Here is a 72,089-nt window from a genome sequence, read left to right on the forward strand (position 1 = left end):
TTGCACTTCAAGTAACCTACTTTAACAACAATCTAAACCAATCAAAACACACTATAACAACCTATCAATCAAAACAAAATGTATAAGAGTATATTAAAGAAGAAAACTACCTATGATGGCAACTCAAATCACTTATCAGGTAGACATACAAGAGAATGGAAAGAGTTTACCATGGTGGGGTGTCTCCCACCTAGCACTTTTATTTATTGTCCTTAAGTTGGACTTATGGGGAGCTTCTTATCAAGGAGGCTTGTGCTTGAAGCTATCTTTGAACATCCATCAATGCTTGAATCTCCAATAAGCTCCATTCTTCAAAGTTAATATCTTCAAGCTTTGATGGATTTCTTCACAAACCATGAGCTCCCAAATTTGATTTTCCTTGTGCGATCTGGGATCCCACACTTTGTTTTGACACCCGTCCTTGAGTTGGTCATCAATATTCCATCCGGGTGGCATGACCTTAGAATTCTTATAGAAGGTTCCAAACAACTTCCTAGACCCATGCAATTTGGTTCTCCACCAATCATTACTATACAACTTTGAGCATGCAACCATCATGAACTTAGAACGATGTTTCCAACCACTACACAACTCTCTTCTACTTTTAACTCCACAAAGAGCTCTAAGTTGACCATCATTTTCAATCAAACCATATTCAAGTGAGAAAGTGAAGCTTAGGGATAAGAATTTTACCCACTTGAATGTTGTGTTGGATGGTGACTTGGGGAGGGAAACCTCCCCACACTTAGACAACGCGAGGTCTACTTCTTTAGGCTCTTCTTTAGTTACTTCCACCTCTTCGCAAGCTTCTTCAATTTCAACCTTTTTCCTTTTATCACTTGGCTTGGTGTTGTCTTCAAGAACTTCAATTTCTTGCCCAATGAGAGGTGATTCAATTTTGGATAGGAATTCATTGATAAATGAATTCATCTCTTGATCAACCTCTTCATATTCTTCAATTTCGATATACACCAATTCAACTTTTTTCTCCTTGGTAGCTTTCTTCCGATTCGCTCTCTTTCTCATTGCTCACCAAGGGTATGGGAGGTTGTGCACATTCTTCTATAATTTCAACTTCATGTCCAATAGGAGAGGATTCCATTGTAGAGAGAAATTCATCCATGATTGAATCCATCTCTTGATAAACCCCTTCCAAGTCTCCAACTATGATATGCCTTGGAGGTTGCGCACCCTCATCAACATCAATATCAAGCTTCTTGGAAGAGTGCTCCTTGATGCTACATTCCCATGGACTTTCAACATCTCCTAAATCTTCAACCACTTCTTCTTTTTCTTCAATAACCATAGGCTTCTCCAATTTTTCTAACACAAAGTGGCATCCCTCATCACCCACCGGGGTTTCCAATCTCTCCTTCATGCTATGGTCTTCAATTGATTCTTCACATGTGGCCATGGAAGCACCTTGAGTGTTCAAGCATTGGTAGGCTAAAGTATGCACTACCTTGGTCAAGTTAGTTACAAACTCTAAAGTGTTCCTTTGCATATCCGCTTGTCCTTGAAGTAGCAAGGTGAGAGAATCATCTATTGGGTCTTGGGGTGGATGAGAGGGTTCATCATTTTGGAGAGAGGGTTCATAGTAGGAAGGTGGTTCTTCTTGGTAAGGGTATGGAGATGGTGTGCATTGAGATGGTTCTTCATAGTAGTCATGATAAGGTTGTGGTGGTTCCAAAGGTTCTTGCTCATAATGGTCATGAGAATATGGTATGGGTGATTGGTCATATGATGGATATGGATCATAGGAAAGTGTTTGGTATGGAGAGGCTTGTGATAATGCTTGAGGTTCATGTTGAGGATAAGAGTTATAGGCATATGATGGTGGTAGTTGATTATCACAAAAGGTTTCACCATAGCCATTGAATTGACATACATTAGGATGGAAATTATACCTATACGCATCCGGAGGTTGTTGCCAATAGGAATGATTAATTCCTTGAGGCTCCTTCCATCTTGAAGTGTTCCATCCATAATGAGTGTCATCATTGAAGTTCACATTTCCTACAACACAATTAGAACCAAGCTCATCGCCAAAGTGAGAATTCATGATAGCAAGAGGAAATAAGAAACTAAAGCTAATAAGAAATAATCAAACAAAATCCTAAAACTAGCAAAAACTAACAAGCAATTCAAAAATCAAGCTATTCACAATATTCACATATATACAATAACCAATAACACAACACCATTCCAACTCCCCGGCAACAGCGCCATTTTGATGAACAGACTTTTGTGTGGTTTAGAATTCACAAATGAAATCTCGTTGCAAAATAGTTTCTAAACCAACAATAGTCTATTCATACAAAAATTTATTTGTCACAAGTACAAACCCCTAAAATCTATAAACTGAAATATGGAACCTCGGGTCGTTCTCCCTAGGAATTACAATGAAGTATCTTGTTATTGGTTATGAGGTATTTTGGGGTTTTTTGATAAGAAACATGAAAAGTAAATGGAAATGAAATTCAAATAACAAAAAGGCCTTGGCAAGGTTTGATGGTCAAGGATCTCTATCCTAATCACTAACCACAACATGAGAATTGGCAAGGATCAACCCCATTAAGTCAACCTCTAACTAATAAAGGAAAGTCAAATGAGCTATGTCAATCCAAGTCCATAAGTCCTAGTTCTACACCAAATCAATTAGTGAGATCTAGAGTTAATGGCTCCCAATCGTCAATCACTTGGACATTAGTAACTCAAGAGTTCCTAAGTTACCTTCCCAAGCCAAGAGCACTAAAATTCTACTCTAAAATCCAACTAAGCATTTTATCAAATACTTAGAAGGCATAAAAGGAAAGCATAGTAAAATTGCAAGGAATGTAAATCTACACTAAAATCCAACCAAGCATTTCACCAAACACTTGGAAGGCATAAAAGGAAAACATAGTAAAATAGCAAGGAAAGTAAATCTACACTACTCAATTGCAAGGAATTAAACAACAACAAATCAAATCAACAATAAAGGAACATGAATCATAAATTGCATTAAAGGAAAATGGAAGAACAAAAGTGCATCAACATAAAAGTAAATAATTACAAGAATTAAATGCTAAAGTAGAGAGAAGAGATGTAGAAGAAGAAGAATTGCAAAAGAAAAAATAAATCAAAGCATGAAATTAACCTAGATCTAAGAATTCCTAATCTAAATCTAACCTACTCCTAATTCTAGAGAGAAGTGAAAGCTTCTCTCTCTAGAAACTAACTAAAGCATGATAAAACTAAAATAAAACTAAACTAATGACTAGATGTCTCATTCCCCTTCAAACCTTGGGTCAAATAGCATAAGAAATAAGTTGGATTGGGCCCACAAGGCTTTAGAATTCGCTGGCCACTAATTGCTTTAAGTGGATCATATGGCAGCAACAACGTGTGCGTGTACAGTGCGTATTCGCGTCAGCATACGTGTAGCATCTGTGGCAAATCTTATAGAGTTTCGAAGCCCCGGATGTTAGCTTTCCAACGCAACTAGAACCGCATCATTTGGACCTCTGTAGCTCAAGTTATGGTCGATTAAGTGCGAAGAGGTCGGCTTGACAGCTTTTGCGATTCCTTCATTTCTTCATGAGTTCTCCATTTTTACATGCTTTTCCTTCATTCCCTTGATCCAATCTTTGCCTCCTAAATCTGAAATCACTTATCAAATATATCAAGGCATCTAATGGAATCAAGGTGAATTAAATTTAGATATTTTGAGTCCTAAAAAGCATGTTTTCACTCTTAAGCACAATTAAAGGAGAAGTTATAAAACCATGCTATTCAATTGGATAAATAGGAGAAAGGTTGACAAAACCCTCTAAATTCAACACAAGATAAACCCTAAATATGGGGTTTATCAGTTGCGACCTGCATTTGAAAAACACAACAAATATATAGTATGAGAACGGGAGGTTCTCAGTATCGTAACAGTGCCCAGTGATATAGGATATAAGACCCCGGGACACCGAAGGCAATCCTAAGCTCCATATCCATCACAATGTTTCATCTTAAAGCATACTAAAAACCATAAAGCATATATACATAAATCTTATCTTGACTTAAAACCTTAATAGCATATAGAAGGAAATCTATCTTAGGGGATTGCTAACTAAACTATTCACCGCTGTCCCACAGCCTTCGCCATCCTACTCTCCGTGCGATCCCATCGCCACTGCCTACCTAACCTCCTCAAAGTCCATACAAACACAGATAATACAAGCAAGTAAAACACAGGTAATCTTCAAATATATAACAGGTAATTCAAGAAGCAAGTAAGCATATTATACATTTAGGCAAACTCAAGTAATCAAAGCAAACAAGCACATAAGAAGTGCATATGATGAATGTCTATCCTATTGGCTCGTGATATCACTTGTTGGTCCATAAATGCCAACCCAACACATCCTCCTGGATGTAGCCTTTTCTACCACGCCAGGAATATAGTGCCCTGCACACTCATGCAGCAGCTCTTCTGCTATGCCAGGGATATAGTACCCAGCACACTCATGCAGCAGCTCTTCTGCTACGCCAGGGATATAGTGCCTTGCACACTCATGTAGTATGGAGTCTACTACGCTGGGGATATAGGTCCCACACACTTCCTGCAGCAGAGAAAGAACCAACCACAACAAATCATGCAGCAGAATAATCTGCCACGTCGGAGATATAGGCCCCGCACACTCTCAACATTCAACAAGTCATGCGACAGAAACATCTGCCACGCCAGAGATATAGGCTCCACACACTCTCATATAATCCAATCATTTCCTCATCGTCAAATCATCACCAGACATTACCATTTCTCATCTCAAATCACTTTCAGTTATCAATTCTCAATACTCATCAATATCATCATTTCTCTACGAGTCCTCGACTCATCTCAACCATCCTCAATTCATGATTTCCATTCCGAACTCATAGTTCCTCAGTTCTCATCTCATATACCAATCCTTCTTAAATCTCCACCCAACCCATTCTCAGCACACCAGAAACCTAGGCCTCCGTTCTCTAATTTATCATTAAATCATCTACTAGAACCCTTAGGTTATATCCCATGTTCTAATACTCAAAACTAGGCCCAAAAGTCCTAGAATGGTGTTATAGAAACTTACAACCTTGTTGGGAAGGAAGAATAGTTGAAAAACAAACAAAATTTGAGAAACAGGGGGTGTGCGGCCGCACAGGGGTGTGTGCGTGCGCACGCCCAGGAAGTTTTAAGATATGTGCGTACGCACAGGGGTGTGTGTATGCACAGGTGACAAAATTTTCAGAATCTGTTCACCCGCACGACCTGTGCCAGTGCCCCCAACAGACTGACCTTCCCGACGTGCGCGTCCGCACAGGTTGAAGTTTTTCCTTGGATATGTGCGCGCACAAGCTGTGCTAGCGCTGCGAACAGAACGCACTTCCCTGCCTGTGCGTGCACACAGGTGTGTGCGTCCGCACAGGTCAAAATTTTCGCAGGGTATGCGTCCGCACAAGGATGTGCGCCCGCACATATCAGAAATCATGAAATTCTGCAACATTGCAGAATTTCAGATTTTTAACACCAACTTTGAATGATCATAGCTTTCTCTACAAAATTCTAATTTTCACAAACTTTATATCGATTTAAAGGGTTTTAAAAGATCTTTAATTCTAAATAAATTTCAATCAGTTTCGAAAACCGAGGCAAAAGTTATGATCGAACAAAGTTTACCAAAAACTCAATTTTACCAAACTTCACCATTTATACAATTTCTTACCATACACATTCTAAATCATACCAAACCACTTAAAGTCACTCCAAAATCCATTTTTCACCAAAAATAACCCTCTTGGGTCACAAACCACAATTTATACCAATCTCTCATCATACCTCATCATTATCAACATCAATATCATCATATCACAATTATCAATAGCTTTCCACCAACACACTCACCATTCATCATTATATCAACATCAATTTTCTATCATCAAACTCATTCATGCTTCTAAGCCATAAACAACAATAGTCATTCACCCCAATTTATCATACATCGTAATCTCAATATCTTTATTTCTCAACATAACCATATTAATTCAACATACAACATCAACTAACCATCATCAACATCCACATAAATTCAATCCTATCCTATGGGTCACTAGCCTAAATGTCCATAAATATTATATACTACATAGAGAAAACCGAAACCATACCTTGACCGATTTCCAAAATGTCCTTTACCCACAACGAGCACTACAAAGATCACCAACAAGCTTTCCAACACAATCCAAGCTTCCAATCAATCACCAACAAGCTCCAAACTCACATCAAACAAGCTATATACACACCAAACATCACTAATCAAACTAGGGCTCAACATAAACATAATCTAATGAAGGTTTCAAGAGTTCTTACCTTGCCCAACAGTTTTGAAAGCCAAAACCACTAACAATCAAGTGCTAGAGTGTACCTAAAACACCCAAGACACAAGATTTCACTCAAAACCAAACCCTAAAACTCGAAATTCTCAAAGGCACGAAAACTGGGCAAGGAAACTCGAGAAAATTACCACAATTATTAGATAGAAAGGACGGGCTCAGCAAGAGTTTCGCGTAGCCACTGACGGCACACGAATTAGAGCACCGTAGCTCAAGATATCGCAGATTGAATGGAGAAGTGAATAGTGCTCTTCTCTCTTCTCCTCTCTTCTTTGCAGCTGGTGTGTGTGAGTTTATGGGTGAAGGGTTCATTAATGAACCCTTATATATGTTGGACATGTGCCCAACTTGGGCCCGGTCCAACTCGTTAGCGTTTTTAGCCCGTTTGGCCCAACTTCGAGTCAAACCTTTATAATTAACGCCCGGTTTTCCATTTCTAATGTTTTTCTAAGGTTTTCAACTGTTTTCACTTTTTCTCGCGCAGCACCGGGCAGGCTTGAACCAGTTCAACTGGTTCAATTGCCAGTTCATGATTTTTCACAGTTTTTCATAGAAAATACATTTTCTGACTCAGAAAGATCCACTGAGTCCAAAAATCTCCTTTAAATCCTCAAATTCTCTCTCTAACTTTTCGGAATCTAATTTGGGGCAATATAATCACTTGATTAACCAGTTGATTAATTGCGGTTCTTACATAACTCACCGAAACAAGAAGAATTGATTTCAAGATTGAATGGTATCTTTTATTTCAAAACTTAGAAAGTTCTCTGTCCTAACTACAATTTATGTTTCTAAAGAACAAAATTATTAAAGGCTCTTTAGAAATTAACATATCTTTTCTTTTCTTTTCTATATTGTTAATGGGGTCGATTAAAAGTTTACATCAACTTCTTTCAAAATCAATTGGTTAAACCTTTTTCTTTACAGAACACTTTAAAACTACGCAACTATACAACAAAATGCCATGTTAGACACCTATAAAATAAAATTGACAACAATAAAAAGATAAAAGTAACCACGACAATAATAAACATCCTTTTTTCACTATTTATCAACAATAATGCCTATTCTATCTATTTCTACCTTTTCTGTATACCAAAACTTAAAATCAGAGATGTCTAATTCATTGGCCTTTATTCTCACATACTTCATTCCTTGCAACCACATAATGTTAATTTCTCTTTATTCTGCTTAAATAAAATTTCAAGCAAGAGTGTTTGTATTTTATGTCCCAAATTGCAACTTACAACTAAATTATTATCTTCCATTCACAAAAACGCAGAAACCTTTTCTCATTTTACTCTACACGCGAAATAATGATGCAAAGGAAGATTATTTATTGTGCACGATTTTGCAAGTTGTGTCTCACCATACAAATTATCCATACGATTTTTTCTTCCTTTAGAGACTATGCTACATTATACAACTTCATCTTAGTTTTCAATTTATTAAATAAAAACGTACTTGACATTTAACCTTGTTTGTTAAATTTTTATATCTTCTCAAATTATTTTGTTATTTTAATATTTTCAAATTGTTTGTTAGATACCATTATTTTTATTAGCCTTGCTATACATACAATTTTTTTGGCAAACAAATCTAAATAAGTTAACCCTAACCCAATAAAACCGACTTACATAACGCGTGTTAGAATATAATTAGGATCAATTAGGGTCAGTTAGTATTATTTAGTATATCTGAATATTTATTATAGGACATTACGTCTTTATTATTACGATTCTCTTAGTACCTATAAATACCCTTTTATATTGTATCATTCCAGACAACTTGAATAGACAACTTGAATACTCACAAATATTTTTTCCTATTGCTCCCTCTCCCCTTTCTAACATGGTATCAGAGCCATGGTATCCTCCTTGAAGATGATAGGTTATTTTCCTTGCGGTAAAATTACCGTAGTTTTTGCACTTTTTTTTATGCCATTTTTCCTTAGCTTTTGTCACTCCTTTGATACTTTTTCACCTCACCGACTAGCTTATTCTCGTTGTCTTCTGTTTTTCTGAGTTGAACGATCAAACACCATTCTCATTCGCTGCTTACCTATTCTCATGAAGAAATCATATAGTTTTCACTCTCTTTCGGCAGTTTTATCTGCGTTCTCTCGTGGCAGTTCCATCTGCATTCTCTCGTGGAAGTTCCATCTGCGTTCTCTCGTGGCAGTTCCGTTTGTGTTCTCTCGTGGCAGTTTCATCTGTGTTTTCCGTCTGCGTTTCGTCTGTATTTCCTTGTGGCAGTTCCGTCTGCATTTCTTTCCAGTAGTTCTGTCTGTACTTCCTTCAGAGAGCAGCAGTTGCGTCTCCGATTCCTTTAGACAAGCGGCAGTTGCGTCTGTGCTTCCTTCAAAGAAGCAGCAGTTCCGTCTACGCTTCCTTCAGACTAGCGGCAGTTCCATCTGTGCTTCCTTCAGACAAGCAGCAGTTCCATCTGCGCTTTCTTCCGGCAGTTCCGTTTGCACCCGTTTTATTAGTTTATGCAGTTTTTTTTCTCTTTATTTCGTTGTTTTAAATAAATTTCAAACTCATGTTGTTACTTGAGTTTGAGGGGGGATGCTAGAATATAATTAGGATCAGTTAGGATCAATTAGTATTATTTAGTATATTTGAATATTTATTATAGGAGATTACGTCTTTATTATTACGATTCTCTTAGTACCTATAAATACCCTTTTATATTGTATCATTCCAGACAACTTGAATAGACAACTTAAATACTCAAATATTTTTCCTATTGCTCCCTCTCCCCTTTCTAACAACGCGAGCGTAAAATTACGCCATTCTTCCTCCAACGTTTCCATCCGGCGTTCCTCCTCCTCCTCCTCTTCCTCCTCTTCCTCCTTCTTATTCTTCTTCTTTGCACTCCTCCTTCTTTTTCATTGTGTTCCTTCTTCTTCCTCTTCGTCGTACTTTTTATTGCTACTGTTGTTGCTGTATTTTTTGCCTCCTCCTCTTTCTATTGATTTTGCAATATTATGTATGTTTTTTTTCTTTGTTTAATCTTTCCTCCCAAGAAAAATTATGAGAAAATAATATAAGAAGATGAAGAAGAAGAAGTAGTAGAAGATGAGGAGAAGGAAGAGGAAGAGTTTTATATTATGCAGAACTTATCCGTACAAATACATCCAAAATTCTTAACAATACTCATCAATATCTTAGTTTTACAATGAAATTTGCTACAAATACACAAAAATATTTTTTTAATGCTGCATTTTTTCTTCTTTTTTTTCCTTATTTCTTTCTTTTTTTAGTTAAATGAATATAGGTTCATCATAATTTTGCAGCATTATGTGTTTCTTCTTCTTCTTTGTTTGATTTTTTTTTATTCTTGTTAAGAAAGTAAAACAAGAAGAAACTTAAAAAGGTAAAACAAGAAGGAAAAGGTGAATAAGAAAAAAATGAAGAAGTTGATGATGATGATGGAAAAGAAGAAGAAGAATACACCGAAAATTCTTAACAATACACATAAATATCTTAGTTTTACATCGAAATTTGCTACAAATACACAAAAATATTTTCTTTAATGCTGCATTTTTTCTTCTTTTTTTTCTTATTTCTTTCTTTTTTTAGTTGAATGAATGTAGATTCATCCTCTTCCAAGTAATTATTATGTGTTTCTTCTTCTTCTTTGTTTAATTTTTTTTGTTTTTATTCTTATTAAAAGAGTAAAACAAGAAGAAACTTGAGAAGGTAAAATAGGAAGAAAAACATTAATAAGAAAAAAAAGAAGATGATGATGCTGATGAAATAAAAGAAGAAGAAGAAGCGGCAGAAGATGATGAGGAAGAAGATGAAGAGTTTTGAATTATGCAGAATTTATCAGTACAAATACATCAAAAATTCTTAATAATACACAAAGATGTCTTAGTTTTATACCGAAATTTGCTGCAAATACACAAATTTATTTTCTTTAATGCTGCATTTTTTTCTTTTTTTATTTCTTTTTTTCTTTTAGTTAAATGAATGTAGATTCATCCTCTTCTAAGTAATTTTGTAGCATTATGTGTTTTTTCTTCTTCTTTGTTTGATTTTTTTGTTTTTATTCTTGTTAATAGAGTAAAACAAAAAGAAACATTAGAAGATAAAACAAGAAGAAAAAAATGAATATGAAAAAAAAAAGATGAGATGATGATGATGATGAAAAAGAAGAAGATGAGGAGGAGATAGAAGAAGAATTTTAAATTATACAGAACTTATTAGTACAAATATACCAAAACTTCTTAAAAATACACATAAATATCTTAGTTTTATACCGAAATTTGCTACAAATACACAAAAATATTTCTTTAATGCTATATTTTTTTTCTTTCTTTTAGTTGAATGAATGTAAGTTCATCTTATTCCAAGTAATTTTGCAGGATTATGTGTTTCTTCTTCTTCTTTATTTTTTTTTTTTTTTTGTTTTTATTCTTATTAAAAAAGTAAAACAAGAAAAAATTTGAGAAGGTAAAATAAAAAGAAAAAGATGAATAAGAAAAAAAAGATGATAATAATGAAAAAGAAGAAGCAGCAAAAAATGAGGAAAATGAAGAGGAAGGGTTTTGAATTATGCAGAACTTATCAGTACAAATACATCAAAATTTCTTAACAATACACAAAATGTCTTAGTTTTACATAGAAATTTGTTATAAATACACAGAAATATTTTTTTTAATGCTGCATCTTTTTCTTTTTCTTTTTTCTTATTTCTTTCTTTCTTTAGTTGAATGAATATATGTTCATTTTCTTTCAAATAATTTTGTAGCATTATGTGTTTCTTCTTCTTTGATTTTTTTTTTTTGTTTTTATTCTTGTTAAGAGAGTAAAACAAAGAAAAATTTAGAAAATTCTATGGCAAAGTTTTTGGATCAGACAACGTCATCAATATGATAAAAAATAACGATACCAATAACGACGATACGTATAAAAAGAAGACCACGATGACGATGATGATCATGATGAATATCGATGATGAAGATGATGAAAGAGAAGGAGGAAAAGGAAGGAGGAGAAGAAAGTCCAATGAGAAAAAAAAAAAAGAGGAGGAAATGGTGTTTGTGACGACGATAACTAAAGAAAAAATAACAAAAAAGAAAGAGAAGAAGAAGAAGACAAAAGAATGACAAAGAAGAAGAAAGAGAAGAAGAAGAACGTACAGTAGGAGAGCGGGAGTGTATATGACTTATTAGACTTGTTTAGTTAAATGATTTGTATATAGAGATTAATTCTACTTTTATTTATCAGGAAAAAAATCATTTAAGTACCTAACAAAAGTTTGTCACGGTATAAGTCGTTGGTATATTCGAACTATTTTTGCCTTCTCCAAACCTGCTCCAATTCTATAATTAAACTGCCTTTCGTCTAAACAGCAAAAACAAAGAGCGAAACGAGCAAACACGGCTAAAATAATAATAAAATAAATTAAAAAAGAAACAGTATTGGCAACGTGACACATAAGATAGGTTGAGCGAAGGCCGAGGGGGAATGGAGATGATGGCGATGAAGAAGACAGCGGCGGTGTTTGTGGTCAACTTGCTGCTTTTGGTGGCATTTTGTAGTGCGATCGAATCACCGCAGTACACACTAATCCACAAGGAGTCGGAATTCGAGATCAGGCTCTATCAACACTCTGTTTGGATGTCCGCGCCTGCTCTTCTTCAACTTTCCTTCCAGAAAGCCACCTGGAACGGTTTCCATAGGTATGCTACCTATTTATTACTTTCTATCCACACCAAGATTCAATTCAATATCCTAGAATGGGCTAGTAGAATTTAGGAACCATTGCTGCAAAAATTATAGCGTCAAGGCTGAAGATTGTTGAAATTTATTTAGTTTGGGTCATCAAGATTCAAGGCCAGTGCTTTTTTGTTTTGAACAAAAGAACTCAACACTCAGGTGGAGCAAAGAAAGACAAGAACAGAAAAAAAAAATCCGATATCATCTCCGGCATAGCCATCAACAACCTGAATTATTTACCACACCGCACAAGAAAAAGTTTGAGCCACACAATCAACAACCCCCTGTTGTCAAGGATTAAAACCAAGAAGTTTGTCTTAATACATTGGACAATGTAAAAAATTTAGTAGTTTTGTTATTCTTAACCATTTTATTATTATGATTGTGTCCATACACGTATTCTTTTAGGTGTTCAAGTACAGCAGTTGTTTGTTTTGAACCTTTGTAGGTTGTTTCAATTCATACAAGGTGCCAACCTTAACTTCTCTCGAATTCCCATGACTGCTCCGGTGCTGACAACAATGGTCCCCGGAGCTGGACCCCTCGAATCACAAGGGTATTATGTTAGTCTTTACTTGCCTGTCAAGTTCCAAGCCACCCCACCACTCCCATTGCCAGAACTCAGCATCAAGCCCCACAAATTCGCCAGCCACTGCATTGCGGTCAGAGAGTTCTCTGGTTTTGCCAAGGATGATAGGGTTGTCAAAGAAGCTCAAAAGCTTGCCACCTGCCTCAGCAGGTCCCCTTGGGCTGACTCAACTCCCTCCAGGAGTTCTTACTCCATTGCTCAGTATGATGCTCCTTTTAAGACCGTTAAGCCCCGGAACGAGGTTTGGGTCGACATTGATGCCCCTGATTTGGGTTGTAAATCAGTTGATGTTGCAGCATATTGAAAGAATTGTTGTTGATCTAGTATTTGGATGCAAATGTTGTCAATCATAATATGCTGTAATAGCATTTGTATATGACTATATGTTAATAACTTAATATCAAAAGAGATCAGACTCACTTGAAAAATATTTTTCTTTTTCCCTTTTGTAACTGGAACTGCCTCCTTCATGTGGTCTATAGTTTGTGCATTTGTTTTTCCTTTTAGAATGTGAAAAAATAATTATTTTATTAGTCAAATTCTACATATAGGATTTGGATGGTAGAAAACGGTATGGAAAGAAAAGTACAAATTTCTATATCAAGTAGTAAGGGGCGATCCGCGCTCCACAAACTATGGATTACAACAATCAAGTACCGCAAAAAGGAGAAGTTTATCTACTTTTTAATAACCAAATGAAATGTCTTTCACAACAATCAACTTTTCACAAAGCTTAGGCGAGTTTCTACAATTCTATGTCTATGTTTTAGACATAACGTTGCTTTAAAGCTAATAAAACTTAACTTCTGTAAAGTGGAAAATACCGGTACAAAATTGTCCTTAGTCAGTGAAAGCTCCGGCGTCACGGGATCCACCAGCAGACCCATGAAAAATTAAGATAACGAATGAATCACATGTTTGATTGATTTTCAAACAATAACCCTTACAAGCAGGCTAAATTACTAGCAATATTACACGTCAAGATTGCACAAGCACTCAGTCATTTTTAAAGAATAGCTACTACGAGTCTATGACCAACTTTAGTTTCAAATTCACAGCCTACACGGACTTAATCTCAGATATTGCCAAATACATGAATAGCATAACTTTAGGTGTACAAATATCATTCTTATATATCAATATATCAATTGAAGAATCAGCAATGAATACGTGAGAGTTTTTCCCACTATCTTTCATTAACGTTTGCCAATTGGCATCAAAAGCTTGGTATAAAAGCCACTTTCCTCTAGGTGTGTGGTTTTAAATTTTTGATGACCCAATTAAATAAGCACCAAGTTTCAAACCTCTTAGTATCATGTCTTATTAAAATGAAGTTATGCAAAGGTCAGAACGATCAAGAACACTGAATTAATAGTTAAAAAGAACGCCGTCTTATATGAGTATATGTTGGCAACGATAAGCCAGAAGCAGAAGCCCTCCTGCTTGGCATTGGTAGCTTGATTTGGCTACAATTAACAATCAATAAAACAAATACAAGTACAGCAAAGAGCAAAGTTGGAGAAGAAAGGACCTTGACATTCCTTAAGGTTGAGATGATAGTCTCTGGTTTGCGGTTTGTTGAATTTAACCATAGAAATTTACCTTCAACCATTGCAGCTCCTAACGTCCAGGAAACATCACCTGGACCAAACACCATTTCAACATCGCCAAGACACATTCCATAGTCGATCAAAGATGCCATATAAGCCACCTGGAAACAAAATTGTCCCATGTAATTTGAATTATCAGAAATACTGCTCAAGCCAGCCCATAAATTTGAACATATCTGTTTGCCTGAATCCCAAACCATTGTTAGGTTGGCTCTTGGGCTCAAATTAAGCTTGTTGTAGACAAAAAAGAAACCAGACAAAGCATGAAAGCGCTTGATTGGGTGTGCAATAGCTGTTAAATTAGGTAGACTGATGCCTGTAAGGTGCAGAATGAAGCATAATAAGTTTCTGCATTTTTATGTGAAAATCATGGAAACAAAATCCAAAGTAACCACCCCCCTGATTTCCTTGTTCTTTTTGCCTTCTGGTGGGTGGGCCAATGGGGATCCCTACAATGATAATAGGGGGGTAGACTACACGCTAATCATGAAAAGTAATGCATTTTCACGTTATCAACACTTGAGAAGTAAACCTTTTTGGTATCAAATTTGTGTATGTAGTATTGGATTTCACTGTTGCTTCTTTTCTTCTTTTTAATGTGATCTTTTCTGTCGATAATTCTGTCGATAATTCTGGTAAAAGGGTGACAAATTGAGACAAAAACCCAATGGTAAATTTCTTACTTATGTCGGTGATTAACTCTGATAGAATTTGCTTAGCCAAAATGAATTTCGCAATTTTTAATTAACATATAATGTATAAAGAGTTAAAGAGCTATGAGAAAAATTTCATCATCCCGAAACAACTTAGGAGTGTATAAATTCAAACTATATAAACTTACCAATATGAGAAAATGAACTTGCTTCGCAGTCTTTGCCAGCATTTGGATGTGGAACTTTAGTATTGCTTGAGTTCATTGAAGAAGCAATAGCTATTTCCTTGCATTGCTCCCAATCAGGATCTCCAATAAGTCGTAAAGACCGAGGTTTCGTTTCATTGGGTTGGCTATGATTTTTCTGATATGTGGCGTCAAATGCAGAGCAAGAATTGCAGGTATAATTTTGTGCAAAAGTAGACATCAAACAAGGATGTCTGATAATAGAGACACTTCCAATTCCTTCTGCAATTTGACTATTTCTGAGCATAAGAACTGTCCTATCAAACGCTTCATTTAAACCAAATGCAGGCAACGAGTACGCCACAATATTATGCTCAATTGAACTAATCCTTGATGTCATAACATGAGAATCATCTCCAGCACCATTGTCTACCTCTACCACAATCTGCAACGATGAGCCACCCAAATCAAGAATCCCAAAAGTACGATCACCTTGATAACCATCAAATCTTCCCATCTTGTAATTCAAAGCCACCCAACCATAATAAGCTTCTTCCCTCCCACTCAGAACCCTTATCCAACTCTTCCTACACATAAATGAATGACCTTTCACAACTACCTCAACATCTTCCAAAACTCGCACGGCATCACTTCCGGGAAGCCTCCTCAGACCAGCAGTGGCCAGAACAAAAACAGGTGTTTCCCTATGCATTTCGCGTGGGATCACATTCTCTGCCCAAGCAATCAATGGCTCCAAAGAATTCCTCACTCCCGAAGAATCATTCACAAACTTGTCCAACCCGGGTTCAGTTTGCATACAGTGATACTGACAAGAACTCTTCCAGAGTGAGTTCTTTGTTGTTGAACTGTTATCAGGATAAGAATTCAGCAGAATTGGCAAGCTACCATTGCTTATAACCCCAATGTTCCACTCATACACGTTCACCCGTGTACCAGTGCTTCCACAATCCACAACAACAGTGTAATACGACGCCGCATTGAAGTGACCATTTCTACCATAACCTGACTCCAAATGAAAACCCAGTAACAACAGCAGAGTGACCAAAATTGCTGCAAGGATTCTCAAAATCCATTTGCGATTGACGAATCGTTTGTCTTTGGAAGGGGATTTGGGGAATTCCATTAGAATAAGGGAATATAAAAAGAAAAATCTAATACCAAACCCGTTATTTCTTTCATGTATTATTAGTCCATAGTTACATAATAGATCAGTGTTTCAGCTCCAACTATGAAGAATTCACTTGTAGCTTGGAAGCGTAGTAATGAAAATATAGAAAAAAGGATTCACGAACCTGGTACTTTGATTTTTGATCCGCAATTATCTTTGAATGGTGTTGGTATTGAAATTTCAGATCTGAGTTCTCTGCAAGCTTAGTTCTTTTCAGTTAATCTTTTTAGGGCAATTTAAGTTTTAAAAAAGAAAAACGAAAGAACGAAAAAGGGCGCAATTAGAAATAATCAATATTATATTATCATGCTAACTTGCTAAATATTGAAGTCATCCTTCATCAAGCTTTCGCGATTAGAAATATGAGTTAATAGTCAAAATCGTCCCTGAAAGATACCTCGATCTCCATTTTGGTCCTTGAAAGATAAAATTAATCAAAATCGTCTTCGAAAGATACACGACTTGGTCACGTTAGTCCTTCCGTCAGTTGGACGATGACGTGTCATGTTAAGTGCCACGTGGCATGATGACGTGTCATGCCACGTGGCAGATCAGTGACACATGGCACGCCACCTGGCAGGTCAATGACACGTGGCATCACTTGACATATAAAAAAGTTTTTTATAATCAAAATAGTCTTTGAAAGTCCAATCATAAATCATTTTCATTCCTCAAATTCTAAAAATTAGTCAAACTAGTCCTTAATAGGATCCTCTTAAGAGCACTATTCATAAACAATGATTCCGAAGGTTCTTCTCCTAAAAATTCAGTATCAATAGCAGCATTAGCCATCAAAAGGTGAAGTTAAAAAATTGAACTCCGAGCTGAAACACTACTACACAATAATATCTACCCATTCAATCAATCCAAATCAAAACACCATTACATTTCAACAGAAAATCCTGCTATTTCTGAGGAAGAGTGGAAGTTACAGACCATCTATTTGTAAAAAGTACTGACTGAAAATGGATATTGATCCTCTTATCCGCACTCTGCACTCCGCACAATGCTTTCAGTGGCAGTTTCTTCTTATCCGCACTTGGCGCCCTTTCACTTTCACTTCTCCACCTACTTCACTTCTCAGCCTCAACACTCATAGGTGTATAACATTGTAACTTTTCAAGGTAAGTAAACTGCTAACTAAACACCTCAGTAAGACAAGCTTTAGAGAAAAAAGGTGGATTCTAGAACAACATTTAGATGTGAAACAAGTGACTATGAAGTATGAACTTAATTGAAGTGACAAATGTTAACCTTAGAAATCTTGATATAATTGAAGGGTTGTTAACTGATCATACCATATTTGAACAAGTCTTGAGGGAGTGGCTGGAAATTGCTGGCAATGGCATATATAATTCCGAGTACAGCAGCAGTTGTGATGTGATGCTGCCAAAATAATTAACTCAAAACCAAAGTTATAAAAGCAAATAAGTGAGAGGTAGGTATTTGGTATTAGCATACCCCTGATCTAAAAAGAGTAACTCTGCTTTCTCATCCATACTAAGCACCTCAGGTCGAATTCCCAGATATGGAAGAGTTGTGGCCTCAACCAAACCTGTCAAAACAAAACTGCCTGGGAATAAATTAGTGGATTAAAATTAAAATCGTATTATTAGGATGTGGTTAGTTCCACGATAAGGTTTTGAAAACACACCCTAATCCACAAGCGAGAGAGGTTAGTGTAACGGTTTGCCATTCCCAAGGTACCTCCCATCGGCTGAGAAGAGGCCAATTGGTATTGGGTTTGTTAGGTGCGTTGAAGAAGCAAACAGAATGAAGATTCCGTGGAGTAGGTGGAGAAGTGAAAGTGAAAGGGCGCCGATGAGTGTTGAGGCTGAGAAGTGAAGGGGAGTGGAAGAGGGAGGAAGAGAGAGAAGAAGAAGAATCTGCCACCGAAAGCATTGTGCGGAGTGCGGAGTGCGGATAAGAGGATCAACTGCCAGCCGCAGCCGAGGGAACCTCTGATGCTGTGATTGGGATTGAGCCGGAGAACGAGCTGCCCAGAGCATGTGCCATCGAGAAAGGGTGTGAAGAAGGCGGCGATGAGGTGAAGGTCTCTGGTGGTAGCAGCTGCGAAGTGGAGGAGGTTGTGGACGAAATTGTGGTTGGAGAAGGAGCTAAATTGGGGGAAGGTGAAGAAGAACCTTGCATTGATGAATTGCAATGTTTGGGAATTGAAGATGATGCAAAGAAGAATAAGAAAAAAAACTGTGAAGAAGAAGAGAAGAACGACGACGTTTCAAGGCTAGGAGAGCCTTCTACCAAAACGGTGTCGTTTTGGTTGTCTGCCACGTTGGCAGTTAACGGTCCACGTCAGTGGCCGTTTGCCAACTCAGCTACGGAGATGACGGAAGGACTAACGTGACCAAGTCGTGTATCTTTCGAGGACGATTTTGATTAATTTTATCTTTCGAGGACGATTTTGATTAATTTTATCTTTCGAGGACAATTTTGATTAATTTTATCATGCAAAATAATAAAAAGAAAATTCATTTAATGTCATACATTTTATTAAGGAATAAGTACTATTTTGGTCCTTAACGTTGAGAGTCAGAATCAAAACCGTCTCTGATGTAATTTTTGACTTAAAATCGTCCTTAATATTGCATTTCATTTTAAAATCGTCCTTTTTAATAAAAATTTTTAATTTATTCCAAATTTACCCTTACTTTAATAAAAAAATATAAAATTAAAAAAAAAAAAAGAAAACGCGTTTTGTGGGGGGGGGGAGGCAAAGGGTATACGAAGGGGGAGGGGAGGGGAGGGGGAGGGGGAAGGGGAAGGGGGGAGGGGGGACGGCGCCGGCGACGAAGCTTGGAGGGGAAGGGGAAAGGACGTGGGGTTCGGGGTTGGGGGAAGGGGAAAGGACGTGGGGTGGAGGTGGGGGGAAGGGGGGAGGGGGAAGGGAAAAGGGGGAAGGGGACGGCGGCTATCGCTGTCGCCTCGGCTGTTCCCATCGCCTCTGTCTCGTCGCCTTGCCGCCTCACCGTCTCTGCCTCTGCCTCTGCCTCGCCGCGTCTGCCTCGCCGCCTCGCCTCCGCTTCTGCCTCACCGCCTCGCCGACCCCACCGCCACCCGCCGCTTCTTCTTCTTCTTCTTCTTCCCCCCTTCTTCTTCTTCTTCTTATTATTATTATTATTGTTGCTGATTTGTTACTGATTTGTGGAATATTATTGTTGCTTTCTGTTTCTGATTTGTTGATTTTCTGTTTCTGCTTCTCTGTGTGGAGGTGGAGGTGGAGGTGGGGGGAAGGGCAGACGGGGAGGGGGAGGGGACGGGTGGGGACGCGGGGTGGGGGGAAGGGGGAGACGGGGAGGGGGAGGGGACGCGGGGTGGGGGTGGGGGTGGGGGAGGGGGACGGCGGCGGCGTTGGTGGTGGTGTTGGTGGTGGTGGAGTGGCAGTGAATGTTGATGATGATGATGATGGTGATGATGATGTTGATAATGGTGGTGGAGTGGCAGTTGGTGAGGGGTGGTGTTGGTGTTGGTGTTGGTGGTGATGGTGGTGGTGGTGGTGCTGGAGCTGGTTGTGGCGGTGGTGTTGGTGTTGGTGGCGGTGGTAGTGGAGGAGGTAATTATGTTGATAGTGGTGAGAGTATTTTTGTCCAAAAAAATTAAAAGAACGATTTTAATACGAAAAAAAACGTTAAGGACGATTTTAAATCCAAAATGAGAAGAAGGACGAAATCGATTCTGGCGCTAAACTTTAGAGACCAAAACCATGCTTATCCCTTTTATTAACTAATCAATTTAATTTCTAAGTTTTCAAATTCATTTGGTTGATTTTTGAGTTTTTTAATCTGAATTTTATAAGCGTGAATTAAATTATTTTTTTATTTATTTTTACAAATTCTCATATGACATTTTAATGGGATGTTGATTTGTATCGTAAAATATTAGGTATTATAAAATTTAGAGATTTAATAGATAAGCATTATATATGGCATTGCCATGCCTTAGTAATTTACTCTGTTAAGATGAAAATAATTGATTAATGGTTCAAGAACCAAGTTAATTAAGATCTCAATAAAATATGCTGAGAAAAATACTGATTAAATTAAAAAAATATTAGATGAATATATTATTTTTTTAATTAAATTTAATTAACTTCTTTTATGTTTCTTCTCTTTTTTTTCTTTTATTTAAAATTTTCAATTATCAATTCTTAAATTATTAAATCGACTTAATTAAACTTAATCATTAAAATGACTCGAATATATTATATAATACTATCATTAAATTAAATAAATTAAGGTTATTAACACTACGGCCCGCCGCCCCCGGGGGGTGCTAACTCATTTAATTTTGCAATTCAATAAAAGAATAGGTTAATATTTTATATATTAGACATGATTTACAGTAATATTATGTTATTTTTTGTAATAATGATGATGATGATTTGAACATTTTTTTATTTATTGGATATTGTTAGACTTTATTTTATTTTTTATTTTTAAATAAAAAATTTAATTTTTTAATTTAAAAATTTAAAAATAAAAAACTTTAATTTTATAAATTTTTAACCTTGTAAAAAAAAATTATTTACCGAATAATTATGCATTCGAACTACGATGTCCGAACTCTTGACTTTTTTATTGTTGGACTTTTTAAAAAATTTAAAATAAATTAATTTTAACAAGTTAATTTTTTATTTATTTATTGGATATTATTAAAATTTTTTATTCCTCTACTTTTATTAAAAAATTATTTTTATTTTATAAATTTAAAATTAAAAATAATAAATTTACATATTTTTTATTTATTGGATATTCTTAAATTTTATTTTATTTTTTTACTTTTAATAAAAAATTTAATTTTTAGTTTAAAAATTCAAAAAATAAAAACATTAGTTTTATAAAATTTTTATTTTTTGTAAATTATTTTTTTGTTTTTTTATTCATCGGATAATGCAGCACCTGGACCACAACGCTTGGACCCTTGACTTTTTTATTGCTGGATATTTAAAAATTATAGATTAAATTAATTTTAGGACAAATCACTATATTAAGCTAAGGAGAGCAAAATTTTACACAAATCCGCCAAACCAAAATCTGGTTCATGAATAAACCAATGCACGTTTCTATATAGTTCGAACCAGGTCAATTCGAACTCAAACTACATGTAAATCGAATCAATGTAATTCGAACTATGTACACTCACACACACCCACTAATTCGAATCAACCTGATTCGAATTACACACACAGAGTCATTCGAATCATGGTGATTCGAATTACTCCCCAGCACGCAATCCCAAGTAATTCGAAACTGCTTGATTCGAATTACACAATGCTTAGTTCGAATTAGGCTGGTTCGAATTATATAGGGCCAGACATGTATAAATATGGTGTGAACATGAATTGATCTCATTAGAGTGAGAAAATGGCTAGTGAGGAGAGTTTTGTAGTGTTGGTTTACCACAGAGGATCGATTAAGAGGAAAACACGATCCGGTGTGAAGTTCACCGATAAGGATCCTCTCAGTATTTTTATGAGGCCTACGACGAGTTATGATGACCTTGTTAATTCTGTACTACAGAAACTTGGTCTGGAAGGCGTGAAACGGGTTAAGAAATTTTTCTATCGCATTCCAATCTCGGTGCTGCAAGAAATCGTGAAGTATGATTGTTACACGATCGGGAGTGATGAGGACTTTCAGGTCATGTTTCATTGTCGTCGGCAGTTTCCCGAAGTTAGGACACCTGAACTATTGGCGAAGTTGGTTGATGTGGTATCCAGCTCCGGGGGTTCGAACCGGAATACCCACACCGTAGGCACGGTAGCCGGTTCTAGCTCCAGACCTGTTGGTGCATCTTCGTCCGTCCCTGTGTATGAACCTCCGGTCGAGCCTGTCGCCTCCGCTTTCGTTCGCTGTTGATCTCAACTGTAGTGGAGGCAGCGAGGTTGGAATAGGGGATATTGTGCTGACCTCTTTACAGTGTGCTGCACCGGCTGGTCTGGGCGATGCATTGTTGGATGATGTAGACGATGATGATGTGGAGCCGGATATCATTGCTAATGACAGTGGCGATGATATTGGAGCGAGTGATCCAGCTGGGGCGGGAGGTGGTTCTAGTTCTGTACCCTTCGCACTTTTCATCTTTGGACTTGGATGCAATGAGACAGGAGGGCGCTCCTGGGGAGCCTACTGGATTTGGTGCTAGAGATGCCGAAGGGTCTGCAGGTCTGATAGAGTTTCAGGTTGGTCAGCAGTTTCAGGATAAAGATGAGGCTGTGTTAAGTGTGAAGACGTACAGCATCCGACGCGGGGTACAGTACAAGGTGGTGGAGTCTGACTATCACCGGTATGTTGGGAAGTGTTCTGAGTTTAGGAATGGGTGCACATGGTTGATTAGGCTTAGTCTCCGGCAGCGCAAGGGCATTTGGTAGGCCAAACGGTACAACGGACCACATACGTGTCTCGCGACGTCCATCTCCAGCGACCACAGGAGTCTAGATTATCATGTGATCTCGGCATTCATCATGCCAATGGTTAGAACTGATGCATCCGTCAGCATCAAGGTGCTCCTGAATGCGACGACAGCACCCTTTGGGTTCAGGCCGATATACAGGAGGGTTTGGTTGGCGAAGCAGAAGGCCGTTGCCCACATCTATGGTGATTGGGATGAGTCATACAACGAGCTCCCTAGGTGGGTGTTAGGAGTTCAGCTGACGATGCTTGGTACTGTTGCCGTCCTTAGAATGAGCCCCGTTCGAGTTGGGGGCCAGGTGGACGACTCGCAAGCTTACTTTCACCGACTCTTCTGGACGTTTCCATCATGTATTGAGGCATTCCGTCATTGCAAGCCCTTGGTGAGTATTGACGGCACCCATCTTTATGGCAAGTATGGGGGTATGTTGCTAGTCGCGATTGCACAGGACGGGAACTCCAACATTCTGCCTGTTGCATTTGCACTGGTTGAGGGTGAGAATGCCGAGTCCTGGTCCTTCTTTCTCTCCCACCTCCGTCAGCACGTGATTCCGCAACCGGGTCTGCTAGTTATATCAGACAGGCATAACGGCATCAAGACTGCGCTTGAGGCTCCGGACGGAGGATGGCTACCTCCAGCTGCCTACCGTGCATTCTGTATTCGACATGTGGCAGCAAATTTTGCCCTGACCTTCAAGGGCAAGGACGCAAGGAGGCTTCTTGTGAATGCAACCTATGCTAAGACTGAGGTGGAGTTCGATTACTGGTTTGATATTCTGCGGTCTGAAGACCCTGCCATGTGTGAGTGGGCGAACCGGATCGAGTATTTATTGTGGACTCAGCATCGGGATGAGGGTAAGAGATTTGGTCACATGATGACAAACATCTCCGAGTGTGTTAATTCGATCCTGAAGGGGGTCAGGAATCTCCCTGTGTGCTCGTTGGTGAAGGCGACTTACGGGAGGTTGGCCGAACTATTCGTTCGCAAGGGGAGAGGCTAAGGCCCAGTTGGAAACTGGACAACAATTCAGTCAACATCTGGTGAAGTGTATAGAGGCCAATCTGAAGACGGCGAGGTGCTTTATGGTGACTTTGTACGACAGAGATAACTCGGAGTTCACCATCTCAGAGACGACACCTACTGGTTCGTTCTCACTTGGTAGCTACAGGGTGTCACTCGGGTCTCAGACATGTGACTACGGATACTTTCAGGTACTTTATTTCCCGTGTCCTCACGCCCTGGCATACTGTGTCTATTCACGGCTTACTTGGCAGCCGTATGTCCACCAGGTGTATCGTCTTCGCTCCGTGTTCAGTGTGTACCGGATGGGGTTCACACCTCCCATTCCTGAGGATTTCTGGCCACCATATGATGTGCTGACAGTGATACCAAACCCCAACAAGAGGCGTGTGAGTGAGGGACACCCCAGGTCCACCAGGATACGGACTACTATGGACGAGACGGATCCGAACAGGCCGAAAAGATGTGGGCTCTGTCGGCAACCAGGACACACACGTCGGAGTTGTCCACAGGTTGGAGGACCAAGTCACATGGGGGGGGGGGAGATAAGTAGGTGTATTGTTAGCTTTATTATTACGTTGTTGAAGCTTTTGTATTTAGAGTCCACTGTTTTAGGATTTGTTACTTGAAGTTGTTAAGTGAAAAACTTTGTTTAAGTTAATGTGATGTATTTGACATGCGTTCTTAATTAATCGATGTGTTCTGTTTCTTAAGCAAAATATCACAAAATATGACATATATGTACGTCGATAAAACAACATACACCAATTTTCAAATTAACTGATACACAATAAGGCAATAAGGTACGTAACATAAATAACAAAATACAAATCGGATCCTACACATACATAACTTAAATAAATAAAGTAAGCTAACGTACAACACTGATCATAAACATAAGTCATACACATAAACAGGTCATCTAAATAGATGCGAACCGGTGAAGCAATGACGGGGGACCCGTGTCCTCTGACCTCTCCGGACGAGCGGCTCCTCGTCCTCAATGTCATCCTCGTCATCGTCCAGGTCTGCCTGTGGAGGTGGCCTAGGCTAGACTGGCAAAGGACGTGAGGAAGAACCTGAAGGAGCTGACTCTCCGCGGACGAGTGCCCTGGACGGTCCGGCAACTGAATATGCGCCTCCAGTATAGGCGGAAGGAGGGGTACCACCCAACGCAAAATAGTCATGAGCAAGCACAGAAGGAGGCTCGTTCAGATCGACATCTAAGGGTGCCTGTGTCCCCGTAATCTGACCTCGCCGACGTGCCGCATCATCCTCCTGCATAATGGCACTGATCTCATCTAGGAAGTGTGAACCGCCGAACTCCGCATCAAGACCATCACTGGCCAACAAGTCTGAAAATAGTATCCCCTGACTAACCCATGTCTGACTCTCATGAAGTGCGTGGTCGTCACCGGGGACACCAACGAAGTAATCGCCGAGTGGCCCTGATCCAAGTCCACTGTCACCTTGGGCCGAACCATCTCCCACACCGGACCCATACCACTCTCCACCATGACCTCCATGACGAGGACTAACGCCCCCTATCTCAGCAGGGACCCCCCGGCCCCCTCCACCAACATGGCCTCCAGCATCTCCCCGCCAGGCCCATGCTGATCACCATCGTCGTCATCATCACCATGACCACCGTGATCGTCCACCCCAGCACGCGCCCTGCGTCGGCCTCCACGCCTTCGTCGTCTGCCTCCACCCCTCCCTGCCGCGTCACCCTCTTCCATGGCCTGGTCGAGCCACCTCCACTCACGCTGGCTCCGTCGTGTCCCGACACGAGCTCTCCGCTCAACCCGACGCCTATCCAGAACGCTGTCAACACGATCCATCTCAGGCACTCGTCCAGCACCCCTCTGCGTTGCCTCGACAAGAATAGGCACGGCTCTCAGATCCCCAAAGTACATCTCTGGTGACAAGAATCTCTTACCATGCTGACCCCACCAATCCAAGAAGTCATGTGAGGGACCTGGGTCTGCGACAACATCAAACCGGAGAACGTGATCCGCACGGCTCTCCCAATGAAGATGCCAGAACTGCAAACTGTATGGGAACCAATGATCACCGCCTCTGCCATCCTTCAACATCGAGAAGTCTATGTTCAGGGCGGGCTGGGGGCGGGGCTGTACTCCACCGAACTGCGGTAGCACCCGATCAATCTGATGCCACTCTATGATGGCAAAATATATCAATGCCGTCACACACTGCCATAACGCCGTATGACGAGGCTCCAACACCTCCGGATGCACAACCTGAAGGACGTCGGGAGAGCTATACGGCATCCAAATAAACTGCAAATACATATCAATAATGTTAAGCGATATCATGATGCGAAGTATGAAAGGTTACTTAATTAAAAATAAGCGGTTAGTATACTCATATCCCCTGCCTGTAACAGGTCTATCCTCATCCTCCACATCTGCACCCGAGGTCCCTTCTCGCTAGCAGAAGGATTGTAACCTGACCACCTGCAACTCACATCGGTGTTATAACGAAAGAAAAGTATGACCAAATAGTATAACATTATAAGCGGACATGGAATAAAATAATTTAATACGAAATAGAAAAGTCCGACAATAGTACCTCGAGGCCAAGGGCCAGCTGAACGTATCATACCCAGCAGGTCTAAACCCAGGAAAGCGCTAAAAGATCCAAGATTGAAGTAACTGTAACGGGCTGGCTAACTTCACCATATGTCTGTTTGCCACTCGGCACATGCACCGGTACAACCATGCTAGTGCTGCTGACCCCCAACTGTAGCCACCCATCTCCTCAACCCTAGCCACGTAGGGTAGCCACCTAATGTGAACACGATTGCCGGACTTGTCGGCAAACAACTAAGTGTCCAACAGTATCATGATATAGGCACGAGCATAGCGCCTGACTATCTCCTCGTCGGCTCCCTTGGGGCACTCTCCAAACGTCTCCTGGAACCAGCTGTAGTTCATTGCAAACTTCTGAATTTGGTTCGCAGGAGGTAACACACCAAGCAACTCCTGGAACCACACCCAAGCTGGACGGCCACCGTGGATGTATGTCTGGACATCCGTCAAGTAACCACTGACATAACGTCCGTTGACCAGCAACCCCAACTGGTACGCCACGTCCTGTAGTGTGATCGTGCACTCCCCGAATGGCATGTGAAATGTGTGCATCTCCGGACGCCACCGCTCGACGAAAGCACTGACAAGGGACTCATCCAATCTGAATCGTCTATCGTTAAGTCTCGCAAGATGGTATAATCCCGCCATCTGCAAGTACGGAATGTACCTCTTGTCGAGTTGCATGCCCTGCTGCCACCGCATGTTAGAGATGTATCGCTGGTGCTGCACATATGAAGAACAGCATAATTAAAACCACTTACAATACCACTAACATAAACCACTAACAACATACCACTAACAGAAACCACTAACATAAAAAACTAACATAAACCACTAACAAAAACCACATGCAGAACCATTAACCAAACCACTAACAAAACCACTAACATAAACCACTAGCAAAACCACTAACATAAACCACTTGCAAAACCACTGGCATAAACCACTAACATAAACCACTTCCGAAACTACTAATAAAACCACTAACATAAACCACCAACAAAACAACAAACAAAACCACTAAATTAAACCACTAGCAAAACCACTAGCATAAACCACTTGCAAAACCACTGGCATAAACCACTAACATAAACTACTTCCAAACCACTAACATAAACCACCAACAAAACCACAAACAAAACCACTAAAATAAACCACATGCAAAACCACTAACATAAACCACATGCAAAATCACTAACAAAACCACTTGCAAAACCACTAACATAAACCACTACAATAAACCACATGCAAAACCACTTACAAAACCACTTGCAAAACCACTAAAACAAACCACTAAAAAAAAACTTTGACTACTTACCTCGTCGTTGATGACCTCAACTATATGAGCAACTCCATCCAAATAATATAGTCTTTCCGGATCATCCCCATAGCCTAAGTATCCTGCTCGAGCCGTTGTCGGAGCGAATCTGGGTCGTTTTCTCAGGTATTGGTGGGGTATGAGAATGAAAAAGTGATTCGAATGAGGTTGGTTCAAACTCCTTTTATAGCCAAATCCAGTGTAATTCGAAACACCCCAATTTGAATTACTACTAGAGCCAGAATGTGAGTAATTCGAATCAGCCAGATTCGAATTACTTAGGGTTTTGTGCAAAAGTGTAATTCGAATCAGGCTGATTCGAGCCTGATTCGAATTAGTGGGTGTGTGCGTGTGTATAATTCGAATCAAGGTGATTCGAATTACATGCAAATCAAGTTCGAAACAAGCTAATTCGAATTATATAGAAATGTGCATTGGTGGATTCATGAACCAGTTTTCGGTTTGGCTGATTTGTGTAATTTTCTGCTCCCATTGGCTTAGTTATGTGATTTGCCCTTAATTTTAATAATTAAAAAATTTTTATTAGATATTATTGGAATTTTTTTTACTTTTAGTAAAAATTTATTTTTTAATTTATAAATTTAAAAATAAAAAATAATAATTTTATAAATTTTTTGTTTACTAGATATTATTGGACTTTATTTTATTTTTCTAATTTTAATAAAAAATTTAATTTTTTAATTTAAAAATTTAAAAATAAAAAATTAATTTTATAAAATTTTAAGTTTTCTTAAATTTTTTTATGTTTTTTATTCACTAGATAATGCTTGGCCCCTGGACCATATCACTCAGACCTTTGACTTTTTTATTACTGGACTTTTTTAAAATTTAGAATAAATTAATTTTAAAAATTTATTTTTTCGTTTATCGAATATTGTTAGACTTTTTTATTTTTCTATTTTTAATAAAAAATTTAATTATTTAATAAAATTCATAAATAAAAAAAGATTTTTATCAAATTTTAAATTTTTTAAAAAATATTTTTTATTCATCAGATAATGCTTGACTCGGTGCCTGGACCTTGACTTTTTTATTGCCGGGCTTTTTCAAAAATTTAGAATAAATTAATTTTAATCATTTAAATTTTTTTTATTGAATAATATTTGAATTTCTTATTTTTCTATTTTTAGAAAAAAATTTAATTTATAAATTTAAAAATAAAAATTAATAACTCTAAATATTTTTCGTTTACTAGATATTGTTGGACTTTATTTTATTTTTCTACTTTTAATAAAAAATTTTATTTTTTTAATTTACAAATTCAAAAAAAATTTTGTTTTATAAAATTTTAACTTTTTAAAAAATATGTTTTTTATTTTTTCATTCATCGGATAATTACGCAACCGAACTACGACGCCCGACCTTTGACTTTTTATTGCTGGATTTTTTTAAAAAATTTAAAATAAATTAATTTTAATAACTTCATTTTTTTTGTTTGTTGGATGTTGTTGAAATTTCTTATATCTCTACTTTTAGTAAAGAAAATTATTTTCAATATATAAATTTAAAATTAAAAAAAATGATTGTACATACTTTTGTTTATTGGATATTGTTGGATTTTATTTTATCTTATTATTTTTAATAAAAAATTAAAATTTAGTTTTATAAATTTTTTTTACTATTTTGAAAAATTATTTTTTTGTTTTTTATTCACTGGATAATACTTCACTCGGACCACGACGGGACCTTTGACTTTTTTAATGCTGATTTTTTAAAAAAAAAATTAGATTAAATTAATTTTAATAATTTAAATTTTTTGTTTATTGAATATTGTTGGAATTTTTTATTTTTTTACTTTTCGTAAAAAAATTATTTTTTTTTAATTTAAAAATTAAAAATAATAATTTGACAAATTTTTTGTTTATTAAATATTGCTGGACTTTATTTTATTTTTAAGTTTTTTTTAATTTTTTAGAAATTCAAAAATAAAAAATTAATTTTATAAAATTTTAATGTTGTAAAATTTTTTTACTTTTCGTTTTTTATTTACTGGATAATGCTTCGCCCTCAGACCATGGTGCATGCTTAATCCTTTGACCTTTTTAAAATTTATAATAAATTATTTTTTTGTTTACTTGATATTTTGGACGTTTTTTATTTTTCTATTTTTAATAAAAAATTTAATTATTTAACTTAAAATTCATAAATAAAAAATAGCTTTATCAAATTTTAAATTTTTAAAAAATATTTTTTATTCATCAGATAATGCTTGACCTGGAATCCAGACCTTGACTTTTTTATTGTTAGACTTTTTCAAAGATTTAGAATAAATTTATTTTAAAAATTTAAATTTTTGTTTATTGGATATTGTTGAAATTTTTTATTTTTTTACTTTTAGAAAAATATTATTTTTTAATTGATAAATTTAAAAATAAAAAAATAATAACTCTACATATTTTTTGTTTAATGGATATTGCTAGACTTTATTTTATTTTTTATTTTCAATGAAAAATTATTTTTTATTTAAAATTTAAAATTAAAAAATTTAATTTTATAAAAATTTAGCTTTTTGAAAATATTTTTTTGTTTTTGTATTTACAGGATAATTATACACCCGAACAACGATACCCGGACCCTGACTTTGTTATTACTGGACTTTTTAAAAAATTTAGAATAAATTAACTTTAATAACTTCAATTTTTTTTATTTATTGGATATTGTTGGAATTTTTTATTTCCTTAATTTTAGTAAAAAAAATTATTTTTTAATTTATAAATTTAAAAATTAAAAAAATAATGACTTTACATATTTTTATATATTCGAAATTGCTGGACTTTTTTTATTTTTATACTTTTAATAAAAAAATTTAATTTTTAACTTAAAATTCAAAAATAAAAAATTTAGGTTTATAAAATTTTATTTTTTTAAAAATATTTTTTTTATTTTTTTATTCACCAGATAATGATGCACTCGGATCACAACGCTTGGATCCTTGACTTTTTTATTGCTGGACTTTTTAAAAAATTTAGATTAAATTAATTTTAATAATTTAAATTTTTTATTTCTTGGATATTGTTGATATTTTTATTTTTCTACTTTTAGTAAAAAAATTATTTTTTAATTTATAAATTTAAAAGTTAAAGAATAATAATTTTTACAAATTTTTTATTTCCTAGATATATTGGACTTTGTTTTCTTTTTCAACTTTTAACAAAAAAATTTACTTTTTTGTTTAAAAATTCAAAAATAACAAATTAAATTTATAAAATTTTAATTTTTAAAATGTTTTTGTTTTTATTTTTTATTCACTGGATAATGCTTTGCCCCAGACCACGACACTCTAACCCTTGACTTTTTTATTATTGATGTAATACCCTATCACACAGAACTTTACGCTTAAGTTCGTAAATTAGAGGTAGTGAGGTATTACGACCTCTAAAAGTAAAATTGCATACATAGACATATATGAAGATAAATTTAACTAGGAGACTTGAAGAAAAAGTTAAACCAAACAATCAGAATTCACGTCGCGCACAAATTGAAAAGAATAGAAGCAAGATAACGAAAAACAGAAAAGACAAGTTATATACATCGATTAAGAGTTCTAAAAAGATTTTATAACAAATTCTAGTCTCGAACTGCGAAGCAAAGGCTAGCTAGAGAATATATATATATATATAATATAAAATATAAAATTTTCTTTTTTCAAGTTAATCTCTAGGAGGGACAAAATGCAAATATATACCCGTCTAACTAGAATAATCAAGCAACTATTGTTTGCTTAATTCATTAATCCTCGTGGGATCGACACTCACTCACTCAAAGTTTATTACTTGGTACGACCCGGTGCACTTGCCCGTAGTTCTACAGATATTAAACTGTAAATTTTGTATCAAGTTTTTGGCACCGTTATCGGGGATTGATTGTGATTAACAAACTACCGGTTGATTGATTACCTAGATTAGACACTTTTTCTTTGTGTTTTGTTCATTTAATTGCTTTTATTTCTTTATTTTCTATTGCTAGTTAACTGTTTGTGTTATTGCCTCACTAAGAATTTCTTACGTGTGACATAAGAAATTTCAATTTCTCTTGGTGATTGTGTTTGCTACAAAGTAATCAAGAAAGAATGGAGTATACATCATCCTTTGGTCAAGCAAATTTTATGAGATATTTTCCACCACCACAAAATGATTCAAGTTACTATGCTAATGGTGGCTGGGAATATCAAAAACAAGGAATGATGGGGTTTGAGCAATCAAACCAAATGGGATACTTCCCAGGGTCACAAAATGATTCACATTTTTATGAATTTGACAACTATCTAAATTGTGGTTGGAAAGGTCAAAATAAAAGAGAATTCAATGTTCCATATCCCATTCATCAAGAGCCATCATCTCTGGATACATTTATGCAACACTGTCCAACCTCACCTCCTAATTTTTCATATCAAAATTCTTCACCACTTGAGTATGTCTGATAAATCCCATTTTTAGGGTTTATCTTGTGCTTAATTTAGGAGATTTTATCACATTTTCTCACATTTATCCAAGGAATTAGCATGGTTTCATGATTGTCTCGTAATTTGTGCTTAAGTGTGAAAACATGCTTTTTAGACCATTAATTGTTAATTTTAATTCACTTTTGATTTCACAAGATGCCTTGATATGTTTGTTAGTGAATTTAGGATAGAAAGGCTAGGAATGGATCAAAGGGATGGAGAGGAAAAGCATGCAAGAGGAGAACTCATGAAGAAACAAGGAGTTGGGATGCTGAGATCGACACGCACGCGCAGCAGACGCGCACGCGTGGAATACGAGGTCGCATGGCGACGCCTACACGTACATGACATGTACGCGTACATGACGCGTACGCGTGGATAGAAAATTGTCAAGCGACGCGTACGCATGACCCACGCGTACGCGTCGGTGCTCGCACGTGACTCACTTAAAGGCAATCCGCTGGGGGTGATTTCTGGGCTTTCCAGGCCCAGATCCAACTTATTTCAGAGGCTATTTAAGGCAGAATTCAAGGGGGAGTCATGACCTTCCAACACATTACATCACATTAGTTTAGTTTAGTTTAGTTTTGGAGGGAAAGTTAGTTTCTAGAGAGAGAAGCTCTTTCTTCTCTCTAGAATTAGGATTAGGTTTAGGTTAATTTCTTAGATCTGGATCTACTTCTTCTCTTGCTTCAATTTTCCTTTTGCTTTATGAATTCTTATGTAGATCTCTATTTCTCTTTCAATACAATTTATGATTTCCATGTCTTTTCATGTTGCTTTGATTTTCTATTATGGATCTATTGCCTTTGTTGTTAGATCTCTCTTTAATTCTTGTAATTCATGTTGTTTACCTTTATTGCCTTCTATGTGTTTGTTGAAATGCCTCTTTTAGTTATGAGTTAGATTTTGTTCCTCTTGGCCTAGGTAGAGTAATTGGTGACTCTTGAGTTATCAAACTCCTTTGTTGATTGATAATTAGAAGTTGCTAATTAACTTGAATGCCACTAAAGCTAGTCTTTCATCATGATTAGGCTAGGACTTGTGGAATCAAGTTAATTCATCCACTTGACTTTCCTTCATAGTTAGAGGTTAACTAAGTGGGAGCAATGGACAATTTTTGTCACAATTGAGGAGGATAATGAGGATAGGACTTCTAGTTCTCATACCTTGCTAAGAGCTTTGTTAGTTGTTAGTTTATTTTCTTTGCCATTTATATTTATTGTCTATTACCTCAAAAACCCCAAAAGATACTTCATAGCCAATAACAAGAATACTCTATTGCAATTCCTAGGGAGAACGACCTGAGGTTTGAATACTTCGGTTATTTTTATAGGGTTTGTTACTTGTGACAACCAAATTTTTGTATGAAAGGATTCTTTGTTGGTTTAGAAACTATACTTGCAACGAGAATTCATTTGTGAAATTATTTACCATCAAGAAGCCATTCATCAAAATGGCGCTGTTGCCGGGGATTGCAATGGTGTTATGTTATTGGTTATTGTATATATGTGAATATTGTGAATAGCTTGATTTTTGGATTGCTTGTTAGCTTTGCTAGTTTTAGGACTTTGTTTCTTATTTTTCCTTTTCATTATGAATTCTCACTTTGGCTATGAGTTTGGTTTTAACTGTGTTGTAGGAAATGGAAGCTTTAATGAGGATGTGTATCAAAGATAGAACACTCAAAAGTGGGAGAAGCCATATACATATGATCAATCCTATTGGCAACAACCCCCACCAATGCACTATGAACAAGAGCCATTCTATGATGCATATCAATCCAATGGCTATGGTGAATCTCCTTGTAATTTTCAAGAACCACCACCATATGCCTATGAGCCATACCCTCAACATAACCCTCAACCATACTCACAAGCCCCTTTTCACCAACCACCTTCATATGACCCTAATCCATATCCACCATTCCAACAACCATATGATCCATATGAACCACATATAGAGCCACCCCCTCCATACTATTACCAAGATGAACACTTCCAATGTATAAAAATTTTTAACCACAAGATGAATTTTACTTTCCACCACAACCTCCCATGGAAGAATATTCATGTTCGTTGATCCAAGAGTAAGATGATCTTACTTATGCTAGAAAGTTGGAACAAGAATCAAGAGATCACCTCAAGGTATCAATGGATCGGCTTCAAGAAACCATGGCATGTGTTGTGCAACAAGTGGAAAAATTGGAGAGTGTTGAACCGTCACAACCCTACCAAGAAGAACCACCTTCCTATTATGAACCCTTTCTCCAAAATGATGAACCCTCTGATGAGTCCATATTTTTTGGTATATTTTAGTTTTATTTGAATGGATTTCATCATATAAACCCACATTTATTCATCCAAATAGCATGCTTTTGTGTTCTCTCCCTTAATTGTGCCTAAATGTGAAAACATGCTATTTTGTGCTTATTTTAATCACTTTTATCCCACTTTTATGCCATTCGATGCCATGACATATTTGTTGAGTGATTTTAGGTTCTAGCAGCAAGTTTGGCAAGGCAAAAGTGGAAGGAAGCATGTACAAAGGGAAGAAATATGAAGAAAGCAAAGGAGAAGCACACATCGGAGTGTGCATGCGCACAACCACCTGTACATACGCACAAAAGCCACAAAACCATGTGTGCGTACACACGACAACCTGTGCGTACGCACAAGAAGAAAATTAGCATGTGTGCGGACGCACACACCTGTGCGTCCGCACACATCCCAGCGCGTGACTCATTTATTGCAAATCGTTGGGGCAATTTTTGGGCCACTAGGGCCTAATTTTGGGACTTTCTGAAGCTGATTGAGTGCTATATGAAGGAAGGCCTTACTCCATGTAAAGGGGGGAGGAGAAATTAGGGTTAGTTTAGCATTATGTAGGTTGTTCTCTAGAGAGAGAAACTCCCTCCTCTCTCTAGAATTAGGGTTTGTTAGTTTAATTTCTTGTAATTTCTACTTTTAATTCTTGTTTCTATTTACTTTTCCTTGTCATTTATTATTATTGCTTCTTTGCTCTTGTTCATTTCTCTTGTTATTTTCTTTATTTTGTCATTTTTATGTTTTATGACACTCTTGTTAATCTTCATTTTTATTTAATGCAATTTATGTTTTATGTTCATTTATTGTTTTCTTTAGTTGTTATTGTTATTTGTAAGACCCCAAGTTTTCGAAAATTAATTTAATAAAATAAAATTTAATTTAGTTATTATTATTATTATTATTATTATTATTATTATTATTAAAGTTAAAAAAAAAAGAGGAAAAGATTGGCCGAAGCCATTGAGAGAACGAAGAAAGAAATAGAATGTGGCTTACTATGCATGTGTGTGTATATTGTTTACTATATATATATATATATATATATATATATATATATATATAACCAAAGGAAAAGGAATTGAAAACGTGGCATGTATGGGTGTAGATATATATCATACTAATGACACCTAATGAACTCATAATAACCACAAATCTTCTATTAATACTATCAACCCGTAGTTATCTTCCTTTTCCTTTTCCCTTTATTCATCACCAAGTGAGCTTAAAAGGAAGAAAGAAAGAACCGAGAGAGAAGAGAGAAACTGTGAATTTCCTTGAGTTTTCGATATCGAGTTCTTGCAATCTGTAATTCCAATTAAAAATCTAATCTGGTAAAAGTGTTCGTATCTTCCTCCTTTACGTGTTGGCATTACGTTTGTCCGGTGGAAGTCGACGGTGACGTAGCTTTCTTACCCCTTGAGCTTGGCCAACTGGAGTTCTACGAGGCACGGAGGATTTCGGACGTTTTTCCTTTCAGCAGCTCGGTCAGAAAGTTTCTCCAAAGTTTTCGTTGATTTTGATTTTGTATGAAGGTAGGGGATTTATTTTTAAAGATAAACGTTTTTAATTTAGAATACCTACAAAATTAATTGAATAATTACAAAATATATATATATATATATATATATATATATATATATATATATATATTAATAATAGTAATGTTATTGAGTATGGGTTATTGCTGTGAATGTGACTGTTTTTTGATTATTAAGAATTTCGCTGATTTGAGAATTGTTGAGAAAAAGGCTGGTGAATTGTTGAGGAATAGGGAACCCGTAAAGGTGGTTTAGACCGAATTTTAAAGAAAATGCCGCCGAAATTTTATAAAATCTGAGGTTTTATTTGAAAAGTTATTTTAAAAGATTTGGTTTTAGAAAATTAAATTATTTAAAATATATTTAGTTAAGAAAAGATTTACTCTATTTTAAAGTTTGATTTATTAAGAAAAATATAATGTTTTAAACCCAATCTTTTAAGGAGAGATTTTGTTTTAAGTAAAGATTTGAGATCGGTTTATTAAGAAAAGGAATCTCTGCCACAGGAGAGCAGAGAACAAGGATTTAAAGAATATATTAATTAATGAAGTGTCTGCCACAGGAGAGCAGACGTGACATTGTTTGGGCCTTAGTGCCAAATGTAAAGTGGGGACGCCCCACACACTGAGAACTATTTTTCAGATGTACGCTTATTGATTTGGAAAGTCACACTGATGCGGCCTAGCCGTATGACTTATAAGCACACTGATGCATCTGGAAAGCCATATCTGGGACTCGTGCCCGGGTAATGTCGGGAGCGGGTAGGCAACCGACACATGAGCTCATGGCCTGCGTTAGGGATAGACATGCATCATGTTGTTTGCATATTTGCATTTGATTGCGCTTGCTTGTCTTATTACTTTGTGATTGTATCGTTTGTCTTGTTGTGACTTACTTGTACTTTGAATTGAATCTCTTGCTTGCACTACTTGTTTGTGAGTGTATTTAAGTGATTACGAGTTGACATTTGACTGAGGATTAATATGTGGCTGAGAGACAGAAAGTGTGACTAATTTTATATTTAAGTTTTGTTTTGAGTTAAGAGATTTTAAAAGGAGGTAATTAATTATCTAAAGTAGAACCAAGAGTATTTTCAAAGGGTTTGATAAAAATATATTTTTTATTGAGTAAAGTTAATTATTTGCATCTTATTCCATTACTTTTACGGCATTCCCATTTCCTACTGAGAACGTGTGGTTTGTTCTCACCCCAAATCTTCCACCCTTTCAGAGACTCAGGTTCGGAGATTCAGTAAGAAGCTGCAGACGATTAGTAGATTTACTTGTGATTCATGTTGTTTTTATAGAGTTCCCTCGTTCTTGTTGCTTTAGCTTTTATTTTATCCAGAGGGATAGGTATTGTATTTGAGTTTTACATTGAATCTAATTGTATAGCATCTATTATTATTAATAATTATGTGATTATTATTATTTGAAGATCTTTTGTTATGTGAATTTAATTACTGAAATCTTTTTCTGAAATTTTCTTAAAAACTGAAACACGATATCGACGTAAAGGCTCAATAGTAAATTTATAATAAAGGAAATCAGGTCCGTAACGCCTTACTTTTGGTACGATCATGACGTGCTAAAAGTTAGGGTGTTACATTATTTTCTTGCTTTGGTAGCTTTAGAATTTATTTTAATGCATTTTAATATTATTTTATTTTCATGCACACCAAGTGTTTGATAAAATGCTTGGCTTAGTTTTTACTTAGTTTTTCTCCACTCTTAGCTTGAAATTGATGACTTTGGTGATCCTTGAGTCATTGATGTCCATTCTTGTTTGATATATTAGAGTAATTAGTTGATTTGGTCTCCCTTGACTCTATGTGACCCCTTAGTGTTGACATAGGACTTAGGGATTGAAATCAATTATGCCTATTTGACTTATCTTTGATGTAAGGTTGACTAAGTAGGATTAACTCTTCATAATCATCATGTGTTTGTGGTCAATGGCTAGGATAGGTAACCTTAGCTCTCAATTGCTTGCTAAGAGGTTTTCTTGCACTCTAAGTTTCCTTTCCTTGCATTTAATTGCTTTTGCCTTTTATTGCTTTGATGTTTAATTTCTTGCATGTTTAGTTTTCACACTCTTGGTTGAGAAATTAGATGTTTGGGTGGAATTGAGTTGTGGATGTCCATTCCGCATTGTGTGAGAATAGTTAATTGGTTTGGTTTCCATTGACGCTAGTCTTTCACTAAGTAATTAGTGAGTTGACTAGGACTTATGGATTGAGATCAATTACGCTTTTGACTAATTCTCAAGGAGGATTGACTAATTTGGATTGATTCCATACAATTGCCATGTTTGTGGTCCATAACTAGGATATGAAACCTAGATTATCCACTTCTTGCCAAGAGTTCTTTTTACTATTTGATTTCCATTTCCATTGCTTTAATTGCTTTCTTCTTAATTTCTTGCATGATCATTTGCTTCCTTGCTATTTACACTTCTTGCCCTCTTGCATTCACAATCCCCGTGCTCTCTCTCTTTCTCATAGCTAATAATTGTACACTTAACTGCAACTCCTAGGGAAGACGATCCGGGAGCTAAATACTCTCGGTTAATATATTTGTTTTGAATTGTAATAACATTTGATTGATGGTCAATTTGTTGGGTTAGGACTATATTTACAACACCAAATCCATTTTTGATAATCAAATTCCTAACCTATGCTTTTGGCCATCGTAACCCTCCTATCCACCCAAGCCCCAATGGATGATTATCTCACTTTGCTATGTCAAGGGCAAGAAGAAATGCAAAGGGAGGTGCTAAAATTCACGGCCGCCTTAGATGAGGTAGCAAACCGATTAGCCTCCCAATGCTTGAACCCTCAAGAGCCTAGCATGATGGAGGGATTAGAAACTTCGGTAGAAAATGAGGAATGTCACTTTGTGTTGGAACAATTGGAGGAACCTATGATTGATGAAGACAAGGAAAAAGTGGTTGAAGATTTAGGAGATGCAGAGTCTCCATGGGAATCTAAGGTCATAGAGAATCCCTCCAACAAGATTGAAGTTGATGTTGAGGAGGAATGTGCACAACCTCCAAGGCATATTCCATATGAAGAATTGGACGGGATAGAGCAAGAGTCGAGTTCCCTTGGAATTGAAGATCAAGCATCAAATCCTAGTGGTGAAGAATCCTTTGAGCTTGAAGAACCTTCTCCCGATGAGATAGAAAGTAATGTGGAGGTAAATTTCTCTCATCCTCCCATTTATGATTTGAGTAAGGGAAAAGAGTTAGATAGAATTGTTGAACAAAGGATTGAGATTGAGAAATCTTGTGAGGAGGTGGAGGTCCTTAGAAAAAGGAGGATGGGATACGCTTTGTCAAGATCCTTGGAAGCTTCTTTGCCTAGGTTGTCATCTAATCCTACATTTGAGTGGGTGAAATTCACCTCTATTAGCTTTATTGTCCCACTTGAATATGGCTTGCTTGAAACGGATGGTCAACTTAGGGAACTTTGTGGGATGAAGCGTAAAAGAAGGATGTTTCGTGGTTGACGTTGCAAATTAAGGCTCATTTTGGCTGATACTTCAGGGGTTAGATACAAAGGTTTAGCTAATGCTCAGATGGGTCTAGAAGGAGGATTTGGCACTTTATTGAGAATTCATCTTGCTTGCCACCCGGATGGACTAATAATGATCAACTTCAAGACGGGTGTGAAAATAAAGTGTGGGATCCTGGATTACAAGAAGAGGATCGACTTTGGGAGCCCCAAGCTTGTGAAGAACTCCATCAAGACTTGGTGCAACTCATGAGAAATCTTGGGGCACAAAGGAGAACCAAGCATTGGTGGGAGTTCCAAGAATAATTCAAGCATTCTTCTCTTCTACCGCATCTTGGTGAACTTCAGCCACTGTCTCTTCAATAATGTCACACTGGAAGATGGAATGATCTTCCGGTGGGTGCTTCATAGCTTCATCCAGATTGAAGCTCACTGCTCTGCCATCTATCTCAAAAGAGTAAGTACCTGAGAAGGCATCCAGTTTAAACTGCGAATTCTTCAAAAATGGCCTTCCAAGAAAGATGGACGAAGGTCTTCCTGAGTCATTAGGAGGCATCTCTAAAATGTAGAAGTCTATAGGGAATGTCAACCCCTTAATGCTCACCAGGACGTCCTCCGCGATGCCAACCACCGAGATTATGCTCTTATCTGCCAAAACAAAACGTGCTGCCGACCTTTTCAAGGGTGGGAGCCTCAAGGCATCATATACAGATAATGGCATAATACTCACACATGCACCTAAATCACACATGCAATAAAAAAATTGTATACTTCTATAGTACAAGTAACCATGCAGGGATCGGGATCACCACATTTCTCCGGTATGGCACCCATTAAAGCAGAAATAGAGCTACCTAAAGGTATAGTTTCTAAATCATGTATTTTATCTTTATTTATGCATAAATCTTTTAGAAACTTAGCATAGTTAGGTACCTGGCGAATAGCGTCAAAAATGGGAATAGTTACCTCAATCTTTTTGAAGATCTCCACCATCTTGGGGTCTAGCTCCACTTGCTTCTTGGTCCTCCTAGCAAGGTGTGGAAAAGGAATGGGAATGGCTTCTCTCACAGCATCATCTTCCTTAGGTACTCCATTCCTTAGTTGAGCTGCTTCTTCTTCAACCGCATCTTGTACCTCATCTACTTCTTCAATATCTTCTACCTCAACAATGTCTTTAACTTAAATGTCTTCTCTTGAGCTTGGCTCCTCGGGACTCCTCTCTTGCAATTTGGTTCCAGATCTCAAAGTAATGGCATTGATTCCACCTTTGGGGTTGGGTAAAGGTTGAGAGGGAAGTGCACTAGATCTTGAAGGTTGACTGTTGGGGGTAGAAGGTGGTTCCATCCGGGATATGAGAGCTTGTAAAGTAGAGGTAAGACCAGTGATGCTAGAGGTAAGTGTATTCTGAAGGTCTTTTTGTCCTTACACAATAGAGCGAAGTATCTCATCATTGGAGGAGGTAGGGGAGTAAGTAATTTGAGGGGCTTGTGGTTGGTTTTTTTGAGGCGCTTGAGCTTGCCTTTAGTGAGGTGCTCAGTAAGTCTGGCCTTGGTTCTGCTGTTGGTATGGAGGTTTCTGTTGATACCAATTCTGCTGATAGTTGTTGATGTTGTTCTATCTCTGATTTCCACCGTTGTCTCTGCCTCCTTGATTGTAGTTGTCCCTCTATCCTTGGTTGGAATTGTCTCTCCACCCTTGGTTGGAATTGTCTCTCCATCCTTGGTTGGAGTTGTCTTGCCAACCTTGATTGTAGCTCCTACCTTGATTATAATTACTGCCTTATTTATAGTACCCTTGATTCGGACAGTTGTAGTAAGTATTAGTAGCTGCCAAGGTGTTATCTTCTTGTTGGAGTTGAGGACATTCATCAGTGTAGTGAGAATAGCAGGCACATATTCCACACACTCTTCGAGGGACCAACTGTTGACACTGTTGTTGTGGAGGAGGCTGAGGTTGTTGTTGATTAAGTTGGAGCTGCTTCAGTATATTGGTCATCTCTCCCAGAGTTTTTGTGAGAGCCGTTGTCTCACTTCTAGAGGAAACCTCCGCAATAGCCTTGGGATGGTTGTTCCTATGCCTTGTATTTCAGGTAGACTCAGCTAGATCGGTGATTAGTTGCCACGCTTCTGTCGCCATCTTGTACTTAGTCAAAGAGCCATTACTCACAGCATCTAATATAGTCTTGTCTTAAGGCTTCATGCCTTGGCAGAAATAGCTAATCAACACCAACTGGTCAATCTTGTGATGGGGACATGAGTCCAAGAGATTTCTGAAGCGTTCTCAATACTCATAAAGAGTCTCTGATTCGCCTTGGATAATGCAGGAAATTTATTTCCTCAGTCTATCTGTAACTTCAGCTGGAAAGAACTTGTCCAGGAATTCCCTTCTGAGCAGATCCCAATTAGTAACAACTGCTTCAGGTTGAGTGTAGAACCACTCCCTTGCCTTTCCCTCAAGAGAGAATAGGAAGGCATATAACCATATAGTAACCTCATTCGCACCATGCCGCCTAGTAGTTGAGCAGGCTGTTTGAAAATCCCTAAGGTGCTTGATGGGTTCTTGAGCAAGTAGGCCATAAAACTTAGGCAGTAGATTGATCAAAGCGATCTTCAGTTCAAAATCCGCAGCTAAATTCGGATGACGCACTTGATATGGTTGCAGTGTAAAGTCCTGAGCTCCTGCTTCTTGGAGAGTAATTCTTCTAGGCTCTGCCATATTACCTGTACTTAAATCAACAGAATCAGTAGAAAAGGAGCTAGTTTCTTCCTCAAATGACGCTTCAGATTCACCCTCAGATAAGACTGGTGAATTGGGAGAAACGCCTTCACCACCCTCAGAGGCTAACCGACGCTGAGCTCGCCTAATACGTGAAATAGTTTTTTCGATTTCAGGATCAAATGTGGCTAAGCTCGGATCCGGTAATGAACTCGTCATTCAATGAAAGAAACATAGAGCTCATGGTATAAAATAAAATATATTAAGAAAATTAAACTATAAAACTACTAATAATAAAAAACACACAAATAAAAATAGAATAAAAATGCAATTATGTAAATATAAAAATATTTACACCAACCAATAATTTAGCACACTGTTGCAACTCTCCGACAACGGCGCCAAAAATTAAAGGGCAGAAAAATGCCAGTTAAGAAATATTAATAAAAACTGCGTTGTGAGTATAGTCTTAACTGACGAAATTTCCACTGTCAATTTAGAAGATGTCACAATTTAAGAATGATTAACTGGGAGTAGAATTCCCAGGTCGTTTCCCAAAGAGTTGACACAGAGGTGTAAATTATTGATAAGGAATTTTCTGAGAAATTTTTAAGGTTGAGAACGGAAAACTAAATAACTAAAAATCAAAGCAGTGAATGATAGCAAGATGTGTTATGTATTTGAATTAAAAGGCCTTGGCTGAGAGAAGATTAACTGGAGTTTCTATCCTTGTTGACTTTCCCAAGTACAATAGTAAAAGGTTGTTGCTTCCACTCAGTTATCCTCATGCAGTTGCAAAGGAAGGTCAAGTGGTTACACTAACTCTAATTCACAAGTCCTAATCCTTTCCTAGGGAAGGATTAGAGTTAGTGAAAAGTGAGTTAGTCAGCAATTTCCAATTACAGATTAATACTTGAGTTTTCCAACTCAAAGGGTTCCAATTAATCAACTCCCAAGCCAAGTTGAGAGTTTTAAATCATAACATGAATGCCATTTTCAATCAACATGGGATAAGAATAAATATGAGACATGGTAATTAAAATAAATTAATAAAAGACAATTTTGAAGCTGATAATTAATTGAAGGAAATTAAACATGAAATGAAATTAAATTTAGAAATTGTTCATTGCATTAATAAATTCCAAAATAAAAAATATCCATATATGACCACGGACAAATTAAATGGAAAACAAAAGAGTAGAGTAATAGAAAAGCAAACTATAGTAATGAAGACTTCAATCGAAGGTAGTAACTCTCTCAAGATCCAATCCAAAAGCATAAAACTCGAAATCTAAGAATGTGTAGAACCCTAGAAGAAGTAGTGTTTTTCTCTCTAGAATTCTAAACTAAAACTAAACTAAGTGAATGTGAATGTGTGTTGAGTCTCTGCTTACCCCCTGGCTCTAGTCTGTGTTTTTGGGCCGAAAACGGGGTCCAAAACCAGCCCAAAATCGCCCCCTGCGAGTTCTGATTAATGCAGTACGTCGCTCTGTCACGCGTACACGTTGGTCACGCATATGCGCCGCTGGTCTTCGGTGCTTGTCACGCGTACACGTCAGTCACGCGTACGCGTCGCTGTGAAATGCTCCAAGTCACGCGCACACATGAGCCACGCATGCGCGTCGATCCTCGTTGGTCAGCTCATTTGTTTCTTGTGTTCCTTCCACTTTTGCAAGCTTCCTCTCCATCCTTTAAGCCATTCTTGCCCTATATAGCCTGAAAATACTTAACACACAGATCACGACATCGAATGGTATAAAGAGAAATTAAAAATTGACAATTTAAAGGCTTAGGAAGCAAGTTTTCAATAATGGAACAAAATTAGGAAGGATTTGTAAAACCATGCAATTTGTATGAATAAGTGTGCGAATAACTGATAAAAATCACTCAATTTAGCGCAAGATAAACCATAAAATAATGATTTATCACCTAGCAACGTTGGTGAGCCAACTTTGGCCACCAACGTTGCTTTGTCCTCCTCCATCAACGTTTGAGGCAACGTTGGTGAGCCAACTTTGGTTACCAACGTTACTTCCTCTGCTTCTTTTCACCTATCATCAACCAAACAAATGCATCAAAGTCTTGCCATAATCACAAGATTTTTGCATCATTCATAGCATCAAGTAAATCTTGCATAATTCTCATGAAAATGCACATAATTAACCATGTTTGATTGAATCAAGATATGCATGAAATTCTCATCCAAATACTTACTTATTGCCTAAGAAATACATGAAAACCAAGTAAAAACTAATGAAAAAGGCTCATGAAACTAGCACTATGAATCAAATGGGTCTCAACTTCTTTCTCAATCATATGAGTAGATCTATGGCGGATTGTAATTGATTAGATCCCAATTCCTTGGTAATCTAATATCTCTAATCACAATCAATCTTGCCAATTCCTTGATCCAATTGTCATGAGAAGAGGTTAAGTGCATGTCTCTCATCCATAAGCCACACTAACTATCAAGATATCAATTCCTCTTGAATGGTATTGATCAAGAGAGTTGTGAGAGACAGAGCTTCAGTTCTAATTTCTGTGATTCCCCTTCCGAGGCTCACATGGAAATTCAATGGATCCAAACCCCTTCCGGAGTGAATGGATCAAATCAAAACAGAAGTTATCTCTTAGCTACCCAAGCGGATTGAGAAGAAGAAGACGTTCATTTAATCATGTGAATTACAATAGAGCTCCTCCCCCTAATGATTGGGGTTTAGTGAATCATATCTCTAAGAGCAATTGATGAGAATTTAAATCGCATAAAAGTAAATTGAAGGCAATAAGAACGGAAATGTAAAATTGCAGAGAAGTAAAAGTGTATGAAATTGAAATGTCATGAAAGTAAACTAAGCTCAATACAAACTAAATTGAAGAAGAAAGTTTCAGAATGTAAAATGGGTACAACTAAGAAATTCTAAACTAAGCTCTCTGGAGTCTCTAATCCTCCAGCCTTCAGAGCCTTCTTTTCATCTTTAAAAACTCTTCTATTTATACTCTTCTTCTTATCTTCAAAATGGGTCTTCAAGTACTTGGATGTGGGCCTTGGCCTTGATTGAAGCAGTTAGAAATGACTCTTGATGACGTTGACATTGGTCGTTAACTCACCAACATTCATACTTGCATGGGTGCCCTTTTGGAATGAAATTGGCGTTAATGTTGGTGACCAACGTTTGTGTAAAAACGTTGAGTCAAACATTGCATGCAAAAATATTTTTGAGCATTGCCACTAATGTTAGACTCAACGTTGGTGGCACCAACGTTCTTCATGTCACGCGTACGTGTGGCCCACGCGTACGCGTGACCCAGCGTTAGTGTACAAATGTTAGAGTTCAAAACACAACGTTGGCACACCAACGCTTATCTCACGCGTGCGCGTTGCCCACGCGTGTCAATTTCCACGCTCACGCATACGCGTTGCCCATACGTGCGCGTCGCAGCCAATTTTTCCAATTCCAATTTGAGATTTTATCGAAGACGTTGGTGGTAACGTTGGTTCACCAACGTTCCGACTAACGTTGGCACCTCTTTTTTTATAACATTTCCAGCAATGTTGGTAAGCCAAATTTGGCCACCAACGTTGCACATAAGCCTTGGAACGTTGCCTAGCAACATTGGTGAGCCAACTTTGGCCACCAACGTTGCTTTGTCCTCTTCCATCAACGTTTGAGGCAACGTTGGTGAGCCAACTTTGGCCACCAACGTTGCTTCCTCTACTTCTTTTCACCTATCATCAACCAAACAAATGCATCAAAGTCTTGCCATAATCACAATATTTTTGCATCATTCATAGCATCAAGTAAATCTTGCATAATTCTCATGAAAATGCACATAATTAACCATGTTTGATTGAATCAAGATATGCATGAAATTCTCATCCAAATACTTACTTATTACCTAAGAAATGCATGAAAACCAAGTAAAAACTAATGAAAAAGGCTTGTGAAACTAGCCTAAGATGCCTAGGCATCAAAACCCTAATTCCTTAAACCTTTGTAGTCTCCTCTAACCTTCATCAGCTGCCAATTCCTTGGTCACTTAATTCCAATTAGAGGGTGAAGTTCAATTCTAGTTCATATGCCACAGAAACCCTAATTACCCAAATATAAGAGGATTATATGTCACGTATCCCGTTAAGTCCAGATAATTAGAAATTTAGGAGAAATTATTTTCAAGCTGTTGTTCAAGTAAAGATAAAGAACGAAAACAATTCTTGAAAGAGAAATCAGTACATGAATTAAAATAGAAAAATAATAGTATCAATCCATACAATAGACATAGCTTCTAACCTTAACAGTGGAGGTTTAGTTGCTCATGGTTCAGAGAGAAAACAAGAATTTTGAAAGACTGTAAATTGCGGAATGAGGTAGAAGTGTAGAGAAGAGCCCGAAGGGCTGATTCTTTTTCCTTTTATATCTAATCCTAATTAATGTAAATTATATTTCCTAAAACTAAATAATATCTTTTCCTATTTTTCAAATAAAACAAAAGTTTAATCAATATTTAATAAACAATCCGTGCAAGCCTTGTACAGCGTGGGGACCACTTGGTTTAGAAGAGGTTGTGCCAAACTTGGAGAATCCAAGTTTGGCTTCAACACACCCGAATGCAATTCTTCAATTCTTTTTAGCTGGCGCCAAACTTTAGGTATCTCAAGTTTGGCTTCATCAAGCCCGTATGCATTCTTCAATTCTTCTTAGTTGGCGCCAAACTTGAGGTATCTCAAGTTTGGCTTCAAATGACCCATATGCAATTCTTCAATTCTTCTTAGTTGGCGCCAAACTTGAGATGCCAAACTTGAGGTATCTCAAGTTTGGCTTCAACTCATCAGTAAGCACTTCTTGGATTCTTGAGTGTGGCGCCAAACTTGAAGTATCTCAAGTTTGGCACTGTGAAGGACAAGAGTGATATGAGTTTATGAAGCATTCCTGGCGCCAAAATTGGAGAGTCCAAGTTTGGCTTCACCTCCTAATTCTGCTGTGGCTTCGTTTCTTCATGCAAACTCTATCAAATTCGTCCAAAATGCTACCTGAAATAAATAGAATTGTACACAACTCAAAGTAAAATTTATAGTGGCTAAAATATATTTAAATCTTGATTAAACTTAACAATTCAAATACAAATTCACTAGGAAAAGATAGAAGAGATGCTCACGCATCACAACACCAAACTTGAATTGTTGCTTGTCCTCAAGCAACCAAAACTAATACATGATTAAGATGTGAATTTGCATGAGAAGTGAGAGTTCAATTAGGCTCATGTCTCTTCTTGAAGTGGGGTTTATCTATTGCAATACTGAATAATTTTGGTATCTCACTCTCCTTTGAATCAGAGGAATGTTACTATCATTCGTAGTTAGAATCCAGATAATATTATGAATTTCTCTAATCTTTTATACTTCAGTTTAATCCATGAACCCAACAAATTTTCTTTAGTTCTCTTTTCTTTGGTACTTTGCACCTTGAGCCTAGCCGTGACTTTAAATATTTTTTCTCAAAGATTAATTGACACAAAAACACCACAAGCACTTGACTGAAGAACTCTCTTGAAGTTCTGATTTTTCTTTCAGTTACTCTCAAACAGTGGTGCTCAAAGCCCTTGGCATACTCTGTTAATTGCATTTGATCTCGACTCTTAGTGTTTTGTCTCAAGGATTACTTGACACAAAAACACAACAAGCATATGACTAGGGAAACAACTCTTTGAACTTTTAATCATGTCTGACCTCCCTAGTCATTGATGCTTAGAACCTTGGACCTTGCTTTTTATTTTTCTTTTGCTGTTTCTTTTGCTTCAAGGATAAAGCTTTCACTAACTTCAGAGAATTCATAATAGTTCTCTAAATTCCTGTTCCTTATACATCAACATCCCTTGATTCAAACTCAAATATGCATGGTTCATGTCATGCATTCAGAATAACAAAGAATACCACCACATTTAAGTAATTAAGACTACTCTTTGTTATAAACTCTTTTTCTCATGCAATACATCTTTTTCTTCTTCTTTTTCTTTTGAATTCAAGCTCAGTGAGCAATACATGAGACACTTTTCAGAATTAAAAGCAAGTAACAGAAAAAATTAGCAATTCAAACTAGAACCTAGGAATTGAAATAACAAAGGATCATGCAGTAACTAAGACAAAACAGCAGAAAACAGGAACCTAACATAGTAATGACAAAATAATATAAGAGTGAAAAGAACTAAGCCACCTCAATCTCCCTGGTGGGGATCTCTTTCCTCTGGCTGTGATTCGTATGGTCCTCTCAGGCAGCTATAATCTTATCTCAGCTGATAAATCTCCTGGTGCTGAGAGTCCTGAGCAGCTCTCATCTCATCAAGGGTGGTGGTGAGGTGCTCCGAATGGCTGTTCTGTGTCGCCCTCATCTCCTCAATAGATGCAGTGTACTGTTGCCAGCGGCTATCCTGCGTGATCCTCATCTGCTCAATGGAAGATGTGAGCTGCTATCAGTATTCTTGGGGTGGAAAGTAGAGTCCCTGAGGCAATGGGGGCTAATCTTGTTGGGCTTCTTCTTCAGCTTATTCTACTCTGGGGAGCCTCTGGTATTCCCTGACCAGTTCCATAGTCTCCTTCGTGATAGGTCTCTCGATTGGAATAGGAAAGTCATTCTCTATCTTTACCCTAGCGACCTCACAGAGATGGTAGATGAGATGTGAGAAGTCCAACCTGGCATTCTTAACGGTGTTGGAGGCGACGTGATAGAATTGCTGAGCAATAACGTCCTCCACTTCCACAATGCACTCGGACTAATTGCTAGTGGGCATGATAGATCTCCAGATAAAATCTAGCCATCCCCTAGCCAAAGAAGTCAAGTCACTGCTCTTGAGATGGCACGGCTTCCCCTCTGTGCCCAACCTCCACTGAGCCTCAGGAATGCAAATATCAGCAAGCACTTGCTCCAATTGCTGATCTCTGTTTACCCTCTCACTGTAGCATCGAAGTGTGGGCGCATTTTGTGGTAATCGGAGGGTCTGTCGGATAGTCTCTGGAATAAAATCAATGATCCTTCCCCTCACAAAACTTCTGTGGTTCCTTTCATTAACTCTAGAGACATCCTTGTATGTGATCCACAGATTCCCATAAAATTCCTGAATCATCAACTGTCCGACCTCCGTATGCAGATTACACAAGAATTGCCATCCTCGTCTCTGAATCTGGTACTGAATTTCCGGATATTCATATGGTTGGAGTGCAAATCGCACTTCAGGAAGTACATGCCTCTTGCTAATAACCTTAAAGAAGTGCTCTTCATGTAATTTAGAGCGAAATCATGAGAACCTATGGCCAGTTCTTTACCTTTCCATTTCTTGGAGGGTTGAGTGGTCTTTGGTGCCATGAAGATAAACAGAAGAAAACAAGCAAAGCGACAACACCAAACTTAAAACTATTGCTCGTCCCTGAGCAAATTAGAGAAATACAAAGGGGAAGAAAGAGAGGGTGAAATAAGAAAGTGAAAAAGAAAAGCAGAAAAAAAAATTAATGCTAAAAGGTTTCTTTTCTGATCTTTTTTTTAACTAAATAAAGACAGAAAAGAAAAAGAAAAGAAGAGGAGGAAGGGGCACGGTTGAATAGAGGAAGATGGTTGGGGTTGGGTTGAAAAGGATGGGTTATTTGGTCATCGAAGAGAGGATGAAGAAGGATGAGATAGGAGAGAGAGGGGGGCTGGGTTGTCATTGGGGATGTGGGGTATGTATGATGCAGGTAGTGTGTAAAGAAGGAGGGGTTAGTGTGTTCTGAGTTGTGGTGGGAAGAGAAGGGAGTGGGCGGCTTTATATAGGGGGCTGGGGTTTGGAGGGAGGGGTCACGGGTTTTTATTAGGAAGGACAAGGAAAGTGGGGTAGGGGCTGGGATTAGTGCAGAGAATGGAGTTGGGGTAATGTAAGGAAGGAAAGTTTTGGGAAGGCAAAGGGAACAGGGTTCAGGGAAGGGGGTCACGTGTTAGAGGTTAGGTAGCTTTGGCAAGGGGCTTTCATGCTGCTGATGGGAGTGGGGTATATATCAGGGGTTGGGGAGTTGATGAGGGTTAGGTGGGGACCAAATCAAGGGGTATGGTTTTGGAATTGCTAAGATTTTGTTTTATTATTGGCCAAAGTAACTTGGCCGGCACCAAACCTGGAAAAGCTGAAGTTTGGCGCCATAGACCCCGTAATGAGTAGCTTCTCCTGGCGCCAAACTTGGTGTAGCCCAAGTTTGGCACCACCCCTTCCTTTTTTTTTTTGAAATATTTCACGCCAAACTTCAGGGAGCCAAGTTTGGCGCCCCCCTGGTAGAGAGACATCTTCGTGTTGAGCTTCATGGTGGCGCCAAACTTTAGAACTCCAAGTTTGGCGCCACCCTCCTCCAAATTTCTTCAAATTTTACGCCAAATGTGACGCCAAACTTGGGATTTCTCAAGTTTGGTGCCACCTAGTCAGATTGCCACCTCCACTTTGTGCGTTGTGTCCGACGCCAAACTTGGAAAGTCCAAGTTTAGCGCCACCTAGTCCGCAATAGGCACTCCTAGGGCGGTCAAAATTTCTTCTAAGTGTACTGGTTCTTGTTTTTAATTTTCTGCATGATCAAAACACATGTAAAACAAAGGAAAAACATTAGAAACTCAAAAAAAAAAATCAAATAAATAACACAATCAAAGCAACAGAAATCAAACCAAGGATATGAAAATATCGAGTTGCCTCCCGACAAGCGCTTCTTTAACGTCACTAGCTTGACGGTCAGTTCTGCTAATTCAGCAGATGAGCAGACCTTTGGCGATCAGTCTTACCTCCAAGATAGTGCTTCAACCTTTGGCCATTGACTATAAATTTTCTGTCATAATTCTCTTCCTGAATCTCCACATGACCATACGGTGATGCCCTTATAACCACAAACGGTCCTGACCACCAGGATTTCAGCTTCCCGGGAAAGAGTTTGAGCTTTGAATTGAACAAAAGCACCGTCTGACCTGACTCAAAGACTTTGATGGCAATCTTCTTGTCATGCCATATCTTAGTTCTCTCCTTATAGAGCTTAGCATTCTCATAGGCTGAATATCTGAATGCATCAAGCTCATTCAACTGAAGCATTCTCTTTATTCCTGCAGCTTGAGCATCAAAGTTCAGAAACTTGATTGCCCAGTAAGCTTTATGCTCCAGCTCTACTGGCAAGTGACAGGCTTTACCATAGACCAACTGATAAGGGGACATGCCAATAGGAGTCTTGTAAGCTGTCCGGTATGTCCAGAGAGCATCATCAAGCTTCCTAGATTAGTCCTTCCTTGAGATACTGACAGTCTTCTCCAGAATCCTCTTGAGTTCTTTGTTAGAGACCTCAACCTGTCCACTTATCTGAGGGTGATAGGGGTTTGCCACTTTATGACGAACTCCATACCTCTGCAGAAGTGAGTCTAGCTGTCTGTTACAGAAGTGACTTTCACCATCACTAATGAGTGTCCTTGGGACACTAAACCGGTGAAAATTTATCTCTGAAGAAAGCTCATTACCACTTTGGCATCATTGGTGGGTAGAGCTACAGCTTCCACTCACTTGGACACATAATCAACTGCTACCAAGATATAGTTGTTGGAATATGAGGGAGGAAAAGGTCCCATAAAGTCAATACTCGACACATCAAACAACTCAATCTCAAGAATCCCCTGCTATGGCATCTCACAGTTGGCAGGGAGAGTTGATAAACTCCGATTTCGTGGTTTATCTTGTGCTTATTTTAGGGGATTTTATCACCTTTTCCCACATTTATTCAATGAAATAGCATAGTTTTGTAATTCTCCCTTGAATTGTGCTTAAGTGTAAAAACATGCTTTTTAGGCCCTTAAATTGGTGATTTTAACTCACTTTAATTTCATTCGACGCCTTGATGTGTTTGTTGATTGATTTCAGGTTCATGAGTCAAGTATTGGATGGAAGAAATGAGGAGAAAAGCATACAAAATGGAGAATGCATGAAGAAACAAGAATTGGAAATGCATCGATGGGAGCACACGCGTACAAGGCGCGCACGCGCAGAAGTGACTTCGCATAGAGACGCGCACGTGTACATGACGCGTACGCGCGGATGAAAAAATAGCCAATCGATGCACACGCGCACATGGTGCGTATGCACCGATTCCTGCATGTGACCCACTTAAAGGCAAAATGCTGTGGGTGATTTCTGAGCTGTCCAGGCCCAAATCCAACTTGTTTCTGAGTGTATTTCATGCAGAATTGAAGTCCAAGCAAAGGGAGAGCAATTAGTTAGTCAACATGAGCCTTTAGTTAGTTTTCTAGAGAGAGAAGCTCCCTCTTCTCTCTAGAATTAGGTTAGGATTATGTTAAATTGTCTTGGATCTTGAATTAATTACTTGATTTCATCTTTTTTCTTTTATAATTTCTCATTTCTACATCTTGTCTTCCTTAGTTGTAATGTTAAAATCTCATTTTGCTACCTTTTATGTTGATGAACCTTGTAGATCTAATTTCCTTTTAATGCAAATTTATGTTTCCATGTCTCTTTTATGTTTATCTTCATTGATATTGTTGAGTTCTTGCTTATGTTAGTTATGGGTTTCCTTAATTTAGCATTTTGTGATGTTTACTTTTATTGCACATTAGGTGTTTGATAGAATGCTTTCACTAGTTTTTGAGTAGTTCTCTTGACCCTTGGCCTAGGCTAAAGAGATTGAGTGATCTTGAGTCCATGGGCTTCATTGAATTGGTAATTCTAGAACCCTTGGGGATCAATTTGATAACCATTGACTCTAGCCTATTACTAAGTTAATTAGTAGCTAGGTTGGGACTTATGGATTGATGTTGATCAAGCCATTTGATATGCTCCAAGCCTAGGAGTAGACATTGCATACTTAAGGCTTTAGTGAGTAGACCTAATGAGCTTGGTTCCTTATAATTATCAATATTTAATTTGTTGACAAGGATAGTGATCTCAATTACCTAAGTCTTAGTCAAGAGTTCTTTATCTTGCTTCCTCTAATCACTTGCTTGATTTACCTTTTCTTATTCCTCTTATAAACCAAAACCCTTTTGCCCCTTTATAGCCAATAATTGACCACTTCATTGCAATCCCTAGGGAGATGACCCGGAGTCTAAATACTTTGGTTAATTTTCATTGGGGTTTGTACATGTGACAAAACCAAAATTTAGTTTGATTTGAGGATTGACTATTGGTTTGGACTATACTAACAACGGAAATATTTTGTGGAATTCCGAACTGGTATAAATATTGCATTTGTGTGGTGAACTTTCGGACATTTATCCTCTAGTTTCTGCTACTTTATTTCATTTCGCACTTTATCTTTGAGATCATTTTGGGATTACTATACATATTTGCTATTGTGGATACCCTTATTTTGGTTGTTGCGCACCTTTATTATATATATATATTGCATTTTGGCTTTTCACTGTGATTAGAAAATTATTTTGGATTGTTAAAATCTAGTTGATGAAAATTTCCAAGAATTCCATTTCTAGGGCACCACCCCAATTGGTTTAAATTTTTTTAGGACTTGCTTAAATTATACACTTTGTGGATCATATTTTGAGCAAAGAACACAAACATGTGAGATTTGAGCCTAATTGTGTGGTTACATCATACATAACCACTTATTTTCATTCTTGTGTGCATTATTCTCTGCCTATGAGTGTAATCTTTGATTTGTTTGATTCTTTATGTCCATTATTTTGTGTATACATGAATTTATATGATCGAGGCCATTGTTCAAATAGCTCACTTACCTAAATAGCCAACCTTTTATCTTCCATTGTTAGCCAATTTTGAGCTTATGCTTAACCCTTTTATTCTTAATTGTAGCACATTACAAGCCTAAGTGAAAAACAATAAATGTCCCTTGTTTAGATCTTTGATTAGTTTAGGCTAGTGAGAGTGTTCATCATTAGATTTTGGGAAAGTTGGGTACATTGGGTAGAGATAAAAGCATGCTTTGTAGTTGTGTGAAAATCTTGAGAATTGGGTACACACTCATATATTAATCATATGTAAACCATATGCATTGATGCTCTTGTACATATTTTAGTAAAAAAAAAAGAATTACAATAAAAAGAGGACAAAATGCCCCAAGGTGAAGTTTAATAACGATCAATACATATGTATAGTGATCTAAAGGAAATGCATGAGTGTGTAGAAAAGTGAAGAATGGATAGCTAGGTTGTTTAGAATTGTATAGGTTGTCCTAGGTTAGGTGGGAAGTTTAAGTTAATCAAAGATCCAAATCTCAAGCTCACTTGACCATATGCATCCTACCTTGACCCTAGCCCCATTACAACCTATAGAAAAGTCCTTATGATATTTGTATGAATGCATTAAGTAATTGTTGATTGTTAGATGAAAAATAAATCTTGGAAAGCATGATTGGGGGAGAATTGAGTGAATCAACCCCATACACTTGAGTGCTTAGAGCGGATACAAATCCGGCGAGGGTTCGATCGCTCAATTACATGTTTCCACCCATGGTCATGTTTTCTTGCAAGTTTGTAAAATATTTCAATGATTCAATCCAATTGTGGTTTGCTTTGATTGTTATTGCCTTAGCCCTTGTGCTTGCATGTGTTGATGCACGGAAAACTTGTCTCATAACAAATTTCCTTCGGCAAGTGTACCGAATTTGTCGTCAAGTAAAAACTCACACTAGAGTAAGGTCGAATCCCACAAGGATTGATTGATCAAGCAACTTTAATTAGAGGAATGTTCTAGTTAAGCGAATCCAGGAATTGAGTTTAGAATTACAGAAAATAAAATGGCGGGAAGGTAAATGACAGAAAAAGTAAATGCTAGAATTAAAGAAATGAAAGTAAATGACTGAAGTAAATTGCAGAATTGTAAATGGGAATGGGGGAATTGCTCATGAAAGTAAATGACAGAAAATAAAGAGAATGGGTAAGATCAGAAATGCGGAGTTCATTGGGCTTAGGAGATATTGCATTCTCCAGATCAATTTCATTTTCATCTCTTCCTCAATCAATGCACTCATTGATCTCCTTGGCAATCTTAAGTGATTGAATTACAATTTCTTGTAATTCAATCTCTCAAATCTTGATCAATAGCCAATTCCTTGGTCAATTGCTCATGAGAAGAGATGAAGTATGGTCACTGATTATACCACATGCATTTCCCAAATCAAGTATTGAGAGGATTATAGTCACATATCCATCCAAACCCAATTTGGTCCAGCATGAGAAAGTATTTCTAGCTTGATCTCTTCATTCCTCTTTCAAAGTTCAGAAGAGATCCAAGTATGAATAGCTTCTTTTCCAAGATAACTACCCAATTGGATGAAGATCGAAAGCTTTCAAGTAAAATCAAGAGAAAAGATAGAAGAAGAATAATGAAAACTAGTATTGATCCATCAAATTACAACAGAGCTCCCCAACCCAATGAAAGGGGTTTAGTTGTTCATAGCTCTGGAAAATGAAAACAAAGATGGAGAATACATGATGATACTAGAAGTGCAGAGAAAGTAAATACAGAGAGTAATTCTATGCCAAGAGGCTCCCTATATTTTCCAACTCCCAAAATAATTCAAAGTTACTCCTATATATACTACTCTTCTACTCTTCTAGTTGGTTCTTCAAGTCTTGGGTCTGGGCCTTTGGATCTTGAGTTTGAAGCAGTTATCTTCTTCATTGGGCTTGGCTTTACTTGCAGAGAGAAATTGTGAAGTGGGCAGAGACTTTGGCTCAGGACATTAGTGGTGTTAACGTTCAGTGAAAATATGGGTTCGAGAACGTTAGTGACATTCAACTTTTTCACTAACGTTCCTTTCCCAAGTAAGAGTCACGTTAACCTCAACGTTAGTGGCACAAACGTTGCCACTAACGTTGCCTCTTTGTCCTTCGCGCACGTTATTGGGACTCAACTTTCCCAATAACATTGAGAAGCCTCCCTCTTCCCAACGTTAGAGTCCACGTTAACTTAGTTAACGTGGCTCTTTTAACGTAGGCTTGCCAACCTTCGAGAACGTTAGTGACACTTAACATTGTCACTAACGTTCCAATGTGCCCCTTAGCTCCCACGTTAGAGTCCACGTTAACTAGGTTAATGTGGCTTCTAACGTGGCCTATGCTAGCCATTTCCAACGTTAGTGACAAAGTTGAGTGTCACTAACGTTGGTTCAACATTCCCTTATCCACGTTAGCTTCCACGTTAACTAAGTTAACGTGGGAGTTAACGTGGCTCATGGTGGCATGTGTGGGCTCCTTCCAACGTTAGTGACAATGTTGGGTGTCACTAACGTTGGCGTCACCTCCCTTCCTCACGTTAGCTTCCACGTTAACTAGGTTAACGTGGGAGTTAACGTGGCCTAGTGTGACTTGGCCAATGTTAGTGATAATGTTGAATGTCACTAACGTTGGCTTCCCCCCTTTCTTCTTAACGTTAGAGGCCACGTTAACTAAGTTAACGTGGTGACTAACGTGGCCACTTATGAGCTTGGTCCAACGTTAGTGATAATGTTACGTGTCACTAACGTTGGCTCCATTTCCTTTTTTCCACGTTAGAGTTCACGTTAACTTAGTTAACGTGACTCTTAACGTGGGCAATGATGGCTTCGAGAGCGTTATTGGCAATCACTTTTCTCATTAACTTTGCAAGTTACTCCCATTCCACGTTAGTGTTAACGTTAATGTAATTAACGTAGCCACTAATGTGGTTCTTCTTTGCTTCCTTTGTCCTGAAATCAAGCAATAAGGTGCATCAAAGTTCTAGTCCAAGTCATGGGAAATGCAATATCCAATTTGTCCTTAAATTCATGCAAAATCCTCATGAAATCATATAAAGTGCACAATGTATGCTTGAATCACGATGTAAGTGAATATCTACCCAAAACTAGCTTATTTCCTAAGGAAATGCATGAAACTACCCTAAAAACAGTAAAGAAAAGGTCAGTGAAACTGGCCAAAATACCCTGGCATCACAACACCAAACTTAAAGCTTGCTTGTCCCTAAGCAAGTACTGGAACAAGAGAATGATAAATGGAATGCCAAGAGAAATGAGTCATTCTTGTTGAAGTCATGTCCCTGGTTTTATGGTGGTTTCATGCATAGCAACTTAGGTTCATTCCTGGCTTTCAGACCTTTATCATGTCCTAGAATACTCACTGTGATTGCATCCCATAAAACTTTTATTTATTGATCCTTTTGTTGTTATTTCAGAGCTTATTTGTGTTCTTAGGCTAAGTGTTCTGTAAGGGGGCATCTCTTTAAAATAAGCTTTCAGCCAACACTCCCGAACTAGTTGGTTCAAGGTGCTAGGTGTTGAAGCACCCCTAAGGATTTACTTGCTCAAGTCTCTCCCCCATACATACACACCACAGGCATGTAGTTTATTTATTTTCTTTTCTTGAGACCTTGGTGTCCAGCACCTCTTTGGGTTACTAAATGCTCTGTAGTGAGGGTTACTCTTGATAGTGGACTTTTAGCTGATAATCCCTAGTTAGTTAACCCAATTTACCAAGTGATAAGGCACCCCTAAGAGCTTATTCATCCAAGTAGATCCCTCACATAGGAACACCACAGACACATGCCTCAAGATTAAAACCATTGGTGCCTAGCCTTATTGCTTACTCTTTTTTTTTTATTCCTCAACTTTGATTGTTCTTTCCCTTTTTCTTATCAGGATCTTCTTATTTAGCTAGTCTCATGGGGTGTGTCTCAAGCATAGTATTCATGACAGACAGTTGTCCTCCCACCTTATGGTTGAACTAACTTAGCTAACTTATGACTATACCATAAACTCATGAACTTATTCCATAGTATGAACTCTACTCTAGTCTCTTAAAAACAACCATTCTCTTTTCATTTGATTTAAAGGGACAAACATACAAGTAAGCAAAGTAAGGATGCAGTGACATAGAGACCAGCAGACATAGACCTTTTCATCAAAAACTTAAAAGACAGAATTTAAAAGAAAATTTAAACTAACATGGAAGCAAGTTCTATTTCATACAAGATCTTCCTTATTTAGAGCATAGAGAAAGATGGACCAAAGAAGGAACTCCATCACCTTTTATTCATGTGGTTGCCCATGCTCTCCTTCTTTCTTGTCCTCCTGGTGTTTTTCTTGATTGCTTGTGCTCCCACTTCCCTTGCCTTTTCCAAGCAGCTTTTTCCAGAAACCACCATCTTCCATTTTCTTCTTGAGTGTTTCCTTCTGCTGTTTCACCTTCCTCTCTTCTTGTTGTACAAAATCTTTTTGGACCTCATCATATGTAGGGATGGCATAGTGTAGATGATACATATTACTGGACATGTAGTTCAACTTGGCTTGAGTGTTGACGTTGAACTCCTCCCTATATAGTTGCCGCCCTTCATTAAGTACCGTGAACTCATTGAATACTTTCATCTGGGCTATTTGTCGCTAATTGAGTTCCTGCAAATGCTTATCTTGACGTTCTTGCCTCTCAGTAACTTGGTGGATGGTTTGAGTGAGCTGGGAGTATTGTTCCTGTTGCTGCTCCATTTGTTGTTTCTGCCACTCTTCTTGTTGGCTCATCCAGTTTAGTATTTGCTCTTGTCCTTCCATATGTCTCATCCCCAAATCTTCAATAGCTCTTAAAAGGTGATTCATATTCAAGTCGGCTGGGTAAGGATGCTCTCCTTGTTGATATTCTTCCTGATGAGACTCCTCTTGGTGAGCTCCTTCTTTTGCTTTTAGTTTCCCTATCTGTGGCCTTCTTTGTTGCTGAGCAGGTATAGTATAGGCCATACGCTGGGTTGTCATTAGCCTCCCAGGATTCACCCAGTCTGGATTGCTGTCCTCAAAGACCACCTTGGCCTTTGTGCACAATCGGAGAATGGTGCTGGGGTACCAAAGCCTGGCACCAAGCTTCTCAGCTGAATCTTGAATTCCCTCAGCTATAGGTTCATGCACATTGATTTCTCCACCTTGTACTAGGCAATGTACCATAGTTGCTCGATTAATATTTACCTCTGAATTATTTGCAGCTGGGAGAATAGACCTCCTCACGAGTTCAAACCACCCCTTGGCTTTTGGGCTAAGGTCTCCCCTCTTAATGAACCGGGGTCTCCCATCTCCATACCTCTCCCAGTCAGCTGCTATAACACATATGTCAATCACGATCTCAGTGAGCTCATCATTGTCTTGGCTTTTACTTATCCTTGCATGATAGCTGGGCTCATTAAAATGTGGTGATTTCAGGTGAAGAGTTCTTATTATAGCATTTGGGCTGAAGTCCACCTCCTTTCCTCTTACATAGCTTTTGAAGGTTGGGGCCCTGGTTTTATCTTCTCTGACCACATTTGTGTAGAACTCTTTGATGAGGTTTGCATTGATCTTCCCTTCTGGATTGGTGAGTATTTGCCATCCTCTTTCTTCAATCTTCTCCCGAATCTGTGGACAGTCGTCTTCATTGATTCAGAAGGTTAACTCGGGCAGTATCTTTTTGAGCTTTATCCGCTCAAATTCTCATTCATGGAAGGCAGTCTTGTATCTCTTCTCGTCGAAAGGAATGTTCTCCATTGGTTCCTTCCTCTTCTGCCTCTTGGAGCTTGATGATGCCATGAATGAAGTTAATGCAAAAAGGGTGTAGTGAAGGGAAGAAATGTGGGATTTAGAGAGTGGGAAGTTGAAGAACTAGTTACTGGAAAGTGAAGTGCAAGGGATATGAATTTGGAATGTGGAGATGGTGCAGATTGGATCCACTTATATAGAGAAGTGATGAAGAGATGAAAGGTGTGGATTGATGGGGTTGGTGTATGATGAACGGATGGGGTTTTGTAATGAGTAAGCACGAGGATTACCAACTTTATGATGGATTTGGTTCAGTTTCCAAGTTTGTTCTTCCTCCAATGTTGCATGGCAACCATTCCCAATGCATTCCCCCTTGAGGCACGTGTGTAGTACCCTCTTCATGAAGTGGCCGAACCTTTCTCATTAAATTGTCCAATCAATCTCCTTCAATGCTCCTTTCCTTTCCCTATAAAGATCAAATAATAAAAGTAAGAAATATAAAAAAAATCAATTTAAATTTTTACGGCTAGAATAATAAAGAGAAGAAAAGATTTTGTTTATTCATGAACTCCAACTAACTAACTAACTGTGTATCCTTATATGCACAATGGTGGCACCATGGGGTGACACCAAACTTAGTTTGGAGCACTGTGATGAAAAGTTCTGTTCAAAGCTCCAAGACTAGCATGCTCTCTGTTGCATTCATGCTTTCTTGGCACGCTTTGAACACCAAACTTGTTCTTTACTATATACTGCAATATAAGGACTTCACCAAGTTTGGGTTGGAATTCATGAATATTGACTTATTCACTAGTAAAAGCTAATAAAACATGGGTTGCCTCCCATGAAGCGCTTCTTTAGTGTCACTAGCTTGACGTTTCTCCTTCATCAGGGAGGTTGATAATGCTTCAAGTCCTCCCCTCTTGCCTTGGACTTATATCCATTGGTTGTATCAATGATCTCTACATGTTCCATGGAGAGAACTCTGTTGATAGTGAAGACCTTAGGTAGCTGAGATGGTACAGTGGGGAGATTAGGGGGGATATCTGGGAAGTAAGCTGAGATCACTTTATCTCCTGGAAAGAAGCCTTCCGTAGGGATCTTCTTGTTCCTCCACCCCCTTGGTACCTTCTTCTTTGTCCCTTTTGATACTGCCTTGCTCTTGGCGACTTCTTCTTCTAAGGGAATTTTGTTGTTGTCTTCACATGCCTCTGGTGGTTTAGGTTCCTCCAGCTTCTCCTTGAGCTGTGATAATTGCTGTTTGCCTTGTTCATCATTCAGTGGGGTTCTCAGATGTGTTAGTTGTGCTTCAGTGCTTGTTTCCTCTGTCAGCATCTCATTATGGTCATTGCTTGGTTCTTTGTTTTCTTGGTCTGCTTCTTGTGAGAGTTTGAAGACATTAAAGCTGAGTCGTTCATCATGGATCCTCAATATTAGCTCCCCTCGCTCCACATCTATGAGTGCTCTGGCTGTAGCTAGGAATGGTCTTCCCAATATGATTGGGTGAGTGTGACTCTCTTCCATGTCCAAGATGACAAAGTCTGTGGGAAGAAAGTATTTTCCCACCTTTAACAACACGTTTTCCACCACCCCTCTTGCTTGTTTTTGAGTTTTGTCAGCCAGCCTGATGACTACATCTGTGGGCAATATCTCATTGATCTGCAGCCTCTTCACCAGGGACAAGGGCATTAAGTTGATGCTTGCTCCTAAATCGTAGAGTGCTCTATCAAACATTGTTTCTCCTATGGCACAGGGGACATGAAAACTCCCTGGATCTTTTCTTTTCGTAGGCAACTGTGGTTGAATGAGGACATTGCACTCCTTGTTCATCACTATAGTTTGGCCTCCCTTGAGTGAGCTTTTCCTGGGAAGCAGCTCCTTCATATACTTGATGTATGCAGGCATTTGTTGGATAGTCTTGATGAACGGTATGTTCACATGCAAAGATGCAAACAAGTCAAGGAATCTTGAGTATATTCTCTTCTCTACAACACCATTGAGTAGTTGGGAAAAAGGTGCATAGAGTCTCAGCAGCTCCTGTTTTGAGATTTCTGGTTCTTGGTAATCTTTTTCCCCCTCCTCTACTGAGGTATCTTCAGGTTATTCTGACAGCTTGCTTGGCTTGTCCTTAGTCTCCTTATCACTTATAGTGACCATCTTGCAATCTTCCCATCTTACTTTCTTTGTTTCACCTCTCGGATTCTTCTCTGTATCACTTGGGAATCCATCCGTGGGTTTGGGAATTTGCTCAGAGAGATACCCCACTTGAGATTCCAACCTCTTGATTGTGTCTCCCTGGTTCTTGAAACTGGCTCGCACTTCCTCCTTGAACACCTTGTTGTCTTGAATCTCCTTGCTTATGCCTTCAAGTAGATTCTCAATCCTTGAGATTCTTTCATCAAATGATGATAGGTCAGGCTGAGGAGGGTTATTCTGGCCTTGATATGAATGTGGAGAGGTGTTGTTATGGGGGTGTTGATATGGTCTAGATGTGAAGTGTTGGTGGGCTGCATTGTTTGGATTTGGGCGTTTTTGATCAAGGCTTTGGTCTTGTTGATTTCCCCACCCAAAGTTTGGGTGATTCCTCCATCCAGGGTTGTAGGTCTTGGAGTATGGATCATGGTTTTGCCTAGGTGAATTCCTAATATAGTTGGCTTGCTCCTGACTACCCTCTGCTTCTTCATTCACTCCTTCTTGGGTTGTTGATGAAGTGGAGATTGCTGCTACTTAGTTTCTCTCCATCTTGTTGCCTGAAAGTTTGGACCTCAGCTCTCAGCCTATTGATTCGTTGAGGAGGGTAAAATCTTGCTAAGAATTTGTTCACCACATCTTCCCAAGTTGTCAAGCTCTCCCTTGGGAAAGACCCCAGCCACTTGGCTGCCTTATCCTTGAGTGAGAATGGAAATAAGAGCAGTCTATAGGCGTCAGGATGAACACCATTAGACTTCACTGTGTCACATATTCTCAGGAAGGTGGTTAGATGTTGATTGGGGTCCTCTTGGACACTTCCTCCGAACGAACAGTTGTTCTGAACAAGGGTGATGAGCTGTGGTTTTAGTTCAAAATTGTTGGCATGGATGGTTGGCTTTTGAATGCTACCTCCACAGTTTCCTGGGTTTGGATTGATGTAAGAGCCTAAAACTCTTCTATCCTCCCCAGCATGATTTGCTCGACCTCTTCCGCCATGGTTGTGAGTCTCTTCTTCGTGATGGTTTTCCATGTTTTCTTCCATGTTTGGTTCAAAGTATTCCTCAAAGTGTTTCTCTTCTTCTTCAGTACCAACTACATGTTTCTCTCTTGCCTCCCTCCTTAGTCTAAGGAAGGTTCTCTCAGGTTCAGAATCAAAGGAAGTTGAAGCCCCGGTTCTTCTCCCTGTCATACAACCAACAAGTACAAGCAAAGAGAATAGGTGCAGAAAGTATATCTGTCAGAATTACTGTTAGTGTGAGTGATGCAATATATCAAACAGTTAGTGGGTTAGTGAGATGAATGGTAAATAACAAAGAAAAAGTAGGGGGAAGGGAAGAAATTAACTAAAACAGAAATTAAATGACTCAAACAGAAAATTAAATCAAACAAAAATAAAATGCTCAATCTAGTTATCCTTTAATTTTAATCATTGTTGATGCACAATCAATCCCCGGCAATGTCGCCATAAACTTGATGCACGAAAAACTTGTCTCATAACAAATTTCCTTCGGCAAGTGTACCGAATTTGTCGTCAAGTAAAAACTCACACTAGAGTGAGGTCGAATCCCACAAGGATTGATTGATCAAGCAACTTTAATTAGAGGAATGTTCTAGTTGAGCGAATCCAGGAATTGAGATTAGAATTGCAGAAAATAAAATGGCGGGAAGGTAAATGACAGAAAAAGTAAATGCTAGAATTAAAGAAATGAAAGTAAATGACTCAAGTAAATTGCAGAATTGTAAATGGGAATGGGAGAATTGCTCATGAAAGTAAATGACAAAAAATAAAGAGAATGGGTAAGATCAAAAATGGGGAGTTCATTGGGCTTAGGAGATGTTACATTCTCCGTATCAATTTCATTTTCATCTTTTCCTCAATCAATGCACTCATTGATCTCCTTGGCAATCTTAAGTGATTGAATTACAATTTCTTGTAATTCAATCTCTCAAATCTTGATCAATAGCCAATTTCTTGGTCAATTGCTCATGAGAAGAGATGAAGTATGGTCACTGATTATACCACATGCATTTCCCAAATCAAGTATTGAGAGGATTATAGTCACATATCCATCCAAACCCAATTTGGTCCAGCATGAGAAAATATTTCTAGCTTGATCTCTTCATTCCTCTTTCAAGGTTCAGAAGAGATCCAAGTAGGAATAGCTTCTTTTCCAAGATAACTACCCAATTGGATGAAGATCAAAAGCTTTCAAGTAAAATCAAGAGAAAAGATAGAAGAAGAATAATGAAAACTAGTATTGATCCATCAAATTACAACAGAGCTCCCCAACCCAATGAAAGGGGTTTAGTTGTTCATAGCTCTGGAAAATGAAAACAAAGATGGAGAATACATGATGATACTAGAAGTGCAGAGAAAGTAAATACAGAGAGTAATTCTATGCCAAGAGGCTCCCTATATTTTCCAACTCCCAAAATAATTCAAAGTTACTCCTATATATACTACTCTTCTACTCTTCTAGTTGGTTCTTCAAGTCTTGGGTCTGGGCCTTTGGATCTTGAGTTTGAAGCAGTTATCTTCTTCATTGGGCTTGGCTTTACTTGCAGAGAGAAATTGTGAAGTGGGCAGAGACTTTGGCTCAGGACGTTAGTGGTGTTAACGTTCAGTGAAAATATGGGTTCGAGAACGTTAGTGACATTCAACTTTTTCACTAACATTCCTTTCCCAAGTAAGAGTCACGTTAACCTCAACGTTAGTGGCACAAACGTTGCCACTAACGTTGCCTCTTTGTCTTTCGCGCACATTATTGGGACTCAACTTTCCCAATAACGTTGAGAAGCCTCCCCCTTCCCAACGTTAGAGTCCACGTTAACTTAGTTAACGTGGCTCTTTTAACGTAGGCTTGCCAACCTTCGAGAACGTTAGTGACACTTAACATTGTCACTAACGTTCCAATGTGCCCCTTAGCTCCCACGTTAGAGTCCACGTTAACTAGGTTAACGTGGCTTCTAACGTGGCGTATGCTAGCCATCTCCAATGTTAGTGACAAAGTTGAGTGTCACTAACGTTGGTTCAACATTCGCTTATCCACGTTAGCTTCCACGTTAAATAAGTTAACGTGGGAGTTAACGTGGCTCATGGTGGCATGTGTGGGCTCCTTCCAACGTTAGTGACAATGTTGGGTGTCACTAACGTTGGCGTCACCTCCCTTCCTCACGTTAGCTTCCACGTTAACTAGGTTAACGTGGCCTAGTGTGACTTGGCCAACGTTAGTGATAATGTTGAATGTCACTAACGTTGGCTTCCCCCCTTTCTTTTTAACGTTAGAGGCCACGTTAACTAAGTTAACGTGGTGACTAACGTGGCCACTTATGAGCTTAGTCCAACGTTAGTGATAATGTTAGGTGTCACTAACGTTGGCTCCATTTCCTTTCTTCCACGTTAGAGTTCACGTTAACTTAGTTAACGTGACTCTTAACGTGGGCAATGATGGCTTCGAGAGCATTATTGGCAATCAGTTTTCTCATTAACTTTGCAAGTTACTCCCATTCCACGTTAGTGTTAACGTTAGTGTAACTAACGTTGCCACTAATGTGGTTCTTCTTTGCTTCCTTTGTCCTGAAATCAAGCAATAAGGTGCATCAAAGTTCTAGTCCAAGTCATAGGAAATGCAACATCCAATTTGTCCTTAAATTCATGCAAAATCCTCATGAAATCATATAAAGTTCACAATGTATGCTTGAATCAAGATGTAAGTGAATATCTACCCAAAACTAGCTTATTTCCTAAGGAAATGCATGAAACTACCCTAAAAACAGTAAAGAAAAGGTCAGTAAAACTGGCCAAAATGCCTTGGCATCATGTGTATTCTTGGAAATTAATTTATTTTGACTAAGACATTGCATTCATGTAAATAGGTTGCATATAGATAGATTGTAATTAGTTAGTTTGCATTGAATAAATATTGATACCTGGTGCACGAAATTGTGATCTCTGGTAATGGCTCCAAAAACTTGGTGCTCTAATCTCAATTCATAATTTGTCACAACTTCGATACAACTAACCAGCAAGTGCACTGGGTCGTCCAAGTAATACCTTACGTGAGTAAGGGTCGAATCCCACGGAGATTGTTGGTATGAAGCAAGCTATGGTCACCTTGTAAATCTCAGTCAGGCGGATATAAAATAGTAATGGGGTTTTCAAAATTTTGATAATAAAATAAGGATAGAAACACTTATGTAGATCATTGGTGAGAATTTCAGATAAGCGTATGGAGATGCATTCGTTCCTCTGAACCTCTGCTTTCCTGCTGTCTTCATCCAATCAGTCTTACTCCTTTCCATGGCTGGCTTTATGTAAGGATGTCACCGGTGCCAATGGCTACTTTCGATCTCTCTCGGGAAAATGGTCGAAATGCTCTGTCACAGCACGGCTAATCGTCTGGAGGCATCACCCTTGTCGTTGGTTGCATCCTATTCCTCTCTGTGAAAATGGTCCGATGTGCTGTCACTGCATGGCTAATCATCTTGGAGGTTCTCGATCATACTGGAACAGGATTTACTATCCTTTTGCGTCTGTCACTACGCCTAGCACTCGCGAGTTTGGAGTTCGTCACAGTCATTCAATCCCAGAGTCCTACTCGGAATACCACGGACAAGGTTTAGACTTTTCGGACCCTCATGAATGCCGCCATCAATCTAGCTTATACCACGAAGATTCTGATTAAGAGATCTAAGAGATACTCATTCAATCTAATGTAGAATGGAAGTGGTTGTCAGGCACGCGTTCATAGGGAATGATGATGATTGTCACGTTCATCACATTCAGGTTGAAGTGTGAATGAATATCTTAGAAGCGGAACAAGTGAATTGAATAGAAAACAGTAGTACTTTGCATTAATCTTTGAGGAACAGCAGAGCTCCACACCTTAATTTATGGAGTGTAGAAACTCTACCGTTAAAAATACATAAGTAAAAGGTCCAGGCATGGCCGAATGGCCAGCCCCTCTGATCTAAGAACCAGGCGTCCAAAGATGATTCCAAAGATGGTTCAAAAGATGTCTAATACAATAATAAAAAGTCCTATTTATAATAAACTAGCCACTAGGGTTTACAGAAGTAAGTAATTGATGCATAAATCCACTTCCGGGGCCCACTTGGTGTGTGCTTGGGCTGAGCTTGAATGTTACATGTGCAGAGGCTCTTTTTGGAGTTGAACGCCAGCTTTTGTGCCATTTTGGGCGTTGAACTCCACTTTGCAACTTGTTTCTGGCGCTGGACGCCAGAATTGGACAGAGAGCTGGCGTTGAACGCCAGTTTGCGTCGTCTAAACTTAAGCAAAGTATGGACCATTATATATTACTGGAAAGCCCTGGATGTCTACTTTCCAACGCAATTGGAAGCGCGCCATTTTGAGTTCTGTAGCTCCAGAAAATTCATTTTGAGTGCAGGGAGGTCAGAATCCAACAGCATCAGCAGTCCTTCTTCAACCTCTGAATCTGATTTTTGCTCAAGTCCCTCAATTTTAGCCAGAAAATACCTGAAATCACAGAAAAACACACAAACTCATAGTAAAGTCCAGAAATGTGAATTTAACATAAAAACTAATGAAAACATCCCTAAAAGTAACTAGATTCTACTAAAAACATACTAAAAACAATGCCAAAAAGCGTATAAATTATCCGCTCATCAATACCCCTTGCTTCTTTCTTGATTTTAGCATGAGGACATGCTTAGTTTAAGTGTGGGGAGATTTGATAAACCCCGATTTCATGGTTTATCTTGTGCTTATTTTAGGGGATTTTATCACCTTTTTTCACATTTATTCAATGAAATAGCATGGTTTTGTAATTCTCCCTTGAATTGTGTTTAAGTGTAAAAACATGCTTTTTAGGCCCTTAAATTGGTGATTTTAACTCACTTTAATTCCATTCAACGCCTTGATATATTTGTTGAGTGATTTTATGTTCATGAGGCAAGTATTGGATGTAAAAAATAAGGAGAAAAGCATACAAAGAAGAAACAAGAATTGGAAATGCATCAATGGGCGCGCACGCGTACAAGGCACGCACGCGCAGAAGTGACTTCGCATAGAGATGCGCACGCGTACATGACACGTACACGCGGATGAAGAAACAGCCAATCGACGTGCACGCACACATGGCGCGTACGCGCCGATTCCTGCACGTGACCCACTTAAAGGCAAAATACTGGAGGTGATTTCTGAGCTGCCCAGGCCCAAATCTAACTTGTTTCTGAGTGTATTTCATGCAGAATTGAAGTCCAAGCAAAGTGGGAGCAATTAGTTAGTCAACATGAGCCTTTAGTTAGTTTTCTAGAGAGAGAAGCTCCCTCTTCTCTTTAGAATTAGGTTAGGATTATGTTAAATTGTCTTGGATCTTGAATTAATTACTTGATTTCATCTTGTTTCTTTTATAATTTCTCATTTCTACATCTTGTCTTCCTTAGTTGTAATGTTAAAATCTCATTTTTCTACCTTTTATGTTGATGAACCTTGTAGATCTAATTTCCTTTTAATGCAAATTTATGTTTTCATGTCTCTTTTATGTTTATCTTCATTGATATTGTTGAGTTCTTGCTTATGTTAGTTATGGGTTTCCTTAATTTTAGCATTTTGTGATGTTTACTTTTATTGCACATTAGGTGTTTGATAGAATGCTTTCACTAGTTTTTGAGTAGTTCTCTTGACCCTTGGCCTAGGCTAAAGGGATTGAGTGATCTTGAGTCCATGGGCTTCATTGAATTGGTAATTCTAGAACCCTTGGGGATCAATTTTGATAACCATTGACTCTAGCCTATTACTAAGTTAATTAGTAGCTAGGTTGGGACTTATGGATTGATGTTGATCAAGCCATTTGATATGCTCCAAGCCTAGGAGTAGACATTGCATACTTAAGGCTTTAGTGAGTAGACCTAATGAGCTTGGTTCCTTATAATTATCAATATTTGATTTGTTGACAAGGATAGTGATCTCAATTACCTAATTCTTAGTCAAGAGTTCTTTATCTTGCTTCCTCTAATCACTTGCTTGATTTACCTTTTCTTATTCCTCTTATAAACCAAAACCCCTTTGCCCCTTTATAGCCAATAATTGACCACTTCATTGCAATCCCTAGGGAGACGACCTGGAGTCTAAATACTTCGGTTAATTTTCATTGGGGTTTGTACATGTGACAAAACCAAAATTTAGTTTGATTTGAGGATTGACTATTGATTTGGACTATACTAACAACGGAAATATTTTATGGAATTCCGAACGGGTATAAATCCTTGTATCAAGAGTCTTAGCTCTTTCACATCTGTCACAGTTCTTCACAAATGCTCTTGAATCTTGGAAGAGAGTCGGCTACTAAAAACCGCTCTGTAGAACTTTTGTAGCTGTCCTTTCACTACCAAAGTGGCCTCTATAATCAGAACCATGATAGTGCCAAAGAATCTGCTGTGCTTCCTCATCTGAGACTCATCTCCGTATTATACCATTTGAGCATCTTCTAAAAAGGTATGGTTCTTCCCAAAAGTAGTACTTTGCATCAGTCAATAGCTTCTTCACTTGTTGTTTACTGTACTCTTTTGGAATGAAATTCATGGCTTTGTAATTTGCAATGTCTGCAAACCATGGGGCCTACTGAATGACAAAAGGTTGCTCATCCGGGAATGTCTCAGTCACAGTTGTGGGTGGTTGCACTCCTGCTTTAGATTCAATTCTGGAAAGGTGGTCAGCTACTGGTGCACGAAATCACAATCACACTTTTGCAATTCCGCACAACTAATCAGCAAGTGCACTGGGTCGTCCAAGTAATACCTTACATGAGTAAGGGTTGATCCCACGGAGATTGTCGGCTTGAAGCAAGCTATGGTTATCTTGTAACTCTTAGTCAGGATATCATTAATTATTAGATTTAATTGTAAAAAGTAAAAGAACATGAATTAAATACTTGTTACGTAGTAATGGAGAACAGGTTGAGGTTTTGGAGATGCTCTATCTTCTGAATTTCTGCTTTCCTACTGTCTTCTTCTTCATGCACGCAAGGTTCCTTCCATGGCAAGCTGTATGTTGGTGGATCATCGTTGTCAATGGCTACCATCCGTCCTCTCAGTGAAAATAGTCCAAATGCGCTGTCACCGCACGGCTAATCATCTGTCGGTTCTCACTCATGCTGGAATAGGATCCATTGATCCTTTTGCGTCTGTCACTACGCCCATCACTTGTGAGTTTGAAGCTCGTCACAGTCATCCTATCCCAGATCCTACTCAGAATACCACAGACAAGGTTTAGACGTTTCGGATCTCAAGAATGCTGCCAATTGATTCTAGCTTATACCACGAAGACTCTGATCTGAACCAGGAGGCTAAGAGATAAGCACTCAGTCTAAGGTAGAACAGAGGTGATTGTCAGGAACGCGTTCATAGGTTGAGAATGGTGATGAGTGTCACAGATCATCACATTCATCAAGTTGAAGTATGAGTGAATATCTTAGAATGGAAGGAAGCGTGATTGAATGGAAAACAGTAGTAATTGCATTAATTCATCAAAACACAGCAGAGCTCCTCACCCCCAACCATGGGGTTTAGAGACTCATGTCATAGAAGATACAATATGAAATGTGTAGAGTGTCATGAGGTACTAGATGAATCACTAAAAGTAGTTTTTATAATAAACTAGTGACCTAGGGTTATAGAAAATGAGTAAGCTAGAATAGTTAGTGTAAAAATCCACTTCCGGGGCGCACTTGGTGTGTGCTTGGGCTGAGCATTGAAGCTTTCACGTGTAGAGACCTTTCTTGGAGTTAAACGCCAGCTTTTGTGCTAGTTTGGGCATTTAACTCCATCTTTCATGCCAGTTCTGGCGTTTTGACGCCAGAATTTCTATGCTGAATTGAAATGCTGGTTTGGGCCATCCAATCACGTTAAAAGTATGAACTATTATATATTGCTGGAAAGCCCAGGATGTCGACTTTCCAAATCAATTGAGAGCGCGCCAATTGGGCTTCTGTAGCTCCAAAAAATTCACTTCGAGTTCAGGGAGGTCAGAATTCAACAGCATCTGCAGTCCTTTTTCAGCCTCTGAATCAGATTTTTGCTCAGGTCCCTCAATTTCAGCCAGAAAATGCCTGAAATCACAAAAAATATAGAAACTCATAGTAAAGTCCAGAAATGTGATTTTTGAATAAAAACTAATAAAAACATAATAAAAACTAACTAAAATATACTAAAAACATACTAAAAACAATGCCAAAAAGCGTATAAATTATCTGCTCATCAGCTACCTAATTTTTTGATCCTTTTCTGTCTTTGATCTCAATATCAAACTCCTGAAGGAGCAGCACCCATCTAATTAATCTTGGTTTAGAATCATGTTTGGTTAAAAGGTATTTCAAAGCAGCATGATTAGTATAAACAATGACCTTAGAACCAATTAAATAGGACCTAAACTTATTAATAGCATACACAATAGCTAATAATTCTTTTTCTGTAGTTGTGTAGTTCTTTTGAGCATCATTTAGCACATGGCTAGCATAGTAAATGACATGTATAAGCTTGTCATGCCTCTGTCCTAAAACAGCCCTTATAGCATAATCACTAGCATCACACATTAATTCAAATGGCAAATCCCAGTCAGGGGGAGCTATGATGGGAGTAGAGGTAAGGTTTGCTTTTAGAGTTTCAAAATCATGCAGACATTCTGAGTTAAATACAAAAAGAACATCAGCAACTAAAAGGTTGCTCAATGGTTTAGCAATCTTAGAAAAATCCTTTATAAATCTTCAGTAAAATCTTGCATGACCTAAGAAACTCCGGACTGCCTTAACATTAGATGGTAGTGGTAATTTTTCAATTACCTCCACCTTGGCTCTATCAACCTCAATCCCTTTGCTTGAAATCCGGTGTCCAAGAACAATACCTTCTGTAACCATAAAATGATATTTTTCCCAATTTAAAACAAGGTTTGATTCTTGACACCATTTCAAGACCAGAGATAAATGCTTAAGACAGGATTCAAAAGAATTACCAAAGACAGAAAAATCATCCAATAAATACATTAATAAACTTTTCAACCATATTAGAAAAAATTGAAAGCATACACCTCTGAAAAGTTGCTGGGGCATTACAGAGTCCAAATGGGCCAATATAGGCCTA

The 72,089-nt window shown here is 38.1% G+C and overlaps 3 protein-coding genes across 4 annotated transcripts; 2 read left to right on the forward strand and 1 right to left on the reverse strand.

Annotated features, from left to right (window-relative positions):
• The first annotated feature begins 11,657 nt into the window (after positions 1–11,657).
• On the forward strand, positions 11,658–13,148 carry LOC107631910 (uncharacterized). Its single transcript, XM_088501593.1, has 2 exons — positions 11,658–12,094; positions 12,580–13,148. The coding sequence occupies exons 1-2, from the start codon at positions 11,880–11,882 to the stop codon at positions 13,022–13,024; spliced, it is 660 nt and encodes a 219-aa protein (XP_088357719.1). The 5' UTR covers positions 11,658–11,879; the 3' UTR covers positions 13,025–13,148.
• A 228-nt stretch (positions 13,149–13,376) lies between these two features.
• Positions 13,377–16,620, reverse strand: LOC107631896 (putative apyrase 7). Of its 2 annotated transcripts, XM_088501592.1 has the most exons (3): positions 16,482–16,605; positions 15,172–16,284; positions 13,377–14,646 (listed from the first exon to the last, which is right to left on the reverse strand). In XM_088501592.1, the coding sequence occupies exons 2-3, from the start codon at positions 15,983–15,985 to the stop codon at positions 14,096–14,098; spliced, it is 1,365 nt and encodes a 454-aa protein (XP_088357718.1). In that variant the 5' UTR covers positions 15,986–16,284; positions 16,482–16,605; the 3' UTR covers positions 13,377–14,095. The 2 variants fall into 2 exon arrangements, with proteins under 2 accessions (XP_088357718.1, XP_020978240.1); XM_021122581.2 differs by having other exon boundaries at positions 15,172–16,620.
• A 5,118-nt stretch (positions 16,621–21,738) lies between these two features.
• On the forward strand, positions 21,739–24,732 carry LOC148577832 (uncharacterized). Its single transcript, XM_088502913.1, has 8 exons — positions 21,739–22,086; positions 22,295–22,435; positions 22,482–22,660; positions 22,853–23,136; positions 23,221–23,551; positions 23,736–23,997; positions 24,061–24,195; positions 24,724–24,732. Exons 1-8 carry the CDS (start codon positions 21,739–21,741, stop codon positions 24,730–24,732), a joined length of 1,689 nt encoding a protein of 562 aa, XP_088359039.1.
• The last annotated feature ends 47,357 nt before the right edge of the window (positions 24,733–72,089 follow it).

Source organism: Arachis ipaensis, chromosome B1 (assembly GCF_059453495.1).
Source record: "Arachis ipaensis isolate K30076 ecotype BB chromosome B1, ASM5945349v1, whole genome shotgun sequence".
NCBI classification, from domain to species: Eukaryota; Viridiplantae; Streptophyta; class Magnoliopsida; order Fabales; family Fabaceae; genus Arachis; species Arachis ipaensis.

Excerpts from the sequence above, each read along its gene's own strand:
- LOC107631910 (XM_088501593.1), top strand. The coding sequence starts at position 11,880 with ATGGAGATGATGGCGATGAAGAAGACAGCGGCGGTGTTTGTGGTCAAC. Across the intron at positions 12,095-12,579 it reads ACCTGGAACGGTTTCCATAG|GTTGTTTCAATTCATACAAG; the intron begins GTATGCTACCTA and ends GAACCTTTGTAG.
- LOC107631896 (XM_021122581.2), bottom strand. The coding sequence starts at position 16,312 with ATGGAATTCCCCAAATCCCCTTCCAAAGACAAACGATTCGTCAATCGC. Across the intron at positions 14,647-15,171 it reads AAGTTCATTTTCTCATATTG|GCATCAGTCTACCTAATTTA; the intron begins GTAAGTTTATAT and ends TGCACCTTACAG.
- LOC148577832 (XM_088502913.1), top strand. The coding sequence starts at position 21,739 with ATGGCTAGTGAGGAGAGTTTTGTAGTGTTGGTTTACCACAGAGGATCG. Across the intron at positions 23,137-23,220 it reads CTTCTGGACGTTTCCATCAT|TCGCGATTGCACAGGACGGG; the intron begins GTATTGAGGCAT and ends GTATGTTGCTAG. Across the intron at positions 23,998-24,060 it reads GTGACTACGGATACTTTCAG|CCGTATGTCCACCAGGTGTA; the intron begins GTACTTTATTTC and ends CTTACTTGGCAG.